Source organism: Tachypleus tridentatus, chromosome 9 (genome assembly GCF_004210375.1).
Source record: "Tachypleus tridentatus isolate NWPU-2018 chromosome 9, ASM421037v1, whole genome shotgun sequence".
NCBI classification, from domain to species: domain Eukaryota; kingdom Metazoa; phylum Arthropoda; class Merostomata; order Xiphosura; family Limulidae; genus Tachypleus; species Tachypleus tridentatus.
In genome coordinates this window covers 105,466,586-105,538,674 of record NC_134833.1, presented here as the reverse complement: position 1 = coordinate 105,538,674, position 72,089 = coordinate 105,466,586, and positions in this window count along the sequence as shown.

Below are 72,089 nucleotides of genomic sequence, written 5' to 3'. Positions count from 1 at the left end.
GAATTCATTGAATCATTGACGAGTTCTTTAATACGGTTTCACATTTATGTTGCTCCTGATTTTTAGAGAAAACTTACAAGAGTAACCCTATATTTCATTTATAATTTACTGTATGCTTAAAAGTTTTTATATTTCTTGTTTTTTGTTACTCACTCAGCGTTATGAGAGTTGTTGAAACAATATGCATAGAACAACAACAAACAACAAACAACAAATTTAACCATGAACTTATGATTGTTTTCGTAATGTGAACTGGAATTTTCACTGTACATGTAGATTTGTGTTTACTGGTACCTAAGAATACAATTTTATGCGAAATACACTGCTGAACGTAACATTGGAGAGCTACATTAGAAACTATTTACAAATAACATTAACAGTAAAGGTGTCAACAAACCTCTGTGACTTCTTTACAATATTCATACTTTTATTTTAAGAGTATTTAATTACTAATAAACGGTCTGCATTTTCAGTTTGTAAACACAATTTATTCGTTGATTATTTAATTTGAGCATATGCGTATGCACACTAAATGATATGTAACTAATTGTTGTTATGAAAGAGAAAATATTTTGAAGTTAGAAAGTTGCTGTCACTAAAATTCGGCTTTATAAAACGAAAAACATCAAGATGTATTTGTAATTACACGTAATTGAGGTCTTTGTTATCAGAGCATTTTTCAAGTTTTATTCATCAGCTTGGTTTCTCAGATAACAACGAAAAATGCTCTTGCTTATCGAATTAAAACAGTTGAGTTGAAAGACACTTTATGTACGTGTGGAATAAACGGTCAGGTTAAAGACTCCCTCATATTCGGGTGTATTTACCCTATTCTTGAACTAGTGGCCTTTGAGAGGACAGTCAGCCATCAGCGCCTTCTGCCACAAAGGGTTTTCCCGGCCTTTGAACAAAATAATGGAACTTACCGTCATTTTTGTAAAGTGGACACACCTAAAAATGTGGAACATACATTAGTATCGCATGTCTAACCTTAGACCCTGTGATCCATAGCTCGATATGAATACCGCTAGGCCACATCAAGTCTTTTGTTTCTATGGTTATAAATGTCAACAAGTGGTACTTTGTTAACACATTGCAGTCGTGGCACTTAATTTAAGGCATATGTAACACATTTTGTGTAAATATAACTCAGATTGAAAATAAAATGAGCTGCTCACCACAGAATTTTAGTTTTCTTGGAATAACATTAATAAAATTTACTTATCAACCTTACACGTGGATTCAGGATTAACAGTAGTTAATGGTATTTAATCTACACTTTGTTTATATAACGCTGACAAATAATGAAAATGTTTACACTCAATAGCAAGTAATGACATTACACAAATAAACTCTCTACTATTTTTCTCAACCTTTTCTTAACTCAGCAAATCTGTCTGATAAAGGTATTTCAACTACAGCTTGAGAAGTTTTCTCCTATAACTACAAAAATAGTGTCTATGGCGTTATCTGCTAGATATTTTACTTTACATGCCGGAACACCAAGAAATTCTTTTAGATGTGTGAGAATACGCTGACTGTAGCTTCATTGTAAAATGACCTAGTTACAGCCTTTGAGGAGAATAGTGTACGGCATTTAATTTATGTGTACGAATGAGAATCTCTGTCGACGAAATCTTTAATTAGATACCAATGGTTCTATAGTAACAGCAGATGGAAGCGACGAGGAAGCCTATTTTCTGGATTTTCTTCTTTTCTTCACTATTTTCTTCAAAATGGAAAATTTATTTTTTAACCAAAACGATAGACAGAATTAAATATGATAATACATGCTAAAAAGTAATGTCATGAATGGGGATGTGGGCCGCCCCATTTAGCTATATTTGGGGCTGTACCACCCAAACCAATCGTCTGATGAACAAAGTTATCGTAAAAAATATGACTTCAGATGTTTAATTACTGACCTCTTCAGTCAGCTGAGAAGTTTGCTTTTATAGAAACTCAGCTTTTGATAGTGCTACCGAACGAACACATTTGATGTACTGAATAACATTGTTGTTTTGTATTTTATTTCTTAATCTGTTCATATACTTCGAACGGTGTCTGACATCAACTGGTGTAATTAAATAAGTTCATGTACTCTAGGATTTTCCCCTAACGATTTCTTTCCAACAGAGTTGAGTGAGACATATCCACAGTCTTTTCTCTTTTTTACCCAGTTCCCCAAGTTTACATTCAAATATTACAAATTCAAACGACATTTATATATCTAGCTGTTTTTGATAATACGAATAGCTTAAGTTATAAATTTATACATTTTTTATGTGAGTAAATTCTACTGGACTTCTTTGCATAAAAAAACAAACAAAGACTAAAATAAGCATGCAATTTTTTGTTTTGTTTTTGAAATGTTATTCTTCAAATATGTTCCAAATACTCCTATAAAAGGATTTGATTTGCGAATTCAGTCAATGTAACGAAACAGCGAATTTGTATGGTTAGAAACTTGTAAGGCTGAATCCTGGCGAGAGTAAGTTGTTTCGAAGCATACAAGTTTTATGTTGCTCTTTGTATACAAAACATTTTGTCTTTTTCAACATTTCCCTGAGGTAGTAAACAAGGTAAGGAAAAGAAAAATATCTTTATTTTATTTTCGTCTCGTTATGAAACGTAAAAACTTTATTGTTGGTTGTTGTTTTTTTTTCATTTGAGTGAAAACATAGTCATGCTCTGAAATTTACATAATACTAGAACAGGTCTGACACAGAATCAAATTATTAATGGTACAAAATTCAATATATAAAGGGTTGAATATGTTATACGAAAACTATTTTGGAGTATTAATACAGCCGGTCATACCTGTATCTAACGATCATGGTCTTCATAAAAAAGTGCAGCATCGTTTCCATAGGAAAATCCTTCATCATAAGGCTATTATGTACAAAACACACAACCTTCCCTTCGTGATCTCTATAACCCATTTAATGTACGAGGACGAAGATTTATCAATGTCCGTTTCAACAGTCAAGTTGCACAGAAATCCATATATTCTGAGTCCGGCAGCAGAGCACGTCGCTTTCTTGATGGTCCTGGTACCAAAAGTTGATGAATATTCCTTTCTTTTTTCACACCATTAAATACAAGTGATATCTCCATCTTGAAAACTGTAGATATCCTATCTGAAAATATCTTTATAATCTGAGTACATTAAGTATATGGACATGTTTCGTTGAAAAGTGTTGTTAAATATCTTTTTCCAACCGCGATCACTTTTCGATACATCATACAACCTATGAAGAGTCATACAATGTGAAATTTTAGTTCCATCGCGACATTATATCTCTGGTAGTTGTAGAGTGGTTTGATAATTTGATTATTCAAAAGCGTTTTAACGTAACTTACTCAACTCTATATTTATATATTGTGAAACAATAAAATTTACGTTCACAGTTAACGATGAAGTTAAAAATCATATCGACGTTTTCGCATCAGTCACTCAATGCCATATTAGCAGAAATATGTAATAAAATAAATGAAATTACTGTAGCTTCAGTAATAAGTATCTCGGTATGGCACAAATCAACAACAAGGAAAAAATTAACAAAACTGTAAACTTGAAACAGTGAGTAGAAGAATATTTAATAGCAGGGTTACATAACTAATGATTTAGTTCATATACAACTTATTATGTAGATTTGGTTTCATGAATAAATAGTTACTATTTAATTTTAATTAATGTATGAAGTTACCTTACATTTCTATATATATTATCTATAAATATTAGAATGGATGTGTAATGGGTGAATAAACATATTAACTTTACTTATTTGAAATATTTAAAATATTTCGAACAATATAATCTGTTGGAAGGAAATACATGTTTGTATTTTCACTTGTATGTGTGTATACCCTTTTTATCGGACTTTCAGTTTGTCATTGTAATAGCGAAGGTGCTCATAATTGATCATTTTTCGATACATGGTGAATTATAGCATAAAGAAGCGATATTGTTCATTGTGTTTTCTGCGACTCGATTATAATTAGTAGTGAATACTTTCTGAAATGTTTATATTCTGCCTGATACGATTTATATTGTTGCAAAATATATTATTTACTGTTAACGGTTGTCCTTGTTTTTGTGGTTGTGAATTCAAAGGAAATTTAACCTGCTAATACAACTATATTTCTATTTATTCGCTTCTCTATCCATTAATAACCGAAATTAAAATATTTTAACTGAGACAATATTGTGACAACCATTAACTTTTGTTTTGACATTATCGTTAAAACTGGAGAAGGTACAGCTGAACCCGAAAACTTGAAATGACATGAGGCACAGCTGGTGTTGTTCATTTCTTTATGGTTTGAAGGACATAAACTATACTTCGCGCTAAAGTAAATTTTACAGAGAAAATATACATAAAATGTTTGGCATTATAAATGTGAATTAAGAAGAATCACACGGAATAGTTTTTCAGGAAATCTATAATGAATTCATAAGAATGAGTTAAAAAAAAGGTCGTGATTAAATGTATGGTAAAATAAGTCTCATTTTAATTCTGAAGCTACTTCTATTGTTTTTTTTATTCAAAGTTGACTTTGCTATTTTCATTTTTATTTTATTTGTCAGAAGTGCGAATTTAGTACAGACTCTGAGCGTTAAAAAGCTCACTGAATATTTTAATTTCAAAGTAAAGAATCATAAAGGCACCAAGTTTAAATATGTTATTCCACGAAAAGACTGTTTACAAGGAATTAGCCTCCAGTGGCACAGTGGTATGTCTGTGGATCCACATCTCTAGAAAACGGGTTTCGATACCCGTGGTGAGAAGAGCACAGATAGCCCATTGTGTAAGTTTGTGCTCAATTCGAAACAAACAAGCTAAAAACTAATATTACACATCTGATAATTTTCTTTTCACTACATCATGGGTCGGCAAACTACAGTTCACGAGCTGCATGTGGCTCTCCGGCAATACCTGCTTTGTCTACCGAGAGGAATCGAACCATTGATTTTCGCGTTGTAAATCTGAAGACTTTCCGCTGTCTCGGCGGGGGATGTTTTTACTTTTTTTTATATTAGACCGTCACTGTTAAGACATATTGCAGTTTTCGAAATGTTTTAGTCTTAAAACATAAAAAAGTTTCCCACTGGTACAGCGGTAAGTCTAAGGGTTTACAACCATAAAATCAGGGGTTCGATGCCTATCGGTAGACAGTGCAGATAACCCGATGTGGCTTTGCTATAAGAAAAACGCAAACACACATAAACTTATATAAAAAAAGGGTTCTTATATGAATGGTTGCCGACTCCTACATATATGCCATAGTCTTACACCTTTCAGTTAGAAAATGCGATAAAATTGTCAGTTTGACACCATAACATGGTTTAGTTTTATTGTAATATGTAAACGCTTTGTGCAACGTAGAAAATGATTGAATTTCGTGTTTTGCTCTTCCTTTACATTTCCACAATCAAAGATGTAATGCTAGTACACTAATATATTGGGTAACAGCTGGTTTTGTTAATTTAATGATGTTGTTGTTTTGAATTAAGCACAAAGCTACACAAATGGTTATCTGTGTTCTGCCCAATACGGGTATCGAATCCCGGTTTAATTTGTGGAAGAGTATTTAAAGTTACAGTTCTTCCAGGAAATGGAAGATGATCCAGTATAAACCAAATGGAGGTACAACATCATATTCATTTAGACAGTTGTTGTCAATACTACTGGTGTTGTAGTTTTAGCGCTACAGTATTATTTTATTCGATTGCAGAAATTTATAGTTGTTGATCAAATACATCCCTGGTGACATTTTTGGCATTGAACTTTTAGTTGTTGATCCAATAAATCCCTAGTGACATCTTTGGCATTGAACTTTTAGTTGTTGATCCAATACATCCCTAGTGACATCTTTGGCATTGAACTTTTAGTTGTTGATTCAATACATCCTTGGTGACATCTTTACCAATGAACTTTTAGTTGTTGGTCCAATACATTACTGGTGACATCTTTGGCAATGAACTTTTAGTTGTTGATCCTGATGACATCTCTGCCACTGAACTATTAGTTGTTAATCCAATGCGTTCATGGTTACATTTCTGGTACTGAATTTATAGTAGCTTATCCAATACATCCTTGATTGTGGCTCGGGCACTGAACTTTTACATTACCAATGAAGTAGTCGATAATGCTGTTTGTTTTGAAAGTTGAAGCTTTTTTAACCCAATCTCTGTTTTAGGGACACATTTTAATTGAACTTGTGAATTAAGCAGTTTGATAATTTTTCTTCTTAACCGTGCAGCCCCTATTGGCTTAGCAGTGATACATGTGTTTTTAACATTAAAAATTGTATTCTGATATCCGCCATGAGAACAGAACACATAGCTCATTGGTAATTTTGTGGTTAAAAACAAACTAAAAAAACTTAATCACCTGTGAAATAATGCCTAAGTACAGTATGAATAAAATAATGGTTTTATTGGGAACATTTAATATTTCAGTTTTTTATGGATTAATTATTCTACTTAGAAACGACAATGGAAAACAACTTATTCTAAGCAGGTGTTTATTGTTCTTAACTTTGATTGTAAAAGGTTCTAGTTTTCTGACATTTAAACGTCTCCTACAGAAGAGTTTTAACCAGATTTTTTTTTTTAATTTAAGGAGTGATTTAAGGTTGATTTTCAACACTAAGCTTTACATAGAAATGTTTACCATTTAAAAACGCAGAAATTCGTTAGCCAACTGAACGTTCAAACGTCACGAAAGTTTTGGCATTGTACCTTTTCTATAATACAGAGATTTGAAACATTCAGAACAGGACTGTAACAAAATATTTTTCATGGAAGTACAAAAAAAGGTTTAATAAAGTTGGAACCGACAGTCATTCTATGTGTCTGTTCATAGATTTTTACCTTTTATTGTAGAACATAAATGTCCGGCATGGCCAGGTGGTTAAGGCCCTAGACTTATAATCCGAGGGTTGCGGGTTCGAATCCGAGTTACACCAAATATACTCACCTTTTCAGCTGTGAGGGTGTTGTAAGTGACGGTCAATCCCACTATTCGTTGGTAAAAAAGTAGCCTAAGAGTTGGCGGTGGGTGCCTAGTGAGGACTAGCTGCCTTCCCTCTAGTCTTACACTGCTAAATTAGGGATGACAAGCACAGAGAGCCCCCGTGTAGCTTTACGCGAAATTCTTAACAAACCAAGACAGAACGTAAAAATATTAACTTTTATTCCTCAGCGAACAAGGTTAGAACAAATATAATGATGTTGACTAGAGATGAATTTGTAAACGGCGACTCGATGAATATCATCATTAAATTGTGTGTTTTAAATTATCGACAAATTCTAAAAATATCCTAAAGAGAATATTTCTTCTGTGGAAACCTTTTTAAACACAGAGACAAACACTTTATTAATGGTTTATTATGGGTGTCTAACTGGACATTCTTGTTTGTAAATTTTGAGGAGTTCATATAAATTCACTGTGAGCCCCTTGGTTGCTGTGGGATCATTTCCAATATCTACGTTTATTTGTACTACTGAGAATAGCTTCCACTTTGTAGAAATGTGAAACTTTAATATTGAAAAAAGTTTTTTTATTATAGAATTTAACTGATGTCATTTAATACTACAAACATTTATACGAGTAACCCCCCGCTAGTACAGCGGTATGTCTCCCGATTTACAACGCTAAAATCAGGGGTTCGATTCCCCTCGTAGAGCTGAGCAGATAACCTTTGTGGCTTTGCTAAAAGAAAAAAACACACACAAATTATACGAGTTATTTGTAGGCAGAGGAGTAATGATGTTTCTAATAAGAAAAATTAGCTTGCCACCTCTGTTTAGTGACTTTTCCAGTCTCAAGGATATTTTTATGAATGTCTCAAACGTATTTTACTTTTCGTGTCGTTATGTACAATAGCAAATCCAGTGAAACAGAATACGTCTGTTTAAATGTCCTTATTTTAGAAGACTAAATGGTATACTGAAGAGTACGTTACAAGTTATTTGTGAGTTAAAAACGACACAGTAATTTATATTAATTGCCAAGAACCTCTATCTAGAGCTATGACCAAAAGTATCTATCAATGTAACTCTACGTTGTATAACCGTAATTAATGATGATCGATACATCTAGTTGCACATATCTGAATTTACAATTTAGAAATTACTGTTTGCTTTCAAGATTACTTTCGAATTTCGTAGTTCATTTTGTCATAACACGAAAACACTTAACGTTTTAAATTTGTTAGAAAATGACGTTGAATTTCAAACGTTTATAAAAGCCTGTGTTTTTGTCTACAAATTTTATAAAAACTTCTCTAAAGGACTTTAGCCAGGTCACAGTAGTGATGTTCTATATATTTACCTTGAGACTACATAAGATCTTAAATTATGTATCCAATACGTAATGTGTATGTCACATTGCCATGGAAACATTTCTTAGATCAAAAAATGCTCTATTTTGTGACATGTGAAAGGATTTGTGATTACAAGGAATTGTTTTTCTCTAGAAGTTAAGTTTTGAAGAAAGAGCAAAGAGGCAAGAACAAAATGTCAAACTTTACCAAAAATATTTTTTCAAACAAATGTTTATTGACTTCTTACAGAAGTGGTACTTATCAAATATTGTGTTAGACGGTAGAGCCGTGCTCATCCTTATTGAAAAGAATAGTTTGTTTGTTTTTTGAATTTCGCACAAAGCTACTCGAGGGCTATCTGTGCTAGCCGTCCCTAATTTAGTAGTGTAAGACTAGAGGAAAGGCAGCTAGTCATCACCACCCACCGTCAACTCTTGGGGTACTCTTTTACCAACGAATAGTGGGATTGACCGTCACATTATAACGCCCCACGGCTTAAAAGGCGAGCATGTTTGGCATGATGGGGATGCCGGGCCTCGAAAAGAATAAATCGAAGGTTTTTAAATTTGGATTAGTTTACATTTCAATGGGTCACTCCCCCAGTGTTTGAGATATTTTACAAATTACCAGATACGTAAGCTGAGTTTAGCAGCTAGAACGTTATCTTTCAAACGCGAATAAAGCCGCCATTAATGTTTTAGCCCTTGGCACTTTCTAGAATGGGCGGTCTGTTTTGTTCGTCACCGCTCCTGTCACAAACACTTGTAACTTCAAGCACTTTATACAGTGTAGAGTTGCCTGAAGCTGTGGATGAATGTGCTTACTTGATTAATTTTCTACTCAAAGTAAAACTTGGCAAACAAGACACAAGCGAAACATAGTAGAAATCTAAGAATTTAAATGTAAAATAAAAATAACAATATCCTATATAAAACTTTATGCTGTACTAAGATCAAACTATAAATTGTGACTAGGCGAAAAACTTAAATGAATAGAAGATTGAATACTAAAAGAACGTAAAGACCCCAAGGCTTCTGAAACAGGAAGAGGTGATTTCTGGAAAGAACTGAGGTAGGTAGGTGTCCACTGTTCAGCTGCGATGTCTGAGCGTCGTCTCGTTCTAGACAATAGGAGCGCATCACACGTTCTTGGAAACAGTTGAAGTGGGTAATATTTAATGTTACTATAAATGATTTTTGAAACACACGCTGCACACTTCACTAGTACAGTGTCTTCGGTTCAAAAGTCACTGGCATTGATATTCTCATCCTAAACGACAATTTTTACAACTTGTAGGCCAAATTATCAAGTGTCGATTCATAAGGTTCAGAAATAACTAATTATAATTTAGAATCATTTACAATGTAGAAGTATGATGCCTATTAGATTACTCTTAACAGAATAATTATATTAACTATCTGAGTCTTATCATGGCTCCAAGTGAAAGCGTTCAGATATTTGTCGTGGCTTCAACCAATATTTACTAGTTTTAGTTAAATTTTTATCTCGGATGGTAGATGGAAAATTACCATCAGACACAGCTTATTAGGGTTAACGCAAGTATTCAGATAAATAAGTGTAGTGAGCCCATTTGGGTTAACTAGATTAATTATATGGAAGCTCGTTTGGGTAAATCTACAATGATAAGTGTAATTAATTCAAAATACTTGGTTCTTAAAAGTGATAAGCATAGTCAGCTAAGTTTATTGAACCATATGTAATTGGTTAGATAACAAGGTTTAACTCGGTCAGTTTATTAGGTTTAACTCGGGTACCTGGACTTGAGCAGTACATTGACTTTTCTCAAGTAACGAGGAGCGGTTCTATGTCATAGAATACGTTTTAAATAAGGTGTATTCTCATGATCTTTCAAAATTTCTACGCAGATGATCTACATGTAGTTTTGAAATTTCCGTAAAGTAGATGTAAAAAGGTCATAAGTATGTGTTGATTATTTTCATTACATAAGGATTACATATACCAAAGAATATGCTATAGAAGCTTGTAACAATGTGACTCTGTGTCTGCTTCCTGAAGTACGGCATGATGCATATCTTGTACAAGTTGTTTTGAAATAGAAGTTATTGTGTTTGTGTATGTGTATTTAAGATGATGATATGTATAAAATCTAAGGACTGTGGGATACCACACTAGGACTTTATGTAATCACAGTTTTTTCTTTTGCTCTCGATGTTTTCAGATTTTGTTAAATCAGTTAAATTACTCTTTTTTATTATCATTCTGTCCTTCACCTTTCAGTACCCAGCACACATAATCAGCGTAATTACAAGTTTTACCAATTTGGTGCTTACAATGTAGTATGAATAAGAAACTTGATGTTTGAAATTCATTTGTGATTACTTATCTGTTAATTTATTTGTTTCTAGCGATTGAAGTTTTCTCATAACACTTCACGCAATTGCTGTAATACAAATAGCTTACATTACCCGTTGCAGTTACCACGCAAGGTACCCATTACGTTTAATTCGAGTGATGTGAAGTCTAAAGTTTGTTTTACAGTGACAAATGATTGTACATTTTAAAAAACTTAACAGTGAAACTAAAGAATAATGTATGACAATATGTCAAGCTGTGTACGTTACTGAAATACGATTTTGGACGTCATCACGTGTGACAGTACACTTTGCCATGTCTGATCGTATTCTATCTGACGGCTATGCATCTTTACAGTAATCCTGAGCACAGTTTCCACTGCAAAAGGCTCTGTCATAGGGCGTCTTGTGGAGCTCACGCAATGCTGATTTCAGGTTAACATCGAGGCAAAAGTTGGTCTAACACATTATTTGGTAAACGTACTAGTAAAGAAATCAGTTGTGTGGTGTTTTAAATTTTGTGTCCTGTACTTAGCGGTACATAAGTGCATCTTTCGTTGTGCATAGACAAAAATTAGTGCTGACTAGAACAGCTCTATATTTCTTTCTGAAATTTTTTGCATGGGGACTTTCCGCGCTAGCCAATTTTGAAATTACTGTAAATAAAAAAGACAGCCAACTGCACGTCAAATCTTGGACTACATTTTCCCGAGTGAAAAGCAGGATTTGATCATCACTTTAATAAAACACCCACGACCCAAAGTGCGAAGAGACTTTTTTCTATTGTGCAATAACAGATCGCGAAACACGGATCCTCAGCTTCACAGTTCGTGATTTTAGTCTCTGGGCATCTCTCAGTCTTTCCTTAGGAAATATAAAAAATATTTATATCAATATTTCTAAAATAAACTCTTTAACACATATTAAGTTTACTATAACTTCAAATATATTTTATCTTTGTTTTTTTACAAAAATTATTTAACTCTTTTCATTAAGAAATATTTGCTGTAAAAACCATGGATTATTAACTGACCGTTATCAGGTTGCAACGTTTCTATAATTATCTCATAATGGCTGTTTGTGAGCAAGTCTGTTGATATCAGTCACGTTCTGAACATTGTTAGACGATCTTTCAGAAAATTAAACACTATCTATTGATTAAATTGATTCCAATTAATTATCTCTGGAGGACCGTAAAATAAGAAAATGGAATATATATGTAATTAATATGTCACCTACTTCTACTAATTACGCTCTGCGACATTTTCTGTGAGGATGATCGTTCATGACTAAGATGTGTTCAAGATTACAACGTATTCCAGGAAGTCGATAATTTCACGTTCATCGACTTTGTGCCGAAATTAAGAAGTTCTTGAAACTTTTCATTGTCTTGCTTTAAAGATGCAAAGTTTGCAATTGATTTTTTAACTAAGTCACTCTAATCAATATACATTCCTCATCTTCGTTTTGATGTTTTCTAATTTACCTCTCTTGATGATGGTCGTCATAACCTCACCACAGAAACACTGATAACGTTAAATCCCCCCTCATGCTTTAAAACTTCGCCTTGTTCCGAATCAACTTGAACTTGTAAATATTTATTTTCAGATAACGTTTTTCGCAGATAAATAAAACATGTTCAATTATTTATAGGCAAAAGAATAATGTAATTAAAATAATGACGTGTTCATGAAATTAATCAAAGAACAGTGGATGATTTATGTATATAGTGAAATTAAATAATTACATTTAAATGAAGTTTTATAAGTAAACAAAATCATGAGGAAGAACTGCGTTAAAAAAAGAAAATCTCAACTTCTGATAAATTAATTATATCATAGACATAAATTTTTAAGTTAAAGGAAAACACATCTAAATGAAACAAAATATGCTGCATTTTTTAATAAAGATCTCTGGGCACAAGCTACAACGTGGGATTACAAAATGTATCCTAGATTTTGGAGGTGATTGAAGAAGTAGGATACACATTACGAGGGGATACATCGTATATCAGTTTTAACCTCCAATTCGCTAGTCTCACATGAGATTAGTAATTACGAGAGCAAGATGCAGGTGTTCAAAACTGAAGCATATTTTGTTTAATTTTAATGTGTTTTGTTTTGGCTTAAAATTCATGGTTATAATACATATATAATGAAGGCGAGATATTTACCACTTTTGTGAAAAGAAAACAAATAATTACAATATAGCAAATATACAAAACACTAGCTATATTTTGTCACTTACATTCCAAGTTTCGTCTTCGTCGTAATGTTGCTGTTATATAATTTTAGTAAATTTGTGGACTGTAAAAACAGAATTTTGCGCGCCTGACAAGAATCTTTGTTCTTGTGTTAATCAATGACTTATACTAAAATTAGTTTGTATTCGGTGAACTGCTGTTATTGGCAAAGAAAACAGTTTTGAATGGCATGTTCTTGTGGAGATAATTTGTTGCAGATGGATGAGCTTTTATCATTTTTTGTTTCTCTTGGCATAGAAATTTAGTAACTGTAGTCCATTTTCATCTCAGGAATGGTTTGTCCGTGGTGTACTGGTTGGATTTAAGAAAACTACTATAACAATGTTTTATGCATGTTCTCTGAAAAGTTGACATTTTGTCTCACCAGGCTCAATTTCATTTCCCTTGTGTGGGGATGAATGTGTGTGTGTGTGGGGGGGGTTGTAGACTCCTTTGTTTAGCGATTTAAGTTGATCGTATGCTCTCTTCTTTCTTTTAAGCCGCTAGGGAGAATAATCTCGGATACAAAGAATCAAATTTTGGGTGCATGAATCACCAAAGACTCCACTCCCCACCAATGTCGGTGCTGTTTCTCACACTCTTGAAGTAAAACGAATGTTTTTAAATCTTATAAATTCTGAAGTCACTTCATACCTATAAATACTTCCCTCGCTGGTACAGCGGTAAGTCTACGGAGTTACAACGCTAAAATCAGAGGTTCGAATTTCCCTCGGTGGACTCAGCAGATAACCCGATGTGGCTTTAATATAAGAAAAACACACACATCTATAAATGCATGAATTACAAATGCAAAGCTACCGTATAATTTAAACCTTACTCAGAATATGTAAAATTCGCCAAAGGAATACTAAAAGCAAACGTCATTATAATGCCTTTTCGCTATTAAACAGACTATTTTCGTAAAGGAAAAGGTTATTTTTTCATAAATCTTATCAAATTAGTATGCAGTTTTATATAGAATTAAATGTTTAGAATCAACTCGTATAGATGTTTCTGTATTTCTTTACCGTTTGGTATGGCATAAAGTGGCCGCATAACATACTTCCAAATAATGAACATATCACAGAGTTAAGTGTTTTATTAGATGTGAAATCAAATACTGTAATAAGTCGCATAAAGAAGACCAAACGCATTTTCATCTACCTTTTAAGACCTATTTTTTTCGCTCTGTGGAAAACTTTTCAGGGTTTGTTTATTAAACATAGATATTGAATAATATATTTAAATTTTTTACGCCTATATGTAATATCCACGTGCTTGTTGTGAATATTATATTGTTTTTGCCGTTTAATGCTAACGCATAGAGAAACATAATCGTTTTGTAACTCAGTTTGTAACGAATAAGTTTCGACATAACAATACCCATATATTTAATTAATTTTCATAACAATTCCTATAAACTAATTGCAAAATGAGTAATAAATGAACGGGTAATTTTCGATATCATTGATTTTATTCCAGTAGAATTATTACTTTGCAACAACAGCAACAATACACTTGCGCGAGCGAACAGACACACAGTTTGATTTTTAGTTCTAGCCTAAATATTTACTTATTTGTGTTTTTGATTTTAATGCATATGTTTTTAATTTTGCTCTTTTCCAGCTGTATTTGAAGAGATACATTATTTCAGGAACCCAGCTGCTAGTAGTATATTTTTTCAAGAAGACACTTCCAACAAAGTTGAACTAATGCTGTAAGCTTTTGTTTCTATTGCATTATACCTACTATCTATTGTTTCTGAGAGAGTTGGTGTTTACAATATGTCAAAAGTACAAAGAATCACTGAATATTGGAGAAGTCGAAAAGCGGACGTTTTGAAATAAACGTGGCAGTATGGTTATTGATACTAAATTGTGAATTTTGATTCAAGTTCTATTGTGTTATTATTTAACACATCAAAAATAATGCGATACTTGTTGTTTGACAAATGTAATATGTTAGAGACGTCTGCATGTTACAAATCTCATATGTTCGTGCCTTTGAAGGCTTAATGTTTCAGTTGCTTCCAAGCGTATGTTATGTACTATGTATATTTACATACATAGTATATATCGATAATAATAGCTTCCGATGAGAATAAACTATGCACTTAGAAATTAAAAAATGAACCTTATAATTGAGTAACTAATAAATATCTAGGAATGTGTATATATATATACATATGTATAAAGATTAAAAAGCATTTTTTCATCAGTGAATGTACTCTCGCTGTAGCAATATCTCATGAGATTCGGCCAGCCTAGGAGATGTAGGGTAGTCTTAAATACATATATACAAGTAACAAGGCAAAACAGTTTTTGTAATAAGTGTAAAAATAAATAAAAAATCAAAGTAGAAACATAATAGTATTTAATATTCTAGCTATAATAACTAATACTGTTAATAACTGTTTGGGCCCGGCATGGTCAGGTTGTTAGGGCGCTCGATTCGTAATCTGAGGGGTTCGAATCCCCGTAACCCCAAACATGTTCGCCCTTTCAGCCGTGGGGGCATTATAATGTTTCGGCAAATTCCACTATTCGTTGGTAAAAGAGTAGGCCAAGAGTTGGTGGTGATGACTAGCTGCCTCGCCAATAGTTTTACACTGCTAAATTAGGGATGGCTAACGCAGATAGCTGTCGTGTGGCTAAGCGTGAAATTTATAAAACAGCAACAAAAACAAACAATAAAAAAATAATCGAATTTTGCACAACGATACTCAAGGGTTATCCTAATTTAGAAATGATATATTAGAGGGAAAATAGCTATTCAACAACATCCACCGCCAACTATTGAGCTACTATGAACGAATAATTGGATTGATCGTAAAATTATAACGTTTCCACAGCCAAAAGGGCGAGAATATTCAGTTATGGAATTCGAATAATCAACCTATAGACTGCGGGATTACCAAAACATGGTAGGCTATTTGTAAAACTAACAATGGAAAATTAACAGTTTACCACATCTTATTATTTGCTCTTGAAACACACTTGAGTGCTAATTGTCCACAAGTTTATAGAAGAGAACCTACAAAGAACCTAGTTTAGTGCTTACCTGTTTTGGTGAATAATAAGTTAATTATTAATTGATTAGTAAACGTTTTCTTCAAGGTAATTAAAAACATTGTTTTATCCACCAACTTACTGCTTTACTTAAGTGAGTAAACTAATTATGCTATCATAATTTTGGCAATAATCATCCTTGTGACACGACTTTGATATTTTGCTGAAGATGAAATAAGTTATTCCGAAGCTTTTCAACCTGTAAATAAAATACTTTATGTTTTGTCAGTAGTCTTCATCTTTATAATTAAAAATAATCTTTCTCAACAATAGCAACTACTCGCTGAAGGATCAATGCAGATTTCTGGCATACATAATGCTAATTAATCAAGTGAATTAGTTAAACGAGACACGCCACCAGCTGGTTTGAGTTAGAATAAGCCGCTATTTTCAAGAACAAAAGCGTCGTCTTTTCAAGCCAGGATTTTGTTTCATTAGCAAGCCTTTTTTACACTATGGTGTTTTTCCACGCTCAGTTGACTCATTGATTACTAAGTCAATGGTACACACTTGTTGGGCACATATGGATTCTTTTCTTAAGCGCGAGTATTTCTTTGATACAAACCAAGGAACAACAACTGGCTGACCTTATGTATTCCTGTTAACAAACAAAGCAAGCAAACGTATTTGTATATAAGAATACTGTAAAATAGCACGTTTTAATAGGTAAAGTGGAGGGTAGGAACTATGAAAACGTCCAAGGATAAATGTAAGTCATATTATGAGCGTAATAGGTACATCACAGTTAAATATTTTTATACCGAAAAAATTAAAAACTACCATATAGATTACAGAGACAGAATTATTACAGTTCAGATGAACATTTCATGGGAGTCTTGGACCCCTCCACACCTCCGGAAGTTATTTAAAGGATAATATATATACGGCCTTTAAGTGCAGAGAGTAATTTTTTATTTTATTATTTTTCTGTAGTAGCAGAACATAATTAATTCAGCAGAATCAAAGTGTTACGGTCAGTTCTCGTATTGTAATTGAGGGTACATACATTCCAGTTATTTATATGGATTTTATAGTGTGTGAAAAACAACGTTTTGCCTTCCTCGAATTGTAAAACTGCGGGCTGAGGGTGGGATTTTAATTAAAGTGTCGGATTTATAATCCAATATAATAAGGCTCGAGTCTCGTTGCCGCGAAACACTGCACTCACACTTTGAGTAACACTGGATGAGAGCAAGTCATAAAAATAAGAGAAAGCTGCTGACATAGGTGAAGTGTACATCATATATCTAGCGTTTTTGTTGAATTTTACTTATCACATAAGAAGTAGCTAGTATAATCCATGCTCAGTATTTTTCAAGTTCTCTATAAATATAAGTTCACTATAGTGAGTACACTAAAATACAAAACACTAAAAATATAATGCATAGCCCCCACTATAAGAAACCGTATTTCGTTCTTTTAATTTGCTCTTATCTCGGATTACTGATGACACTAATGAGGCGTGGAATCACCTGAAACTTATATAACTGAAGGGTTTGGTTTCAGTTGTCGTTAACCCAAAATCTGCATAATGGGCTATTTGTGCTCTGGCACAACAGGTGTCGAAACTAGAATTATTGTGTCTTAAGCTTGTATACTTACCGCTGATCTACTGGAAAGCATAGCTAAGTGATAAGTGATAAATTAAATGATAGATAGGACTTTATGTTTAGGCTAGTTATTCTGTAGTAATACACGTTTTACAGTATTCGATTCAGTTTAGAATTAGCAGCTATTCTATTTAAACATTTAGAATTTCGCGAGTAAAAAGTTCATCAAATGAAAAGTAACTTAAAAAAAGTAACTTAATAAAAAAGTAACTTAAATTTAATATGTGCTCGTCATTCAAATAGTTTATATTAATACTTCCAGAAATTTAAACCTGAAACACACTACCAGCATATGTAGAGTAATATGGAAGTTCAAATTCAGGAGATTTATGAAGATAATATTTAAGTAATTTATTTTCTCGTGAAAATATTTAAAAAATACATACATAACTCAAAGGCTAATCTAGAACCGATGACTAGAATATGCTCATAAATATTACTTTTCAAATCACTATTCTAACTTGTTATCTACATTAATTTAATAAGTAGAAGTTTAGGAATGCTAACATGTATATCTTGATGATTATAAATTAGTTTTGCCAAAATTTAGTAGTTTTGCAGTGGTATAAAAGTTATAAAGTGATTCAACGTGAAAATTCAACAGTTGAATCTCGTGTATTAAATATATATATATATACATATTTTAAAGTAAATTTACCTACGATAGTCGAAGAAATTGTAGGGAAGAGAAAGAAACCCAGGGAGTGAGGTCAGGAGCAAAATTTCGCTTAACGTATTGAACACTCGTTTGTTGACTTAAAGTTAAAGCATACAAAATATCATTATGAGAGCTTGTTGTGTAAAACTATTGAAATATGATCAGTCATTTTTTAACATTGACAAGCATCTTAATTAAATCAAGCTAGAATATTAGTTACCATAATTTTAATTTTAGCTACTTAGAACTCTTTGTTGAAAATATAAACAGCATTACCTTTGCCTAGTTTCCATATTACTACACAGTTGTGTTTTTTTTTATATTATTGGAAGCATGGTGAGATGTCAAGGAAATTAACACGAGTTTTCACCTTTCCAAAGTTTTTAATTTTCATAATGAGTTTTGAACATTTAGATAAATGTTGTGAACAAGCCTCTGCTGAAGAGAGCGAAATTAATCAAATGATGAGTGTCAAATGAGACAGGTGGGTAACAGTTAGCAACTGTAATGACAGACATGATAAATGACATATTCTATATGTCAAAACTCCCAAGATAGTAGATTATATATTAATTAGGATACATTTTTGTGCTAATTAATTTGGAAACGGTTATACAAGAGTTATTAATTTACGAATACGTTTGATAATGTAATGATAGATGAGGCATCATATTTCATTGTGACAGCACATGGATACCTCTCTTCTACTTTCCTTGTTTATACTCATAAAATGTTATTCTGTATCTACACACTATACTGTCTCTCATTCACGCGTAACATCTTCTTTGGATTCCTGTCTTTAAAAACCACACATTCTCAAGTTGTACTAAAATATCTTCTATATAAGATATATTTTATATTGATATAATAAACTTTAAACCCAATAAATCATTTTGTTAATATTTTTTCCACATTCAGGTCTGGAATGTGCAAGCAGCAAAGGCAAGAGAGTTAGTTGTGTAATTTGTTTTGCACAATTGGCAAACTTCATTCTCTTCATTGTAGGGAATCTAATCCCAAGATTTAGCATTGTAGGTTCGGAAATTGACTGGTGACTCGTTGGAGGTGGAAATTATAATAATTCTCCCCAGATTTTTTATTCAACACTTTTGTTATCTTGTAATGTAATAGTTTATTTGGAAGAGATCGTTTTTTAAGGTGAGTTTGTAAACTGTAATAACTTACCCAAAGCACTTTGCCAACTTCATTAAATTTATAAAATCACGAATTATCCACTACAGAGTTTTGAATATCAATACAAGTTGAGATGATACGTTTTTTTTAACCAAGCAATTTTTCACTGATTTATTCCAGATTGTAAGAGTTTCTTGTTGTTGAAAATTTAAATACTATTGGGAAAAAACTTATTAGATTATTGATCAGATATTTCTACCTCATTTTAGAATTAATTTCATAATCCAGAACATTTTATTTGTGTATTTCTATAGCGTTTGTTACCTTGTAAGTACATATTAAATCATCTGGATTTGAAAATGTATAATATTACGATGTTAATTTTTCTTAAAATTACATGTATGTGTGTATTTTCATATAGCAAAGTCACATCGGGCTATCTACTGAGTCCACCAAGGGGAATCGAACTCCCGATTTTAGCGCTGTAAATTCGTAGACTTACCGCTGTACCAGCGGGGGACTAAAATCACATTTAACAATATCTCATGCAATTTTATACTTTTTAGATTTTTCTAAGGATTAAAAGAGAAGTACTCCCAAAATATTTGAATTATAAACTACAGGTTTATTATTTGGAAATGCAGTTAAACCAGCAAGATGTTGTCATTAAAAATATAACCAACTACATGCAAAGAGCTTAACTGAAAAAAATCTAAGTTGTAAAAATTGATTTTTTTTTTAAATTAGGATATTAATATTAAAAGATTTATGTCTAGTTGTTTAAGCTGTAGCGTAGAAGTTTGAGCGAAAAAAAAACAAACAAACAAAAACAGAACACTAAATAATACGTCTCTGGTACGTTAATAAATGAAAGTTATAATTTGAAATGAGAAAAACAAAACGGGGATCGAAAAAATCAATATTGGAACCGTTAATAGAAATTTAGGTTGAAACGATATTGATAATAAACACTGAAATCAATTTATCATAAGCCACGTACACTCGACAAAAGAGCGAATAATGTAGAAATTTTCATCAACATTTGCGTTCATTTATAATAATGGAGTTAAAGGTTTTAAATTAGGTTTCATATACAATGTTTATACCTTTTACCGTCGAATACCGCAAGGAGGCTGAATTGCTTTTTCGTGTATAAACGAAACAAATAAACAACTGGTAATTATATATTATTATAATATCATGCATAAATCTATTTCTTTCCAGATTAATTTTTTTATTTTGATGAAGATAGTACGGTAAATATTTTATTAAAGAGAATTTTTCAAATTGATTACAATATTAATTAATTTTATTATGCATAAAGTATATACAAAGTGTACTGCAACAGAGTAACCACCAGTTACATTTTACTAATCAACTGGCTTGTTATACATTTAATTTAACATGGTTCACTTATTTGATACGCGAAAGAGAAGTGTTACATTAGTTGTTTTTTTTAATATTGGGTATAAGACGGTTTAAGTGCATAGAAAATCATTAAAGTAATTATTAAACTCAATCTCAATTTAGGATTTTACATGTTTTTAAGGCCCAGCATGGCCAGGTGGTTAAGGCGCTAGACTCGTAGTCTGAGGGTTGGGGATTCGAATCCCAGTCACACCAAACATGCTCTCTCTTTCAGCTATGGGGGCGTTATAATGTGACGGTTAATGCTACTATTCACTGGTAAAAGAGTAGCCCAAGAGTTTCTGGTGGGTAGTGATGACTAGTTGCTTTCCTTCTACTCCTACGCTGCTAAATTAGAGACAGCTAACGCAGATAGCCCTCATGTAGCTTTGCGTGAAATTAAAAAAAACAAACATCTTTTGGCCCACACTAAATTTCAGAACATTTTTATAGCATGAGGGATATGATGAGTTTAAGCTAATTTTTAATCTTAACCCTTAATTATGATTTTACATATTTTTAAGCCCACATTGAGGCTGCAGAGCTTCTTCAAATTCAAAGAAGTCATTCCAGTTCTGAAGTGTTTGGAAATTAAAATATGCACAAGGTTTCTCTGTTTGTTAACAGACACACATGCGGTAAACCACCAGAAATCTATGTATTGGAATCAAAGTACACCAACAAGTAAAGCCAGACCCGTCATTGAATAGAGCCTAACATGCTTTATGAAGTTCAGTTTAACCAGTATCTTGCCAACGACCTTAAGGTTATCGGTTTGGTTAATCAAAAGAAGATGTTTAGGGTGAAGAAACACCTTGATTAAACTTTCCTAATCTGATATCAACTTCATATTAACTGCTTTCATTGACAGTTTTTGGGTGGTCGTCCTTTAGCAATTAACACTTTGGACTTTGGGGTCGTTAATGTGTTTTACGATTGATGGCCGAATCCCATTATTCGAATAGAGTAGCCCAAGAGATGACGGTAGGTGCTGTTGACTATTTATTTGTTTTCTGTTTTTGTCTCTAAGATCAAACTAAAGGTGGCTATTGCAGGTAACCTTTATGCAGCTTTGCACAAGCTTCGGATATAATCAACCATCCTGCTATTATAGCAATTTATACTGCTCTTACTCGATTTCTATTGGTTTATTATAAAGTTGTGAAATGTTCTTAATGATTAGGAGAAATGAGATTGTAGTATGTTTTTAAATGTTGACTTAGCGTATCAAAAATAATTTAAAGATTGTTGATTGTTCCCATAACAAACTTAGTAATAGGTCTGCTGTCACTGATTTCACACTTAAGACAAACAAACAATACTGACGTGGGTGATCAGAAAAACAAAACAAAAATAAAGCCAGTAATTTCATTTAACAAACTCCATTAGTCAAATAAACGTTTGTTTAGAGTTTTCACGCATAACTTTATAAGAGCTATCTAAACATAACCATCTCTCATTTGAACCACTAAACTAGGGGAAAGACATCTCTTCAGGAAAATTACTGAAGTTTTAATCCCTGTATACAATTCAATTACTAGCCTTAAGACTGTTGGTGTTAGTAATATTACTGTAATTTCAATCCTTCTGTAAAATCCAATTACTAGCCTTAATAGTTTTGGTATCAGTAACATTACTGGAATTTTAATCCCTCTAAACAATCCAATTACCAAACATGAGATTGTTGGTTGTTAGAATCTATAATAGTGTATCTACAAACGTTACTTGTAATTTTGTTGAGAACTTTAATTTTACCATGAGAATGTAGTAAATATTGCTGGGAAGTAAGAAATATATATAAAAGTTTTCACATGTATAGACCTAATACAACTTTAAATTAAATGAAGACGAAAATTATGTACAAAGTATATAGAAAGACAGGAAGAAGTGTCTCGAAACAATTAATTTAAAACTGGTTTAGAGAAAAGGAGATGCGACAGGTTTAAAACAGGGCTATACTTTTCTTATTGACAAACTTTCTTTTACTAGAATCTCTAAGGCTGTTTTCCATTATGAATTGTGAACACCAAAGAAAAGACCTAATGCTTAGAGCAACTTTAGATTAAAGACATGATGAGATTTGAAAGGCATTACCCGCCTTAACTGCTCCTAGATGCTCATACACAAAAACAGATAGATGGCGCTTAGTTTTTCCAATACAGGGAAGAGAGAGAGCTCACGATACCACACCTTAATTTGTCATCCGACTATGAACTCCGAAGGTTACCAGGTTTGTATATATATGTATGTGCGTGTGTGTGTAAAAATAGTTTAACGTCGAAATGGGTTTTACGATTTTTATTTTCACAAATCTATGTTTTCACACAGTTAACAAGAAATAAACCGATTTGTTGTTTCGGATAGTAAGGACTAAAAATAAGACTATATGTTGCTAATGTTATTTGGACTATCTGCTGTTTCCACTGGGAGTAGAAGCCTGAATTTTGGTGTTGTAAGTCTGTAAACTTACTGCTGCCCTACTGGGAGAAATTTAATTCAGAAATATAGATGTATGTTAATTAAATAAAACCCTGAATGCTTCCCTAAAAACTGTTCGTTTCGTTAACGCATTTTCAGTAAGGAAGTGGTTTAAATAATAAAAAACAATGATTGAAGCAGTTTTGTTCATGTTGACGGAAAAAACGTTAGTAATGCTTAGCCTCAGAGATAGCTCATTTAAATACCGCTAAACTGGACATCTTTCTTTTGAGAACAAAGTGACTGCACTTTACTTCGAGAGTGACGACACTTCATCTGTTGATTAGTTAAATATATTATAATGCATTCTTTTTGCAGTAGTTACAACCAAAAACATTTTTTTCAATGAGATGTTTCTGAATGATTAAGTCATATTAAAACGCACCTTAAAGCATTTAACAGAAGGTTCTAGGTTCTAAATTACAATAACAAATGAAAAAGAAGACGGATTTTGAGAATTCTTTATTTTCGGTGGTTTCGATCTGAAACAATGAATTTATCTATACCGTAACTACTGTATCCAACTGTTGAAAGGGTGAGTCTCAAGGAAAGATTAGTTTTGTGAACCTTTGAAAGCCGTGCATTTTATATAGGTATGAACCACATGGATATAACGAGTTAAACGTGCTGCCAATAATAACGTCTCTGTGGTTTAGTTCTCAGAAAGCGGTCGAACTCCTTCTCCCATTTGAACATTAGCAATTAGAGTATCTGATTGAAGAAGTTTAAACTTGAAGGATTACTTCAACAATATGCAACCATATCAGATTTGCTGCTCGAACTTCTTTACACTAACTAATTGCAAAACAATATGAGGTATTCTTATAAAAAAAGAGTTTTTTAATTGTTAGTTAAAAAATAAAATAAAATTCTCTTCAATTTCCCGTAATCTGTTTTTCTCTGGAATCTTCTTCAAATAATTTTTTTATCTAATGTATTTCTGGTTAATTCTTTATTTTGTAAACTGAAATAGTTTGATCATCATCTATAGTTTATTTGATATTATTTCCACTTTCATATTTGTACTTGCTCTTCCCTAGGACTTTCTCAACAGATTCCAATGTTCCACAAATAATCCATCAACTTCTTTTAAAAACTGTGTAACCATAAGTTGAGTATCCTTAGGATTGTTTGTTTGTTTTGTTTAAATTTTGCGCAAAGCTATACGAGGGCTATTTGCGCTAGCCGTCCCTACTTTTGCAGTGTAAGACTAGAGGGATGACAGCTAGTCATCACAACCCACCGCCAACTCCTTGGCTACTCTTTTACCAACTAATAGTGGGATTGACCGTCACATTATAACGCTCCCACGGCTGAAAGGGCGAGCATGTTTGGTGCGACCGGGATTCGAACCTGCGACCCTCAGATTACGAGTCGAATACCTTAACCCACCTGGCCATGCCGGGCCGAGTACCATTAGGAACAGTCTTACTTGTCAATATTAGTTTGGTTTGTTTGTTTTAAATTTCGCGCAAAGATACACGATGGCTATCTATGCTAGCCGTCCCAAATTTAGCAGTGTAAGGCTAAATGGAAGGCAGCTAGTCATCACCACCCACCGCCAACTTTTGCGCTACTCTTTTACCAACGAATAGTCGGATTCACCGTTATCTTATAACCCCCACGGCTGAAAGGGCGAGCATGTTTGGTGTGACAGAGATTCAAACCTACGATCCTCGGATTACGAGTCGAGTGCATTATTCATCTAACTGTACCATCAATATTAATCAGATCAAAACATTTTCATATATATAAAATGTATAAATAGAATAAGTAAGTAAGAAATGTTTCATTTCTAAAATTGTTATACATTATCGAAGGCAACAGCAGAAAGACACCATCATTTCGGCTTTTGCTGAAAACAAAGGTATGTAAACCTATCATGTTGAAACTTAGTAAATTAATATATAGAATAAAACAAAATAAAAAAACAGGTAATTATAATTAAAAAGCATACTTATATAATATTTTTAAATCTGAGTGTAGTAAAACTGAGAGAACATGTTTCTAGATGACGTTCTATAATATAAAACATGCTCTTCATTAATGTTGTACATTAAACCAACAATTACACATATTTATATGCATAAATTATTACACATAAATCATTACACATAATAATTACACATAAATCCCAAGCACCACCTTAAATATTATATACTGTATTTAGATATTTTTTTCAGTGGTTTAAAACAAATAACAAGCACATATATGTGTGTTTTGTTTTCACAATGCAGTTAATGCATTTTTCAAATCTTGCTCGACCTACTTGTCGGCACGCATTAAATTAAAGTTCACCTGTACTATTTTTGGAACATTGGATTAAAAAAAAACCCCAATGAATCTGTATTTGATTTGGCATATTGCTTTGTTTGCCGAAGATCTTCTTGGAGAAGTGTGTGTGTTTTCTTATAGCAAAGCCACATCAAGCTATCTGCTGAGTTCACCGAGGGAATTCGAAACCCTAATTTTAGCGTTGTAAATCCGTAGACTTACAGCTGTACCAGCGGAGGAAACTTGAGGAACTGGACAGTGTATGAAAAAAACAAAACTTTTGCTTAACACCAAATTTACAACAATAGTTTTAAAACACCAGTTTATTAACTTTCAATTTTATGTATGATATGCGTATTTTTATTAGATAATTACACAAAATCAAATGCATTGTTCTACATGTTACATTTAAGGTTTGGTTGCTGTGAAAACTATTCTTAATATCTAGCATTTATATCTTCTAGCCATTAAACACATAAAATAGCAACAACAAGTAAACTTCCAATAATACGCATACTTTGCAGGAACAAACGATCATTGCACTGAGTCACATTCACTACTATAATGACACACATCTCTGACAGATGTCGCTACCTTTTCGCCGCTATTAAAAAATGCAAGTTAACTTCAAGAGATAAAGATACTTAAGAGAATTGTTAGAATATCTACTTTACATCAACAAAATAATCATTTTACTCTTTTTTTCACTACCAAAGGGCCTTCTTTTTTGTATATCCCGCAATCATCTGAACTCCTGCAGTATACTTTAATGAAAGAAAAAAATGGCTTAAGCCACCTTTTTCAGAGAAATAATGTAGATTAAAACATGACTAAATTTTCGTCCTTTGTTTTTGTGCAATCGTACGTTAATGAAGTGGAAAAATATTTATTGAAATCTGTTCAATTCGATGTTATTGGTAAGTGGTAAAACTACTCAAAGCTGGACAAATTGATGCTTTAATGTAACTGGGGGTTAGTAAAGAGATTCAAGTATTTCCAGAAACTGGTCTAAGTGAAAGAAATAGTTTCATACCAATCTGATAAAAGATTACTGAAGATGAATGTTATTCACCGAAACCAGTTTAAGTGAATCTAAACGACACCATATTGTAACAAAGGTCATTGTCTGGCGCAGCTGCGCTAGAATTTAATTTTGAAATGTATTTTGCTACGTTTAATTGTGAAATTGAAGAGCAGATAGAATATCAAACACTTAAAAAATAATATTTTTTATAACTCTTCTCTCTTCTATCTAGAAATTCATAGTGAAAATGAATTTCAAATTGATACAACATCCAGATAAAAGTATAAAAGTCTGAAGTTTCACTAACTCGCTAAGACTACTCAAACAAAGCAAGACATGTTTAATAACAAGTTAAATCAATTTTTCAAATAGATCATAGCTAATTTGTCAAATTAAAAATATAATATCCGTAATTCAGTATATAATAAAACAAACAAACAAAATAATTTAACACTATTAGGTAACGCTGTTTATTATAGGCCATCAGAGCCGTAACTAAAGAGAGTAATATGCAAAGTATTTATACTCTCTGCATGTCATGGCTTTGTTTGCTTTAGGCATATGTTCATTTCACATAATAACTGATTAATTTAGTTAGATGAATTCACTTAATTGAAATAAATTAATTAAAGTTTCAAACTAAAGTTAATTTAATTGTGATTATAAGAATTAAGTTATTAATTGTCATCAACTACAAAGTAACTAAAGAAATTTTGTTTTGTGAATGACAAATCAGTAAATAGTAATTATTTTACCCTAAAAATCTGTCTATGGCTTCCTACTATTAGAAAATAACTCTTCGACTTGATAACTTCAACTGAACAAAAAAAATATGCCACAGAATTCAGTCGTTTTCATGTACATTATCATTAACTAATATTTTGTAAGTTCAGTTTAACTGTACTTTTCTGGTAATTAATATAACAGTACACATAAGTTAATTAAATAACTTCATGAAAAGGAGTATTTAATTCAATTCGAAATTGTAATTTTATTGTTATTACAAATCAATTAGTCCGTGACTGTTTTTTCACTACAATAAAATCTGGGAATTTGAAGGACAAAACAGATAATTAAGAAACTGTAGTGTCTTTATAATGTGCTCTTTTTCACATTACAGAAACAAAACATACAAATCTAGATTTTTTTTGCACTACGTGATGTTTACATAGAAACTGACAACTCTTTTTCTTCCAATAGTGGTTAATTGTAATGATATCATTAAAAACAGTTACATACAGTGCTTTGTAAAAATATTCTCTCCCCTTCAGTGTTTCCACGTTTTGTACTTGCGATCATGAAGCGTCAAAATGATACTTTATACTTAGAATCTATCAAACATATTTCAAACTGAGAAAAAAAAGCAACCAAAAACTGCCAATATTATGAACTTAAGTTAGAATTTTGAAGATAAAATTATGATATTCTTAATTGCATAAGTATTAAGCCCTTTGGCTGCGGCAACCATAAATCATTTCAGGTGCCAAAGATCAGTTCGAAAGGTCAAAAAAGTAGTGTGATGATTTTTCGTTGTATGTAATCAAAGTGATTTAAATTGACTTTGAGTAAATATATCTGTTCAAGCCACAACTCATACAGTGACACGACAATCCAACCATGATGACTAAAGAGCTTTCCAAACAAGTAGGGGATAAAGTGAGTGGTAGAAAAGCACAGATCAGGAGAAGGTTAGAATAAAATTTTAAAGCAGCTGATTATCCCTTTGAATACAGCGAAGTCAATCATTAAGAAGTGAAATGTGTTTCAAACCACCCAGTCACTACTCAGGTGAGATCGTCCTTCCAAATTAAGCAGTTGAACAAAGAGAAAACTGGTTAAGGATGCCACTGTGAAGTTAGCAGTAACTTTGAAAGATTTGTAAAGTTCCATGTATGAGATGGGAGTCAATTCTCATAGAGCAATGACATTCCCCTCGCTACACAAAGCTAGCTTGTATTGGTGAGTGCCAAGAAAAAGCCATTACTGAAAATAATTATCTTAAATATCGTATGGAGTCTGCGACAAAGCATGTAAATGATACTGTAGACATGTGCTAGGTTTTTTTTTTGACAGACAAGACAATATTAAGTTCTTTGATTTAAATTAAAAACGTTTTATCCAGTGCAAACCCAACACAGCACATTGTCTAGTCAAACACCATCCCATTTGTCAAGCAGGATGGTGGAAGAATCACGTTATGGGGATGCTTCCATTAACAAGGACTAGGAAGTTTGTCAGGATTGAGGGGATGATGGATGGTGCAAAGTATAGTTAATTATTAGAGGAAAATCAACTTGAGTCAGCCAAGAATCTAAAACTTGGTCGAAAATTCACATTTCAATAGGGTCCGAAGCACAAAGCCAATGCCACACTTCAGAAAGTAATTATTCTGGAGTGGTCCAGTCAAAGCCATGACTTAAATCCGATAGAATAGGTATGGTAAAATTTGAAGATTTCAGTCCATCAACGATCCCCAATGAACTTGTTGACAATTTTGCCAAAAAGAATGAGCAAGATTTACACCATCCCATTGTGGAAAGGTGTTGGAGACTCAAAGTTGTAATTGTTGCCACTGGCGCTTCCATCAAGTACTGACTTAGAGAACTGAATACTTATGCAATAAATGAATTTCAATTTATATATATGTTTTCTTTGCAGGCTTTGTTGACATTCAACCTCCTTCACACTTAACAGTGTTAATTTTGATCATTGGGGTTATGAATAAAAACAAGTTCATTAAATAATTCTTTTCATTATTTGTATTTGTATCTCAGCAAAATGTGACATCATTGGCAGAGGTAAATGCTTTTGCAAGGCGTTGTACATATTTAATATTCCAGCAAAGTTTTAACTATGAAACAGGAACAATTAGACTGTAAGAGAAATTCTTAAACAGCTAAAATACTGCAAATATATAAACTGCGACCATTTTGTATTCCAACTACAAAAAGCATTTTAAACACGAAAGTACCTCAAGAAATCGAAAGTTTAAGATATGATATACTTAATAAATGACTTCCTTGGTAAGTACATAGTAAGACAGTACTTACACATAACAGATGAAAAAAAGCAATATTGCATGAACATACGAAGTGAAATATTTTGATATGGGACGTTTTGAAACATGCCACAATGATTGGTTAGTACATCTATACTCTATTTAAGTTTCTGCTCAACAGCTTACACAGCCATGCTTTTGCTCTTTTCACCGCTTTTTTGATCTTTTGAGTTTACTTTTGCGGCGATTTTGCTATTTCTTTGCGTATACATAAAGCTTCAAAGAACTTAGCCAAGAGTTTATTCTTTATACTGTGGCAAACAGGGTAGATTTATATCCTGGGTAAGTATCTCTGTCTGCTTGAGAAGTCTTGTCACTTTTAGCGTGTCCTGAACTTATCTAAAGAAGTGCTCTGTGTGATTGAAGATTTCCATACATTTTTGAATGAATTCAAATAGGTCTAAAACTACTCAGCAGTCATATGTGGCTGTCCTTTGTTTTGTTAGGCTTTGTCGTTTTAGCTTACAGCTTTTATATTTGAAAACAACAACATATATATGTATATACTAAAGACTGTTTTGAGAATACAATTCAAAGATGAATATATTAAACCTATTAAGCATATATTTTTTAATGTGGCTTACTCATCCACAGATTTTAGAACTTAGACATGTTAAGTTAAGCTATTTCTTAAACTTTCTCACCGCTGATAATGAGACCTGAATTTTAGCGTCATAACCCTTCAGAACTGCTGCTGAGAGTTGGGGAAGATAACAGAATTATATCGTTTTCATCGTTTAACTCTGTATTATTAGAATGAATTTTTAATTAAAAAATTATTATTAAGTTATTTAATATTAGTTAAAGTATACTTAATACTTGTGTTTTGGATTAAACTTTAATTACAACTAATTATAAAAACAATAAATTTATGAACATCAACGTTCCTGGGTTTCGGTTTTATCAGTTTTTTTAATTCCTAGCCTAACAGATTTACAGTGTGCCTTATTATTAACCTTATACAGTGTACCTAATTAAATATAATAGAAACTTGATATTGAAACGAAGAAAACATGTCGTAGGTTAAACCTATGAATTTGGTTTATTGTTTGCTGTGTTAAGCACAAAACTACACAATGGGCTATCTGTGCTCTGCCCACTACGGGTATCGAAACCCGGATATTAGCGTTGTAAGTCTGCAGACATACCGCTGAGCCACTGAGGGGCGAATTTCGTTAGAACTATGGTTTGAGGAAGCGTTCCGTTTATATACAATTTTGGGGAATCGTTTGTAGGTTTGTTTCGTTTTGTGAATATTATTAATTGATTTTTAGGAAAATGTATTTTTATTCGATATTTTTGGCAGAATTTTTCCAAATTATTTTATTTTTTTATGACGAATATTCTTGAGTAAAGAAATGGTACATACATAAACATTTATCCTGAAAGGGGTCACAGCAAACGCGGTTTACTCTGACCCTTATGTAGCATAAGTATCAACATCCTACAGTAAACAAATTAATATCACAGACAGGAGGAAGAGGTCCAGACGAAGCTTACCCTTCCTGGTCTATAAGACAAGTACAGGAAACTTCCATCTAACTTCTTATTTCTCTCTTTTTTTAACTTTTAAATCTGATAAGTTAACATCATTTTCGAACTTGACAACAGCAATCGCTATATTGTCACGAGTAAAACGCTCAGAATGCATGAATACTTTTTTCATCTCATGTAACGCTTTTTTGACGTGTATACATACATGTATTGAAGAGTATAAGCGACAGTTGGTTTGAAGTGATTTTTCACGTTCATAGTTTAGAAACTACAATTTATATTTATCCATATGCCGACTTCGAGGGACGTGGAGCATTTTATGAATAATTTTAAGTAGCGCGGTTAGAAATGTTTATTTTCCCAAATACGTCCTTGTTTCCTTGTGTGTCGATAGCGCTACACAGTCCGCACAAATGGCTAGAAACCTTTGCACAAAATGCTTTTAATTATAAAAGAAGGGACAGGCTTGTCAGCAAATTCAAACTGCAGATAAAAGGGTCCAAAATTCAAGCCAGTTATGAGGCTAAACACACTTCGCACTTCCAGCTGTGAACACTTTATGAAAGCGATGGCCAGTGGTATTGTTCGATTTGAAGAGCTGGACAGCTCTTTCATGATGGTCAGTGTTGATGACTGGCTGCCTACTCTTTGGTCAGTAAAACAAAATTGGTCGTTTACTTCAGGTGCCTCATAAGGTATTGGTCATTTTGAAAATTGTAATTCAGTTAAAGTCAAAGTGGGTCAATTTACAAATCATTAAATATTCATAGAAAATTGTATGCTATGCACAAAGTATTAAGTATGAACGTGTACAATATACGTAGAAGGTTGTATGTCATGAAGAAAGTATTAAGTATGAACGTGTACAAATTTGTAGTCGTTCATAAAGAGTAAGATAATCGTATAAAATTCCAAAATATTTGTACATAAAATGGTAGATTAGAACACGTATAAATCGATAATCTCTTAGAGCGCTAGATATTCCTCTATATCTAAAGCATAAGATAGTCATACATGACTTATAATACTAATACATAAAGCGGCGGATAGAAAATGTATTAATCAATAGACTGTAACAAAATGCGTGATTCAAAACATTAGCTATTTGTAGAGCTTGTTAGAATTAGGCATAACAAAATGCTTTACTCAGTACAGCTGAGGACACTAGGTAGTTCATATTGTAAGAGTTTTAGAGAAGAGTTATTAGACGAAACATTCTTGATATATTTACGTTCGAAAATCGAGGTAGTCCAGCATAGAGCTCAGATTCAATGACAAAGCACTATTTGTATACAGTTTGATATATAGAAACATTCAAAACGTTTATATGGTGTGTAAATATTAAGCTCTATCGAGTCGCACAAACATTCCCAGAACTAATGCAAATGTTGCTAGAAAACCGTACTCAGACACCGGATGGTTATGTTCAAAATGCTTCGCAGTCATATAGAAAGCATCGCATGAACCTTAAAAAAAAAAAAAAAGATTTGAGTTGAACAATCGATTAAATAGTCACGAAAATTTTTTTCTAACAGTGACGTATCTGGCAGTAATGCAGAAAGTATAGAAAATGCATGATCATTTATAAAGTGCTGTTCACGTTATCTCTCTTTTGAAAGTTATACGAAAAGCTTTAACAAATTTTCCCCTGTTGTTTGTTTGAGGAGATGTTACGTAGTAGATAAATCGGTTTCATGCTCTAGAATTAGGAACCACACGTTACGTTTCGTAGAATATTGTTTTTTATTGCAAGTAAATAACAAAGCATCATTTAGCTGGTATCTAATACTCAACCTTTAGATAAGTCTCATTGCCCTGAAATAATTTGTAATGTGTTCCTTACTGATCTCACAGTGTAGGACAAAATGTTATAATCATTAATTGTTACTGTAAAACTTAGCTGATTCGGCATTTTTTGATTTTAATCTCTTTAAATTTACTGGGCTGTTTGACAAGTCTCTGGAAGATGTCGATGAACTACGTAGTACTAAGTAAGGCTGTTTGTCTCGTGTTTCTCCAAGTCTTGTCCAGGTCACTAACAATGCCTAAAGTTTGCAAGTTTTCTTTGCTAGTCAATAAACCATTTAGTCAAGCGTTATAATAAAGTTCGAGAAGATTAATTTTATTGAGGACTAACTCATATTTGAAATAAAATCAGGAACAGGTTATGTTTTATGTTGAACAAATAGCTTTTAATAGATATCCTTCAGTAAGAAATTAAAGTTTGTTAGTTATCTTTTTTGGTTCATCCTCATTATTGGTATGGTCACGAGCAACTGAAACTGACAAGACACACAAACACAACGCTGTTTAAACACTTGTAAATGATACCATCTTCACACTTACCGTTAAACAGACTAGAGTCAACGTATATTTCTATCGATTTTCATCTTGCAGGAGAAACCAAAAGATGGTGTAAGATACTACATGACGTTGAAAGTGCAGCCAGCTTTGGTAGCAACAGAAGACTGTGTCCAGAAAAATGCTACATTCACAAGCCTAGAGGTATGGTTCTTATCTCTCACTTGTTACAAACTGTCTAGAAATGTAACTACTAACTGCACATACTATTCAATACTCGAACGGTAACTCTAATGATATATTGTTTTAATATAATTAATACAAATGAATCTAATCAAACCTATAATAGTACACGAATCTAGAATCTATACAATACGAATCTTGAAGAATCTCTTAAATGAACATTTTTTAAGAATAACTACAAGCATAAAATTTTTTGTTTGAGCCTTTGTTCTTTCTTTTCCTGTTGTTTTATATCATTTGATTTCTCTTATACTATTTCATAAGTTCACTTTGTTTGGCAACACAAATCTACACAATTGGCTATCTGTGATCTTCTCACCACGGGTATTGAAACCCAGTTTCTAGCATTTTATGTCTGCGGACATACAGCTGTGTGCCACTTGGGGGCGTTTACTTAGTCAAATATGACCAACAAGCTTAAACCATCAACTTCCATAACGTTTTAGAGCGATTTATTATCTACTCTATAAGTAACTATCTCTCGATTAAAACAGCAACTCTATACCCAAAAGTGTTCATATTCCAATGATGTCATATTCCATAGCGTTAAATATCGTTTGATCTGATATCCTAGAATTTCAACTTTCCACTTTCATACTATGCTAAATCTTTATTCATACACATTGCTAGACAATGACACATGAGACCCGTACCCCGATTCTATTTCACAATGATGTGAATACCCAGTTGGTGTTTGAAAATTCAAAATAGAAAACCATGATCCATATCACACTGAAAGAAACGTCGAAAATCCCCATACCTATAGGCTAGAGCCCCAAGTCATTTAAACACCTAGCAACACCTCTGGCTCTATCTAACCTTTTTATGCGACTCTAACATTGCATCTCGCCACTTAATTACAGTCTTAGGCTTTATTTTAAAGCGCGTATTGTTTGTTCTGTTGTAAAAGAACAAATAAACAAAATTATTTGATTCAATTTTTATAAACTTGAGGTGACCTTTTACACACTTTATGTAGCTTCTACGAAATAAAATATTTGTAAATTCAAAATTAGTGTAAATTATCGGCTTTATAAAATGTGCTGTATAAGAAAAAGTTAAAAATAATTCCTATGTTGTATATGGTGTCTCAGTGGTAAGTCGTTTTAAAACGTCAAAAATCGGGTTTTGAATACCCGTGGAGAGCACAGGACAGACGGTACGTTGTGCAGATTTTTGCTTAACTATAAAGAAACAAGACCAATATCATTTTTTCTATGCTCTGCTGAAACTTTTCAATTTAGTTTTTATTTTATAGAGTTGTAAATGCTGTGTTTGTTTTGGTTTGCAAAATACCGCGTGCAGTTTCATTGTGTTTCACATTACTAACGTACAATAAAAATATTAATTATAAGCAAACCGACTTTTAAATTGTTAATCAGAAGATTTAAGTTTTAAGCTTATTCTGTTTGTTTTTATTGTCGGTTTAATTTCTTTGCTCATTGAAACGATTACTCAGGCCTGTAAGGCCTAATGTAAACACATAATTTTCTAGGGGAAAAGAAACTGGATACGGTCGAAAGTCAAAACAATTTAACTAAGGCAAACTTCTAGACTTGATTTCGTTACACAAAAAAGATAGAATATTTCTTAATATATTGCAGTATTATATATAATTAAATGAAAGGTAAAATGATAAACCAAGCTTTAAAATATAAGACTTTCATTATTCGGTGGAAGTTGTTCAAAAACACGTTTTTCTTGCAAAATATCACCGAGCTAAGATTCTATCATTTTGTCCCGGTTTTTAAGAAAATCTCTGTCGAACCCTTATATATATTAACTTACTGCAGTTGAAAAAACCAAAAACAACAAAAGCTTTCGTTACATGTTTAAATCACCTCTGACTTCTAGAGGAGAAGATACAGACAATTACATCACACCATGACAACCCAAGTTGAGACACTGTGATTGGCTAAAATCGATAAAGCTATACTTGTACTAAAATTGGAAGTTTTATATTGGCTCAGTTTTCTTAAAATGCATTTCTACTTTTCATTCGAAAGCTATGAATATCGTTTTATGCAAAGAAAAATTCAAGAAGTTCACAATCACTTATATTTTCCCTTGAAGTATGCTGAAATTAATGAAAATCAAAATTTGTGATTTTTTTATGTTTAAAGTTGTTTAACCCTTCTATACTTTGCTAGTTTTGTTTAGCAACTCGTCTATTATTCAAGAACTTTATTAGTCTACTCTTGTATTGCCCTATGTGTTCCTACATTATCTTAATGTTTTATTTAACTACTTAGTTTCTATTTAGTAATTCTAGTGCAATCGTAGAACTTTATAGAGCCATCACGTGCTATTCTATGATTTTATCTTACCACTTCCTTTCTATTTCAACGCTTTTACCACCCCTTCGTTTTCCTTCTTATATCATATCCTGTTATGCTGTTGGACTTTTACAACGTATGGTAAGTTTAAAATATTCAACTAAGTATTACCATAGAACTTTTCTACTCACTTCTACATATTTGTAGGAAGAAATACATCCGTCCGTATTATAATATTTTAAAGTTTGAAATGTCTATTTCAATACTACACTATAGCTTAACTTATAACTTAAAGATTCACTTATGAAGTTAGCATATACGTTACCTTTAGTAATATGAAAGATAAAGACTTTATCATTCCATACACCCGATATCCTGGAAACAGAAACCTTTCTGCTAACTGTCACTAACTTACTGCTTAGAAACTGTTTCTGTACTTTTAAAGAATTTGTAGTAATGAATTTTTGTTTTGCAATATCTGCTGAATGTAGAATTAAATATATTTTTGAGTGTTTTTAGCATTTACAAGTATGTGCGTATGTACAGAAACTGTATTCTGTTTTTCCAATACACCTTTATCTATATATGGTCAGCTTTAACTTTCCTGACATGTATTTCATACCCTGGTTTTAAATCTTTCTTTTACAGCAGACATTTTTCGTATCTATTCTTGTATCAATTTTTTTAGTTGTGTTTACACTTACTGGATTAATGGTTAAAAAGTACATTTTTTTTAAAACAATTCACTCAGATAATCATGAACTTTCACTGCAACTGCGACACTTGCTCACGGTAAAATTGAAACATAATTTTTACAATTGTAATAACCTGTTAATCTGGAAATTTACTGTTACTGTTTTCATATTAGAAGTAAACAAGATCCACTAATATATTTTTATTTGTAGGAGTTCCGTGTGAATGTTTAAGCTGAAGAACGTTGTAAGCTACGTATTAAAACAACTAAGGTGATACGTTGTTTATCGTTAATTAATTTAATTTACAAATAACATTGCTAACTGTTGTCACTATTAAGCACTTAAGTATGCAAAAGCACAGAAAAGATTATAGTATGTTTGTGTAACCTATAACGTTTCTTTCTCCAACTAATCTTTGTCTCGGCCTGGCATGGCCAAGAGGTTAAGGCACTCGACTCGTAATCTTAGGGTCGCAGGTTCGATTCCCCGTCACACCAAACATGCTTGCCTTTCCAGCCGTGGGACTCTTATTACAGTCATTTTCCCACTATTCGTTGGTAAAAGAGTAGCCTAAGAGTTGTTGATGGGTAGTGATGACTAGCAGTCTTCTTTATAGTCTTACACTGCTAAATTTGGGACAGCTAGCGCAGATAGCACTCGCGTAGCTTTGCGCGAAATAAAAAAACACACACAAAAACCAATCGTTGTTTCAAAAGTAAGACAGTTTGAACCGAGGCAGTAGATACTGGGCACATTTCTTGATGTGCAAACATACACACACATTACAAGTATATACTAACTGTTCTGTTATTGTAAGTTTAAATAGTGTATATTTACACTTTCTAGCATGCATCATCAAAATTAATTTTATATTGTAACCATTAAAAATATTTGCCCTTTTTAAATCTTGATATGTCATGCATTTTAAAATCACCATTTTTGTATTTTATAACAACTGTCACTAGCCTGACTGCTGAATTATGTAATAACCTTATAGTTGTTTTGTTACATTTTATGAGGTTTGCATAAATTTCTGTTGTTGTGAAGCATATTTTTCACAACTCTTTCTTTCCCCATCTTTTTATAAGAAATTAATAAAAGAACAGAATTTAATAGGTTCTGTTTACAGACTATCAATTACACACTCAGGCCAGCGAATTTCAACTTTATAAAAGTTGTTTTGGTTTATAGTAACTTGGGTCTCGAAAATGATATGCTTTTTTTTTTCTCTCATGTAAAGATATTTTACGAGTCGGAAAGAAAAAACATACTTTGTTCAAAGTTATAACAAATTTGCCACAAATACTAATTGAATATGTTTGGATCATTCACACAATCTCCTGTTGCCATAGTGACGAATATATAATATTGAAGAGAAACAATAATATCAGAGTGCCCAGACAGTCAAATGTTATGGAGAAATGACGTGTCATGTGTCCTGTTAAATGTTGATTTACTATCGGTTTGTTTCTCGTGGATTCTAGAACAATCTATAGGATTTTTACTTCGCGATTGTTCTAAAGATATCTATAGTCTGTGTTTGTCAACATTTTAAGCATAACAAAATGTGAACCGATTTCAATGAAAATGGTTCACTTATATAAAATTACGTACATATGACGTTCTGTTAAATATATGTATGTGATGGAGGGAAACAGATTTTATTTTAGGATTCAGCGTACAGGAATTACTGTAGAAAATGTAAAAGTTTCATGACCTTTGTTATCATATTGGTTTTGTATAAATATTTTTGTTTTGCATTCCTGAAGAAGAATAGCCTATTATTAGCAAAAGATTGAATGTCTGAGTCTTTTTACATTTTCTTATAATCCTTTATATTATGACTTGTGTAACCATGAAAAATGCACCACATGATTCCTCATAACACTGTATAACATAGATATTAAGCACTCACGAAAAATATCTACCACGGCCCGCCATGGCCAAACGCTTAGGGCTCGAATTCATAAACCACCAAAGTTCTCGTCGTTTCAGCTGTAAGGGAGTTATTATATCATTGCCAATCCCACTATCTGTTTGAGAAGAATAGCCCAAGAGCTGGCTGTGGGTGGTGATAATTAGTTGGCTTTCCTCTAGTCTTACATTGCTAAATTAGGGATAGTTAGCGCAGGTAGACCTTGGGTAAATTTGCGCTACATTCAAATCGAAATGGCTACTACGTCTGTTTTATAATGCTCTATATACTGTTTACTACGTAATCTTTAGAAAACCTTGCAATATCGTATGAAGTGTATGTCATTTGAAAATAGCGTGGCTCTTAGGTAACATAGAAAACGTTATATGACATTCATTATTAAATTATTAAATCTGTATTTCGTTTTCTTGTTGTTTATTTTTTGTCCTTTCTACAGCCTGAAATATGCGAGGCCGAAGTTGTCGAAACTAGAAGAAAGGAAAAACCGTTTTGGTCCCTCCTTCGCTCAGCGTGTTTACAAGTTGAAGAGCTGATCGACTGAGGAAAGTTTCACTAAATCAATATTAAAATTGTATCTAATTTGTCTGTGTAATCACGTCTCTACAGAAACTTGCCTTTTAGCTGTTTATTGTTTATAATCACTTGTAGCTTAGGAAGTATTAAGTCCTTGGAAAAAATACGTTAAGTTGCACTGATAAGTTGCATATAGAACACCAAAATAATCTTTGTTTAACGTTAAATCTAGACGTACTTCCAGCATTGTTACAGCAATAATGTATTTTCGTACTGTAAGGAATAGGTATCAGCAACGTCAAAGTGCTTTTACCAAAATTAAATTTGCTTTCCTGCTTAGAGCTCTATGTTAAAAGAAAGTGGTCACTGACTGGAACATTGATATATGAACATTGTAAAACTTGTTGTTAAAATAATAAAAATAATACATATATATATAAACGTTTCGCGGCGTTCTACAAACATATCGTACTAAGCTACCGAACGTTCGCGATAACGTTGTCTTATTGATTCTGAATTGGAAACGTATTATGTTACATTAAGCTTATCTGTTCTGACGTTCTTTGATGAAAATTTGCATGAACTATTTATTGCTTTCTCACATGCATTTGTTAGTCTGAGGTCGTGCTGAACGAACGTAATTTACAAAAAGAAAATCGTTTTCATCAGAAAAAAAAATCAAAAGTTTTATCTTATTAAATTAATAGAAACATGAAAACTTTAAAATTAACAGTTTGGCATTGGAAACGTGGTAATGAAATTTCAAAGCTGTTGTTTTGACTGCTACAGCTATATGTGGAAATAGAACTACAACAGTTCAATTTGTTGATGTTTGTCTTGTTTCACGACTTCTAAAAATAAAAACATTTCTCTGTCAAATGATACGTTTGTGTCGTGCACTTCATGTTTTAACAGTGATAATTTTAATGTTTGAAGTGAGTACTTATAGTTTCTTAACACTAACATATTTAAGATTGCAATACAATTCAGAATAAAATACTAAACTAAATTAAGCAGCAACATGTTTTGGTTTTACACAGTGAAAAATAATTCGAGGACTGCTCCACAGACTCATATCCATTCTATATGTTTCAATGCGCCATGTGATTGATTCACAAGTTCTCGTATTTTTTTATATCTTTTAACCAATTACTTAATATCATATTTTACATGTTTATAACAGGATATCATGATATTTACTCACACGCTGTTCCGTTGAATCCCTCGTTTTTGTTTAATTTATTTTCATCGTTTTTTCTTCTTTTTACATTTAATTATCTCTAACGATTCATGAATATTTATGGTATTACCATTATTAGGTTGAGCTAATTTTGTCCCACTCGATCATATGTTCAGCTAATAGCAAAATATCTATTTTATTATTTTTACAACTTGTCTTATGTTCATTCTTTCTATATTTTAGATTCCTATGAGTCTGTCCTATGTATAAACTTTCATAAATTATTTTGTAAATATCTGTTTTATTGTGTATTTATATTGTCTTTAGTTATATTTATTAAGTAATTACTTTATATATATATGTGGGCTCACACATGGGTAAAAAAAAATGTGTTGATTTATAATAATAATAACACCGTGTTTGAGGGGGAGAAGTGGTATTTTTGGTGGAAGGAAAAGGAACAAAAATTCTAGTAATTGTTTCTCAGAAGTGTGTCCTTACACTGCAGTATCCATACATGTAACCCACATGATGGTAACATATTTCAATCAAGAGTTATGGGTAGTCAAAGAGACCGAGAATTTCCGAATGGTCTCACCGCTCTGCCAACAATCATCGCACACACGAACTGATTACCTCTTTTGATTCTCATATCAAATTATACGACCTCTTTTCATTGTCTGTTTTCTTTACTTTGTGATCTTGCGGAAGACTACTAGTATTATCATTACTCCTGTTGTTTGGGGCCACTACACCATCTCCGTAATCTCATTCAAATAGGCTGAACAGTATGCTACTTGAACATTTCAAGATCTTGCAATCCAACTAGTCTAAAGAATAATAATATTTCATGACCTGCCGAAGAGTAGCAAAGCTGAAGTCACGGTCAGCGGGGCTTGGGTATCTCCGAAGAGTTACTTGTTTCTGGTTTGAAAGAAGATGCGACTGGGGTAGAAGAAAACTCAAGTAGCGAAACCGTCGGTTACACAACAGGTACTCTAATTAACTATGGGATTTTGGTGTTTTGGTCGATCGTAACTCAATAAATTTTTGTTTGATATGTAAACTATAGATTGTACTCGTCATATCTCATCGTATGTTACATATTTTACAAGTCTTACGAAATTTGAATAATAATTTACGATAAAACCAGGTATATAGGACAGACTTATTTTTTCTTGTTTAAGATTTTTCAGACTTTCATGAAATTACAAAAGTTAGTTAGGATTATAAATAAAACTCACATAGATAGCTTGTCTAACTAAAATTTCGATGAATTACAATCATAACATTATTTAGAATGGAAGCGTGTACAAGGTATTAGGAAATGTGATCCATAACAGAAAACAATACAAGAAAACACCGATATATCATCTTTTTACATATTAAACAAGCCAAATGTTTTCTTTTCTACTAACACTGTTATAAGTGTCATAGAATTTTAAAAATCAATTATCATGATTGAATTAACTGAACATTCTGGAAAACAAATATCTTTTTTATTATATTTATGACGTTTTTCAGTATAATTGAATAGACAAATAGCATATATACGAATAATATATTTTTTACTGGTGTTTATAAAAAATAGGTCATCGATTCCCTATACAAAAGCTGTATATTTCAGAATATTTAACTGTGTGATGTATTCCTCACACTTTAAAAAAAAACATCTTTGCAATACTGAGATAAATATTTCTAGCTTCTTTAGGGATAAATGGGAAAAACTAGTGTGGTAAGACAGGTAATCAAGCAAGTATTTAACAAGCCATTTTGAAGAACTAGTTCTAACTGATCATAAGTTAGTAATGCTTTTTACATTATTTCTCTCGGGAACTAAGATAAGCAGCGATAAATGAAGGATAAACGAAACGCGGACGCTAATAAATGAATATATATATATTCCTAACATCATATCCACTAGTGTATATTCTTGATAATGGCATAAATAATATTTCTTAATAGAAATAATAGAAAGAAATGTTAATAAATAAATAATATTATTATTAGGCTTAACAAAACAAAGTTGAAGAGCACCAAAAAACGGGCCAAAAATACGATAACGATGAAAATCTGATAATGGGGAGGGGGTTAATAAACAGATCGTAAACTGAGAACATAAGAGGTATTTCATGTGAGATGTCTTTAGATACCATAGAAATAATGTCTACTAGAAAATTCGTTTTAGTTTCTTAAAACGATGCAGATGTTTGTTTGAATTTCGCGCAAAGCTACACGAGGGCTATCTGCGCTAGCCATCCCTAATTTTGCAGTGTAAGACTAGAGATAAGGTAGACAGTCATCACCACCTACTGTCAACTCTTGGGATACTCTTTTACCAACGAATAGTGAGATTGACAGTCACATTATAACATCCCCACGGCTGAAAGGACGAGCATGTTTGTTGGTAAGGGGGTTCGAACCCACGACCCTCAAATTAGGAGTCGAACGCCTTAACCCACATGGCCATGCCGGGTCAGGAGCAGATGCAAAATAAAAATTTGTTTGATTTATCACAACATTTTCTTTGAAGTTGTATATTTTTAAATAACCTTTAATTGCATATTTGAGAGATTTCACCAAGGCTTCACTTGGAATTTATATTGTAAATATCGACAAACATTATGAATTTTAATATCTAATATTTGTATCAAGTCGCAAAATCACAGAAAGATACTTTCTTATGGTCTACATTGAGTTGTCTGTGCATTATCACATATTATAATTAAATATCTTCTCCGATATTATACAGACGACCAAATATTTAAGGATTTTATTACATATTCTTTTTCTTTTAACCAAAAGTAAAATAGAAAATGTAATTTTCATCATAGAGTTTTAACGCAGTATACTGTGGACTCTCTTATTCAAATATCGTCAGCACAGCTTGTGTCATTCTCCAGCAGAGAGCACGGATAATCAAATAATGTATCAGGGCTATTTGTTTATTTGTTGTTAAGTCTAAAGCAATGGGCTGTACTCTGCTTATTAAGGGCAATGATACCAGGTTTTAGTGTTATAAGCTTTCAGACTTGCAGCTGAGCACCTGTTGAGGGGGGAAGGTATTATAATTCTATGTTACTTTTGTTTTCCGTTTTTACATTTGTTGAAAAGAAAATAGATGTGTAAAATAATCACTAAGTAGTTAGTCCACCATATAAAACTGAATAATAAATTAGGCATATTATTTATATGTTTAATTTAATTTAGATTACTATATAGTGAATTGGAAATGACTCAAACCTCTAAAAGTATTAAATACCTCAAACATTCTTAAGTCAAACGACAAATAACGCCTTTTCTGCAACTTTCTTATATCAGTATAATTGTATTAATGTTTTATTTAATTCCAAACCTAGATGAAAATATCACAATTTTACTGAAAAAGTATCAACATAAGTTATTTTTGTGTTTCAAAACAGTCGTGATAATGTTTGAATCATTTCACTTATATATACTACACGCAGAAATAATTTTTTTCACAACTTACAGAAAATGATCTAATCTGGAATTTAATAGGAAGAAATGTTTATGAGGTGGAAAGTACATTTGGTATCTAGCGCTGGTATTGAAGGCGAAAAGAAATTTACGCTTGGAATCAATCAAACAGACGGTTAAGGTCAACGACTCTGAATGTTATATGAGAATTAATTCGAGGATTATTGTACGTATTGATTTTCTATGGCATAACTAGTCGTAACACTTACAGGAAAGTTCCTGAAGAAAGCAACGGGTTGCTAAACAAGAACATAAAGTGAGAAACAATCTTAGTCATTACCATGTAACTTGTGTTCTCTGTCACACCAAATCTGTAAATATTAGAAAAAATATTTTACTTCTCCACTGATTTAATAATCATGTTATTTTCATAGTATGAATTATTTCTATAGTTTGAAATAAAGACCTTATCTCATCACTAATAACCTAAAATGTTTTAGGTATTTGAATATTATTCGACTTATTACGTTACATATTATAATTTATCTCGAACGAGCGTCCGATTTATTATGTTACGTACGTTACGTATTACGATTTCAAATAGCACAACATTTTAACTTAGAAGTTAATTAAATGTCGATGTGTATTAAATTTATAATATTTGTCAACAAGATTGATACACACAGTTTACTTTATCAACACAGTTTTATTTTTTATTCTACAGACGGCTGGTATGGGTATTAAAACTTTAATTAAAATAAAGTACAGAATAACGTTTCAACCTTCTTAGATCATCTTCAAGTTAACAAAAATATTTTAATACACAAACAACAATAACATTTATAATAACGGTTATTATTACAAATAATGATTTAAACACAAAACTTTTACAAACTCACAAAAAGATATTCAGCCTTTTACTTGGTCTAGAACTGAATATTTTATCGACAGTCTAAGTCCACGACGATCAAATTAATTTTGAGTTGATACTGTTACACTACACATAAGCTAGCAAACTGCTCATTCTTAGCTGGTCTTGCGCCGCTTACAAGCTTATTTTTTACCAACGAAGATATTTAATGTCTTTATAGAAATACTACCGCTCAAAGTTAATGCAATGAGGTTGAATGATTCGCAGTTTTCGAAATCTATAAATGGTCCTGGTCAAATACCTGTAGTTTTCCGATAAATAACTGTTTATTCAGAATTGTAGCTTCCAAAGTTTATAGTATACTGACTGTAGCGACCCAACAGCATTATTAATGTTTCCTCGAGTATCGCGATGGCTACCTTTTATACACATTAGCCAAGATTCTAGAAAGTTCAGCGGGCCCAAAAATACTGGTATTTACATATATATATACTGTTGATTTTTACGCACGAGAATCTTCTTCATATTTAAACAACAGGTGCGACTTTCGCCATTACGTTTAACAAAATACGTTATGTGCATTTGTGAATATTTATGAAACTGAAGCAACAATAGATATTAAAATAAATATTGAATCCGTTACAAAGTATTCTGTTGCAATTCATTATTCATAATTGTTCAATCAACTACTCGATAAATTAGTTGTAAACTATTTTCTCCATAGTAAAATCTAAGATTAATTAGTATAGATATAAAGGTGTTCCTTTATATTAGTTTAGTTTTGGTTTTAGTTTTTGTAATAGATAGGGCTTCTTTGATTTTGCGTTTTATTAATTTGTTTCCCTACTTAGTATGTGGATATTTTCTATGATGATATTATGTTTATTTGATTTGCAGTGTTAAGAAACGTGTGAAGGTGTTTTTTTTGTGTTCTTTAAAACTAGTTTCCATTTTTCTGCTTGTTTCTCCAATATAAAATTCGTGGCAGTTGTTGCATTGTATTTGATAAATAATGTTAGTGTTGTGTTTGTCAGTGTAGTTTTTACATAGTATGAACTTTAGTTTTATACCTCTTTTTAAAATAAATTTGGTATTTACTGGAATGTTATGATTTGTTATAAGTTTTTGCCAAATTTTGGTTATTTTTTCGCTTATGTCGGTAATATATTGTATGCAGCAGTGTAAGATTTTGTAGTTTGTTGTATCTTGTGATTTTATATTGTTTGTTTGTTGTGGATTGTGTTGTTGATCTAGGTGTGTGCGTATAATTTTTTCCACGGTTTTTTGAAGAAATTTGTTGATGTTGATGAAGTGTTGTTTTATTTTGTTGATTTCGTCGTTAATTTTATCGGATGAACATAGTTTTGTGGCTGTGATTATTTGGTTTCTTAATATATGGAGTTTTTGTTTTGTTTTATGTGCTGAGTCCCAGGAAGTGTATAATCTAATATGGGTGATTTTTCTGTTTTGAATTGCGTATCGGTTCTAGTGATTTTGAGGTTATTTGGTTGGTTTTTCCCTGTTTACAGGTGAACTTAATGTTGGGGTGTATGGAGTTAACATAGTTTAAAAAACTAAGTGTATGTTCTGTAAATGTGAATCTACAAAGGCCAATTAGGCTTCTTTCTTCATACAAATAATTGTAACTGAAAATTAAACTTCATCTTTAATTATTCTAAAAACAATTAACAGGTAAAACGAAATATTTTCAATACACAGAAATCACGATATTTATTTGTTTACTAGGGCAACAGTGTTGATTTAATACACACAAGTAATATACAGAATTTCACATTTGATGTAAATATATGTTTATTGTTAACTATGTAGTTTAACAATATATTTATGAGCCTATTTTCCTAACTGTCAACGGACAGTTATAAGCGTAGGTATGCATACCTTAATATTATATAAAACTAGTATTTATACACCCACATTCATTGTATCAGTTATCAATAACAATATACATTCTCAATGACAAGTTAGGTAAATATATGTTCTTAGGAAGGCTTAAATAATGGTGAGGAGCTTTTCAAACATGTATAATGTGTATGGAATAAAATGTGTTTTTGAGCTTAAATATAAAACTTATTTGATATATACGTTCCAAAGTGATTTCAACGAAACGTATTTGTTTTTCCATGAAACATAAAAATAACACAAATAACGCATTTAATCCTTATTCTCTGTTATACCTCTGTATGAAACATATTACAGCATATATCTTTATTTATGTTATTTTAACATTTCAACATTACTTATGGGCCATCGAAAGAATGGTGCTATTATTAGAATAATTTTGAGTATCAAAGAAATAATGAATATTTATTATACAGACTCACACATTCCGCCAGGCTGCTCTTATGTGAATGATGCTATAGATTGTCTTTCGTTTGTTTCAGAATTTCACGCAAAGCTACATAAGTGTCAACTGCACACAGTTGTCTCTATTGAATTGATAGACTAGAAGGATTGTAGGCGGTTAGATAGCAGCACCAATCACCAACTGGTGGAGTTGTTTTGTTTGATTGAAAAGTGGGATACAACCATCACTTTTGTAGCACAGCTACAGTCCCAAAGTGAACAATCTTCTTTACGAAACGTTTCTCCTTTTCTGTTGAGAGGAACCGCGTTATTTGTAGAAATATACCATTTACTACATCCATTATCGGCAGATCTTAGATGTGGAATAAGATTCATATAAAGTTTGAAATTATAATTTTTTTTTTGCAATATGATAAACTTTTTTCGTTGATTCATAAATATTGTGTCTAAGAATATCTTTCAACCAACTTTCTTTGAACTTTGTGATCTTGTTACTGTTTTTCCTTTCTATATTAAGCTCCTTTCCTGTAAGATCCAATGAACATAAACTTACTGATGCTTACAACATTAAGTAACTGTATAGATAGGGACATCACTTCCTGAACGTCTAATGTTAGTACTTATGAAACCCTGTGATTATTAGCAAATTCATTCTAGCCGTGAAGAATATATTAAAAATAAAAACTTTCACCTACTAAGAGAGCACAATACCATCCTAAAATAGAGTGCATTTATTTGTTTGCATTTTAGCCTAGCCTTCACAAACAGTGATTAATCAATCCTTCCCAGACACTCCCAAATACTGAAGTTTAAATCACACGGTTGGCCAGATCAGCACTTTCATTTATGATCTTTACCATGACATATTTTATAAATGAAAACTTTGTAATAAAAATAACTTCATTTTTATGTATTATGTTTTTTATACTTTCTTGTTTCAATTAGCTTCAATTATTTTCATACTGTACATTGTATTTTATTGCTATTTCTGTTTTAGTGTCATATCTCACGTTGATTATTCTGTTTTCTATCATTCACTTATGTGTGGAATATTTGGATTCAACTTTTTATTCAACAGTACGTTATATTCGTATAGACTTTATTGCCGTACTTTTTAACATGCCATCTGTATTACAAACAATTCTTGCCATATGACTGGCTGATTCTCCCTGTTACCAAGAACACTTGTTGTTATGAAAGATCAATAAAATCCATTACATACTTCCGACATGACATTTTTGCTCCAAATAAAGAAGTGACCACTCCTCGAAACACTCGAAGGTTTAAGTTTTTATTTTTTGTTTGTTTGTTTCAAGAGGAAACGTAAACAAGCAATCACACATTGCTTGAAGAATAGTGAACAAAACGCACCGAAGTAGCTTTAGAAAAACAAACTAATCATAAGCCATCACGTATAGTCTGCTGGACAATAAGTGAAAACATAAGTAAGCTGTCTGTAGGGTTGTAAATAAAAAAAAATAACTATAAGCCAACTCCACAATCATTGCTACCGTACATCATCTGTAAAATGATAAATAAAAATGTAACCAAGTCATCCACATTGGTCTGCTGGTGATAACTGTCCCATTAAAACGCACTAAAACTACTATTCTGTGAGTAAAACAAATGTATGAAAAAATAGGCATTCTCGCTCTTTTGTGATTAAATATAATGCATTGAAGCAATAAATTAGTATGTGAAGTAAAATCCGTTACATACTTTCAGCACTAATGTTTTCAGTTCCTATTAATTACACCATGTAGTTCTATTTCATTGTTCTTATCTTTGTAGCGACGTATTCTTGTCTGTCGTTTCACAAACTTGTTAGGCCAGGTTTTCATTGAATCAAAAGGTCAGACCTAAACTTGATAAACAGAGGTATCTAAATTAAGAATCCGAATGATAAATAGCAATTAGGTAAATAAGTAAATCAGTATCTAAATCCATTAGATCTATTGGATCCAGAATCTATTCAATTAAAAATGGAAATATTTATTCATGTAAAATTTGAAATTAGGCAAAATAGTGTTAATTAGGTTAAATGTAGTATTAGTAATTTTTAAAACAATATAAATTGTGGAATCACACAGAACAAAACAACAAATTAATAGAAGTAAAACACATTTGTTAATACAATATTCCAAATAACATGCAAAAGAGATAGCAAAAAAGGGAGATTCTAGCAAAGAGGCTTACCTTTATTAAAGAAAAAAAGTATGTATTCAATTCTTTTAGCCTGCGGAAGGCTACATCCATGCAATTTCAATCAAATCATTCAAGCAAATGCTTTAAATCTGTGTTATACATTGTAATTTGTTACTTAATACACAAACAAATGCGCCGATTCTGTAGTTGAATGCTCTTACGCTTGAGTTGCATTCTAAATAAACCATGTAAATTACTTTTTGGTTTCTCAGTTAAAAAATGTTACTTCTAAATAACATACCAATTTATAACGTATCAAAATATACTTTACAAAAACATTCTTGCGCAATGTATATCTATTTAAGTAAGAAATTTACAGAGAAAATGTTTTCTACTGTATTTTTATAATTCGTGCAACAGAGGGCTGCACATCTCTGTTTATTTCTTTCTCTATAAAGCATTTTTCCAACTGTTTTCCATTCAGATGTAACGTAAGTTTTTATATATTACGTATATTATTTTCTTTAAAAAATACGTTTTAAAAAAGCGTTGACATAATGACATAGCCCGATTGTGGAACCGTTGCACACAAAACAGAAGAGGTTCTATTAAGCTAATAAGATATTACAGATTGAAAGTGCAGGTTTATTTACCATCGCTGTGCACGTCGGTGATTTATTACGTCCTACACATTGTAAAGCTTAGAGATCGATGCTGTGTTTTTTTTTCTTCTGATTAACAGTGGTGGATAAAGGGAAGAACGCTATTTCGGAAAATTGAAAGCACAATGTCATACAATGAAAAATACAATAGAAAAAATAAAAAACAATGGCTTTCGAAATGGATGAGAATGTTAAATAAAACATAAAGAGTACATTTTACAGTAACATACAGGTATTTCAACAGCTTATTGAATGTAAGATCTCAAATCTTTCGGCCATCTGAGTTGGTTTAACAAAATTTCTTCGAAACATCCTTATCAAAGTGAATCTTTGAAATAGGAAACAACAATGTATGAGATTTAGTTGCATGTCACGTTGTTCATAAAACATTATTCTGTTGTATTTGAAAATGAGTGCAAAATATTGAACCAAATATTTTGTTATTTGTCTGGTAGTATATTTCAACATGAACAAATTAGCAAAACACCAAATGCTCTTGTAACTGTCGTTTTCACTAAAATAAATATTTATTATATTTTCGTAGTGGTACTGTGTGATTAATTTACCAGAACAGAAAAACGGACTATAAAATCATCTTAGCATCACCGTCCATTTGTATGTGACTTTTTATAACGGTTGAAAACGTTCTGGTCAGGTTGTAGGTGATTTAGATTCGTAATTGTAAGGTTATGGGTTCGAAACTTGCTCGTTTTTATTTGTTTTGTCTTTGAGTGAGACACTTTATCTGTATGTGATTCATCTTTTCCAACTGCAAAATGGGTCTCATCAATGAACTGCCACCACGTTCTGGAAGAATGTTTCATCATTCTCTTCCCCTGTACTACCAGAACTGGTTTTAAGCACTGTACCATCTTATGACACGTATGAACACCTACATATATGATATTTTGAATTTTCAACATGGAAGATACCTTATGAGACACATGGGTATATCGTCAGGCTAGAGTCTCCACGATACTTGGACTATATCTTATGTGATACAAGGGAAAGCCGTTATGCTAGAGACTCCAAGATACTTGAACAATGTCTTATGTGACACATGGGCAGGCTGTCAGGCTAGAGTCTCCAAGATTTAGGAACAATACTAATCTTGAAACGTTGAACACTTAGCAGCACTCTCGCATGTACGGCTATTTTTAACTGGATAGCAGGATTAAAAGCCAGTTTTATAACACGTCCATAGTTGAAAGTGTGGGGCATATTCAGCGACATGTCATAGATTCAATCATTGGATCTTAAAGACACCTCAGTACGTTAAACATATAGATGGTTTTTCATTAGTTACTTGAATAGTTTATATAAAAGCATGTTAAAAAAAATGACAGGCTAATTGCATAACGAAGAAACACGTACTGATTCTATCCTTTAGAAAGGACATCTTAAAGTTTGTTTATTAGACCTTAAACGTGTATTTGGGAAGTTGTATTAATAATAAACATTGAATAAAGACATGAATACCAATGTATTAAGAATATACGTTATCATTGTGTCGTGTTTTTATCTGTTCTAACTCAGATTAATCTACTAAAATCGATTCTTCTGAAAAACGAAAGTAACATACGCAATTTGTTTTTAATTTGGCTTATAGCTCCTCATGATTAGTATTCTGTTGCCATTTTTCTGTCTTTAATGTAAGGTAGAATAGTTTAAAAGACCAAATTACATTATTGTCTACAAATAATTCAGTAAGTAATTACCTAGAATTAAATTCGCCAGTGACCTAAATGTAGATTCGATTAAGACTATTTTTATCGTCTAGCTTGTCGAATATGAAGGAAAGGAATTACTTCAATTTGAGAAAATTAAATTCAATGATTTATTATTATTAGAGTTATTGATTTATTACTATTAAATTTATTTCTCTAGGGGTGAAGGTTTGAAATTAAAGTCCTGTATATTGATATCATTATAATTTATAACATTAAAGCTTTTTTGCAAGGTGTTTTAAAAACAGTTATTTAAATGAAAACTAAGGTAAATTAAAAAAATAATTATGCTATGAATCCTACTACATATTTATATAACAATCAAGTTTATTTAAAATATTTAAGCTATAACAAGAGTAGTTGTGAATTGTAGGGAATTTCAGATATTAAGCTTAAATAGAAGATTGTAAGTATGAAAATAAAAAGTAATTTAGGATTTATGTGTTCTGAATGTTCCTTTAAATATTATATTATCGTTGATCTAAAAGAAATTACCGACAATTTTACAAAAAGTAGAGTTGTCTGATAGATGAACTTGAGTGTATTTCTGAAAGACTGAATTTAAATAGGTGAGTGATCAGAAAAACTGGTTGAATTTGGCAAATATTTAAATTGTACCGCCGTAACGCTGTGAATAGAGGCTTAACCGGCGTTTAATGCGGGCGTTGTATGAGTACACTTGCATTGGGCGAATGATTTGTATGCTATATTTCAAATTAATTAAAAGGGCAGCCCACAGCCCCCAAGAATTATATATATATATATGAGAACATTGATACCAAGCAAATTTATCACTTACAAAGGGTGGGGTGTGGTCTGTAGGTCTCTGAAGGCCCATTGTATGTAAATTGTTGCAATATAATCGCGTTCTGCACTTTGGATCTGTTGGCTCATTTTAAGTGTCACAGTTAAATTCCATTGTTCAATTAGAGTAGTCCAAGAGTTGGGGCCCGGCATGGCTAGGTGGATTAAGGCGTTCGACTCGTAATCCAAGGGTCACGGGTTCGAATACTGGTCTCACCAAACATGCTCGCCCTTTCAGCCGTGGGGGCGTTATATTGTGACGGTCAATCCCACGATTCGTTGGTAAAAGAGTAGCCCTAGAGTTAGAATTGGGTGTTGTTGACTAACTGCCTTCCTTCTAGTCTATCAATTCAAAATTAGAAAAGATTAGAGCAAATTAGCCGCTGTGTAGCTTTGTATGAATATCAGACAGAAAATAATTCATAAGCAATTAAAATGTTCTTGGGTGTTATTGTCTATCATCCACTTATCTGGTGCAATTTGATGCTGGTCATGATAGAGGTTATTGGTATGAGATGTCTAGTGTTAACTTAAACATATATTTCAATATATAGAAACCAAGAGTTGTTCATTACTTGGTATGGAGATTCCTGTTTGTAACAATCGAAGTTTTAATATAACTATTTCTAATGAGGTTAGTTACTTTAATACTTTGAATTTCATGTAAATGTTTTATCCTGTCACCCAGCGAGGGATCTTTTGATTTTATATTTATGTCTTAGCTATCCGTAAAAAAACATGCGTCAGTAAACGTTCTTGGTTTGATAATTATACTTTAGATCTTACTGTGTATATTGCAATTTCCTATAAGACGCTAATTTAACATTCTAAGTTGATTTGGATTATATGTTTTTTTATTCCAAAATTGTATTTGTAATTGTTGATTATAGGGACTACACAAGAAACTCGATTCTGAAAGTAAATAATCTCCAAATTACGATTGTAAGTTTTTCCACCGTATTCTTAAATGTCATTTTACTAAAAAAATAAACAAATCAAGAATGACTCAGTTTCAGTAACCATCAGTATTGTAACATATTTAAAAGTGCGGAAGAGTTATCCAAACAAAAGATATGCAGTTCTTCTCTGAAATATGTTAACATTCAGAATACAAATGCACTGGGCCTGGCATAGGGCCAGGTGGTTGAAAGGCTTGACTCGTAATCTGAGGTTCGTGGGTTTGAATACCCATTACATCAAACATGTTCGCCCTTTCAGTCATGGGAGTGTTATAATGTTACAGTCGTCATTTTCCCACTATTCGTTGCTGAAAGAGTAGTTCACGAGTTGATGGTGGGTGGTGATGACTAGTTGCTTTCCCTCTAGTCTTACTCTGCTAAATTAGGAACAACTAGCGCAGATAGCCCTCGTGTAGGTTTACGTGAAATTGAGAAAAACAAACAAAAAATACATACACCAAATAGAACCATCAAATAACTCAAAATTAAAAACAAGTCATTGAATAAATTAAAACATTTGACTGATTAAATAACAAAATAAAACTGGTATAATGAATTCTGTCTATTATAAAATAAAGCAATGAAGCTAATACAGACGAACATCTGTTCTTCCGAATAAAATCAGCATACGGCTTAATCATATAATAAAAAGTAGAATTATAAAAAACTGAAACAATAATAAGCTGGTTATTTGAATTGTTCTTGGCATAAAGGATTAGGAAGTAATGAATATCAGAGTTGCAGGAAACAACTCTGATTAAACGAGGTCTGTAGAGTCGTTAACATGCATGACAGAAAATATAATCAACATATTGCTGTTGACTTTGCTGTATTCCAACATATAATTTCATAACGAAACCAGGCAACCGACAGTGTCAGATAACGTTCGAAAAGCAGCAAGCAGAGCTGGACAATGTAACGCCATGACTATTATCTTGAAAAGCGAGCTGTTGATGATATGAGACTCATTAAGTAGTTCCATTAAGTCCAAATCACATTACAAAGGGTTTGTTTGTTTGTTTGTTTTGGAATTTCGCACAAAGCTACTCGAGGGCGATCTGTGCTAGCCGTCCCTAATTTAGCAGTGTAAGACTAGAGGGATGGCAGCTAGTCATCACCACCCACCGCCAACTCTTGGGCTACTCTTTTACCAACGAATAGTGGGATTGACCGTCACGTTATACGCCTCCACGGCAGGGAGGGCGAGCATGTTTAGCGCGACGCGGGCGCGAAACCGCGACCCTCGAATTACGAGTCGCGCGCCTTACGCGCTTGGCCATGCCAGGCCCCATTACACATCGTGAGAAACACATTACACCCAATGAATGTGAAACTGGTTTGTTTATTTCTTTCTTGAATTTCGCACAAAGCTATTCGAACGTTATCTGCGCTAGTTATTCATAATTTATCAGTGAGAATCTAGAGGGAAAACTGCTAGTCAAAACCACCCATCGCCAACTCTTAGACTACTTTTTTATCAATGAATAGTGAGATTAACTGTCATATTACAACACCGTCATGGCTGAAAATACAAACATATTCCGTTAAGGGGATTAGATCGTGCAACTCGCGGATTATAGGTTCGCATCTCATCCTTATAGCCGTGGCTGTGTTATGATGTGATGGCCAATCACAAAAGTTCTAGTAAAAAGTAGCAAACAAGTTAGTGGTAGGTGGTGTTGATTGGCTGCTTTCCCTCTAGTTTATCGCTTCTAAATTATGGACACTTAATGTAGCTAGCCCTCGAATAGATTTGCACGAAATTCAAGAAAACAGAAACAAACAAACTGACTTGGTTATAGCCTACGCGTACATTGAAAATTTCAATCACAATTTATTGCATACACCTTTTAATAGGGGAAAACATTTCTCCATTTCAGCTTTTCGTAACGTCTGAATGAATAATCATTGTTGGATAAGACTGAATGATCTGCTCAACAATACTGTGTAGTAATCAATAAAATTAAAATCATATTGAAGTTTAAAACACATCAGAAGTGTAGAATATTTGTCTGGTTAACTACAACAAATCAGTTCTGAACTTTGTCATAACAATGGAACTAACAACACAAGTTTGATTGTTCCACCACAAAAGACCATTATGATGCTCAGTATAAACAAGAGGGTATTTAAGACATTTATAAGCCTAATTCATCTGGAATACTTCTTACTTATAGTATTCACAGGTTCAAGATAATTTGATTGGATAGCGTGTGTAGTATACACTGAGAATAAGGTTGCAAAGTACGTTTGTGTTTCTTTCACTTCGTTACAAGATTTTCTCTTTTAAAAGCTATTCCTTTGATATTTTAATTTTTCATTTATCGAGAGACTGAGTTTCAGTGGAAGGGATTAGATGTAGTTTAAGTAGGCTGGTAGTTTCGTTTGTCTGTCCATCAGTCTGAGTGTTCGTTCCTTCTTTCTCTGACTATCTGTTGGATTAATTGTTTTTCCTTTCGTTTTATTTCATTTCCATATTGAAGCGCTTTTTTCACATAATGTTTAAACTTTATGGGTCTTTTGTGCTCTCTTTTGTGGTATTGTTCTTATGTTAATTTTCTATTTTTTCTTTCAGTAACTTGCTTAGTTTGACGTGCTTTATTTTCACAGGTCAACTCTTAATCATATTTTGTTTAAACTTTCGTCTCTCAGATTTATTTGTTCTCTAGAATTAAAAATAAATGTTCTAAAATATGCTCTGTTCCTTGTTCGTTGTAAAGTGTGTAAAATACAACGGTTTGAAATGCTGCTCACTCCTTCGCTCAAGTTTGCCGAACAGATATAGAGCAATAGCGATAAGGCAGATCTGAAATGCTATTGTCACCATCCGTTATTTGAATTCCTTGATAATTGGACTGAGAGAAATGTACTATAAAGCATCGGCAACTGATCGTGGCGTTTTATCATATGTAATGGATTAGAGATAGATCTCCAACTACGTAGAAAATTAAGATGCGCTCCAAACAGAGTTGATATATGATTGTATTTTTACTATGTATATTGCACACACATATCCTGGTAGTTTTGTTACGCCTATTTTGGAATTCATAATGAGGATAGTATAGTAGCTGCAAGAAAGGTTGTTACCGATATCTTTAGTTTTTGTCATAAATGTGAGTACATTTTACTATCTTATTATTTAATTTCGCTTTCTAAAATAATTTTAACATTAACTGATACTTACGATTATAACATTTTAATCTGACACTTGAGAGGAAATATAGTGTGTTGCTTGCATGCTTATACGCTACTGATTAATCAAGGGTTTTAACATTTATAATCGTGAGTTCCTTGGGGGTTAATAAGGAAGGAGGAAATTTTACAGTCAACATTTCATTTACAAACTGGTCTCTTCTGCTTTTATAATCTGGGTATGAACATTATATGAACAAATAATGATAAATTTAAGTCTTCCTATTTCTCAGAGCAAGTTTCTTATTATTCTCGTAGCGCATTTCAATTACTCAATAAAATATTAATTATAATAAATAGCCAGAAACGTCCACAGAGACAGAGGAGATAGAAATCATATTATTTGACTTTCTTAACAACGGCAATTACCATTTAAATATTATTGTACTGGAGCTTATTCTATACTAACAATGCGTTTATTCAATAGCGTACAGATTAATAGAAACGAAACAGTCAAGGTAAATATGTATATTTGTGTGTAAATACACAAGTAAACAAGAATGATACAGAGTTCTCATTCTGTAAATTCAAGATGTTTGCGTTTCAGCTTATTTTGAAATATATAGTATGGTCAAAATAAATTACTGAACCTCTAACTATACACCATCTTTCATGTCAGAAAATGTGTAATAGAAACGTTATATTGTAACGTTTTCTTTATTTCTTAGTTTTTATACATTAAAGTAAACGTGGTGGATTTCACGGTTTTTAGTTTTATAAGCAATCGTAAATAAAATGTCTTATTTTCAGTAAAAACAGTTGTAGATAATAAAGTAAATAAGATTTTATGCTGAGTGTCAGCGGGTTTTGCTGAAAATAATACGTTTCCTAAAACACACAGAATGGTCGTGGTTACTTTATATTGAATTTATGTGTTGTAACAATTTACACCAAGCACGGCATGGCCAGGTGGTTAAGGCACTTGACTCGTAATCTCAGGGTCGCGGGTTCGAATCCCCGTCACACCAAACATATGCTCACCCTTTCAGCTGTGTGGGCGTTATAACATGCGGTCAATCCCATTATTGTTTGGTAAAAGAGTAGCTCAAGAGTTGGCGGTGGGTGATGATGACTAGCTGTCTTACACTACTGCTAAATTAAGGACGGCTAGTGCAGATAGATCTGGTGTAGGTTTGCACGAAATTAAAACAAACAAACAAAACAGTTTACACCATATTGGCTTTTGTCATATTCCTCTTAGGAGAAGAATCCAGCAGTATTTATGTGTTCTACTTTTCTTTGCGATATATTTCGTTACATTCACCATTAATAACAATCGCCTTTGAAACCCTGAAAGTATACTCTAGAGACTGTTATGTATAGTTCAGATATAATGTTTACCATTACGCCAGGTTTTCACCGCAAAACTCCAAAAACCTTGTATTTATTGTGTGACTCTTTTTCAGAAGGGGATTCTGTTTAGTTTCACGTACCTTTCAAGTTAGCGAGGTTAATAAAGCTTTTTATTTCCTCCCTATATCACCCACTGGGTTTTCTTCCTGAGAATAATTTGCTCTTCTTGTGTAAGATTACAATGAACTTGGGTAATTGTTGGTTTAAAGATTCATCAAATCTCTGTATTTGGCATAACACTCAAACGATTGTGTAATTGCTTAAACAGCTTATCTTATGCTATTAGAATTCACAATTATACAACAGACACTAAATAAAAATGCAATGAAATGCACTTAGACATTAATTTTATGATTACAACTGGTACTTACATGGCAAACATTTGAATATTAAACTTACTCTCAATAAATAGATATTTACAGGGTAATAATGACGCTTCATAAACACGATTTGTATATCTTAAAAGAGTAACATGTCAGATCAACATTGCTCGAAGTGACATTTTTAGCATCAGTGTTATTAGTTTACATGACAAGTGTGTAATGCGATCATTCGTTAGTGCTACGCCGCTATAGTTAGCTTCGTGACTAAAGCCCTTTCCAGAAAATACATTTGTATAGCAAGATTGCTAAACGAGGTACAGCCATAGGATACAACATTTCGTAGAAGGAATGTTTTCCGAAGAATTTGAAACATACGCACAGCATGCTCCTAAAATGTTATGGAGAGCAACGACTCCTCAACAATAGATTCGAAGTAGCATCGCAGTCTCGAAAAAGAAGGTTATGGTTATGAAAGAGGACCATTCAGCTTTTTAATGCAAAAAGTCATTTTAATTATTGGATAGATATGTGCCACAATGTACTGTGATGAAAACTGAATGATTAAAATTTGATGGAAGAACTTACCTCAGACACTATGATTCTCCAATCATCTGTTTGGTTTTGAAGTTACGAATCAGTGAAGTGTGTTTTAATGACGTTAGGAACTAAAATAAGTGGATCATATCAAAATATTTCCTCTACCAATAATTTGATTTATTCATCGCCATATTGATTTTGGACCTAAAGCTTCATGAACATTGATAGAAACAACTGGGAACATAAGTTTTGTTTGGTTTGAATTTCGCACAAAGCTATTCGAGGGCTATCTGCGCTAGCCATTTCTAATTTACCAGAGCAAGACTAAAGGGAAGGCAGCTAGTCATCAACCCACCGCCAACTCTTGGACTACTCTTTTACCAACGAATAGTGGGATTGATCGTACTTATAACACCCTCACGGCTGAAAGGGCAAGCATGTTTGGTATGACTGGGATTCGAACCCGCGACCCTCAGATTACGAGTCGAGTGCCTCAACCACTTTACCATGACGGGCCAAGGAACGCAAGTATTCACATTTCGCACTGATTTAGGTAAATTACTAAAAATATGGATAAAACATTTTTAACGGTAAGCGCTTTCACATTGGGTAGCATCTTAGGTAGAAAAATAGAATATTATTCTAAACACTTGCCACGTTGTATATATATTTGTCAAAAAATGAGACAAAACAATAACGAACAATACCAGTGACATAAGCAAAGTATTATGACTATACTACAATAAATGATTCCAATAAATCTAAGTTCCTCTTCGAGCTGAACAACAACCAATCTAAGTAAAATTAAATAGATATTTAATAGATATGTTGTAAGTGCTAAACATTTGCAACTTCAGGCATTTCAGCAATAATAATATAAATAAATAAATCATCACAATATAATTTGAAAGATAATATTACAGAATACATTAAATGGACTTATGTTACAGTTCCTGATGATGTATATACCTAGCTCATTCTCTAACTTTCTGATCGTCTGTGTATTTACCTTTCTTTTAATGCTATTATTTTCGTACAATAAGTCGCTGGCTTTATTATGTAGATTACTTTGCACTGGGTATCCACGGTAGACGTCTACAGGATTCCATATACTGTGTTGTTTATCCCGTGTAACTACAGTATGCTGTTTGTTTCTCAAATATCATTTTTGTCGTATTTATATTCTTCACTATATTGTGTTTTTTTCTTCTGTAACGGTTGTATACGTTTTCTTATGTTGATTAATATTTTAGTACATTCACTTGTAACAGTCTTCAGAGAAATATCTATCTTATGTTTACGCTCTTTTCTTGACATGAGTATTTCAATGGTAATGTTCAAATGAAGTATTATTTCTCTCTTATCCGTCAATGCACTATAAGAGTTAAAGAGTTTGTTTAACAAGTAACCTTGGTTAGGTATCAGTTGCAAATACTTGTTTCATGTTCAATAGTTATTTCTCTGTGTGATTTTCAGATGTTAGTTTTTGTATCCTGTTTGCTAAACCTCTGAAAATTCAAGTCATTGAATGATTCGAAGTGTACCGCAGTATTTTATTTGTATAGAGGTTTTTATTTGTTTTTTTTCTTCAAACTTTACTCGCAAGACATTGATCAGGAAGAAGGGACTGGTTACTGCTGACGTTTTCTTTTGTAAGCTTCGTGGAAGTGTGTCTGCTCTTCAAAATACAACGAAAATTATCTAGATCTTCTTGTGTGACAGCCAATCCAGCTAAAGTATTGTCAACAAAGCGGAACCAACCTATCAGAGCCATAACTGAGCTACTATGTAGAGCTGGCATAATGGATGATTGTGGAGAGCCTTTATGAGAACCATTGATCAGGGTAAGAAGAAAAAAATTACAAGGAAAAATAAAAGGGTTAGTAGTCGTATTAACGTGTAAAGAGACAGCTTTGTGCGGTCTTGTTATGTCTTATCTTATTGTAGTTTATTCATCACAACACTTAAAGCAATGTTGAATGAGACGTTTGTCAAAGAGATGTTACATCAGAGCTCACAAAAATATATATTTCAGTGAGCATAATGACTTTCTAAAGCTCTTTGAAGTGAAAGGATTCTCTGACAAAGGAAGGGTTTTTCTGATAAATGCGATAATAGGCGTGTCAGATACTGAGATAGTCCGAAGGTAGGCGAGATGATGAAGCTTATGATGGATCGAAGTGAAATATTGCTTCATAATTTCATGAAAAACCCTATAATCAGGCTTTCTTGGTGTCTACTTTTGTAACCAACTTAACTTAATTTCTACAGTTTTAACTCCACCTCGTTTAAAAGCTTGTAATTTTCATTGATAATAGTCTTGAGTTTTTCTTCAGAATTAATCTTGTTTATAACTACAGTTCAGCTTCTATTATCAGTCAGTAATGTTTTGATGCTGGTTTTTCTTTTGTTTACAAATTTCTCATTTCTTTATTTCTTACAGGTTGTAAGTTACGTTTTGTAACTTTCTTTTTACCTTTCTTTTAAAATTTTCTCTACATCAAATCTCAGGTTTAGTTCCTTAGCTTGGTTTGAATTTTTGTGAACAACTATTTCTGCAGTATTTATGATGTATATTAATGGCCTAGTGGTAGGTTTTAAGTCAAATTTAAATATTGTAATAACATTTCATTTGAACATTAGAAAGAATTTTGTCAACATTCATAATTAATTCAATAATACAGTTACAGCAACTTTTACAATAAGCTAGATTTTAATTATAATAAAGTTTTTATTGTGGTTTATTTTTCAATTAACTATTAATTTTAGTAGGTTCCTCACAAAACATTAATTTATAGTGTTTAAATGAAAGTGTTCTGATTAAATATTATTTAGCCCGTTGGTGGCTAGAATATATTATCTGCAAACGAAGTAAAAACAAAATAAAAACTTTTCTCATTCAAGTTACGAACATCGAAGACGGCATTAAATTTACAATATAAAATTATTTAAATACCAAACACTTATTTTTATAAATTCGTGCCCTAAATTTTAATGATAAATTTAAGACTAGAGCTAACCTTAAATATATTTACATTACTGTATGTTCATGTTTCAAAAGTTTTACTCCTGTAATATTTGAAGTAATCTAATTAAATCTTTAGTATACAGAACCTTTAAATCTCGGAAAATAATAACTATTAAGTATAATTAATACTAACCAGATGTTTGGAAGAAATAGTTTTCCTTTTTTTCATAAATAGAATCATATAACCCCAGGCTGATCAATTAATATTTCGTTTCGTGTCATTCGTGATGTAGTAAATTATAAATATTATCTTATCTGTTCTGTATAAAGCACTGTTTTTTTTTGTTTTCGTTTTTACATTTAAGGAAATGGTAATGGTCTCCCAAACAAAGTTTAGTTTAAAATAGATTTTAAAGAGAAGCCAAATTATTTGAATAACACTATATGGTTATATTACACACTGGATCTACTCTGAAGACGTAGCGGTAAGCACTTTGAGGGTAAGTACTCCAGCTGTGGTGTTATATCGGTTACCGGGTTTTTTCGTATTGCTTCATATATTCAAGAATAATTATCTTCTCGATTATTTAATTATTGATACTAGAAAATCTGCTGTTAAACCGAAGATGAATTAGAGCTATGAGTCAACTACAGAGAAAATAAATGAACGCTAACGAGCTCATAAAGATTAAAGATGATCACAGAACTCAGAAGATAATTTATGATGTTCATAGATGGTTGTTGAGCAGAAGAAATGAGCATAAAGAAAGCGAGTTAAAATATTGATTTACTAGCAGCATGTTACGGTAGTATAAACAGAGGCATATAAAACAAAGTGATAGTTATCTCCATCTAAGAACATAAAACTATTAGGGGGATTGATGTAACTGGTTGAGAGTTGCACTAGTATGTGAGATAACATTTGCTTCGTATGTAGTTTGATGATATGTAAAATAGAACACTCATATTCACACTTCGATTAGTGCTTTAGAAAGCTGTTGTTTGTTATTAAGCAGAAAGCTACATAAAGAGCTATCTATGCTTTGCTCACCATGGGTATTGAAATCCGTTTTCTAGCAGTATGAGTCCATGTGCCACTGGGAGCATTTTAGAAAGAGGTGAACAACAAATCGAGATAAGAGAATGAGAGAAGACATGAATTGTAAACAGTTAAATAAAGCAACGAATTGCTCTCAGGTACTTAAAGTACCTGTGAAACCTAGAAATGTACTTATCTACATTTTTGAGAAGCAAATGTTGAATTAACGAAATCAAATTCTGAGACAGGGCTAATCACTAGTATTGATTTTAATAGGACCATTTTTTACGTTTATTTGCAGCATAGCTAAAAATACTGTGGGTTCTTTGACTTTATAACATAGACAATACTAAAAAGGATTAAAGCTACTCCTAAACTTCAGAGTTGAAATTTCCAGCAAAATGAGAACTTGGAACGTTGTAATAATGAGAAGAGGTGAAGGTTCAGGATCAGGAATCAAATGATTTTTATTAGAGATGGTCGTTGAACTTTGAATTTCAAATGCTTGATGTTTTAAACAAATACAAATCTGCATGTCCTTGGACCCTTGGTGAGTTTATTTGCGTGCATTTAATAAATGTTTAATACACAATGATCTAAAACCACAAGTAGTTTGTAATACTACAAGTTTGTTTGGTGCTTCGTGAAATTGAATTCGTGGCTCTGGCCATGTGGGCTACTTCCAAAAGCGAGAGCAACCACAAACATATAAAGAGTGAGACAGCTAACGTATTTGTTTTATAAACATGTAGTTAGATGCCAAATAATTACAATACTTTGATTCACTAAATGGTTTAATTAATAATTTGCAAACAACGTGAAGCGTTGTCTCTCCTACCCCCAATAATATCTTCACGGTGCTTCTAGTAATAATGCACAATCGAATTGATTTATGTAGGATCTGTCCCCTTTGTATAGTTTTGTACTTGCTTCATCTACGTGCTTTTCCCTTCTTTTTTTCCGTCTTCCAGTTGAATATTGTGACCATTGTTTCATCTTTTCTTGCTTCCTAAGACTTAATGCTATTAATTATGTCTTCAAAATCATCCACAGGCATTATGAAATTACCCAAGTGTCGTAATTTACCAGTTTATTGTTTAAATCTCTCGTTAAAGGACGTTATTTTGGCGTGGAACATAGTTCGTTATTAGAAGAGCCTTCAATATTTTGAAATAAACCATGTTATTTGAACGAAACCCTGTCTCCAGTTATTTTATGAAATTTGAGGAGTCTGTCAGGTGCATTATGGTTTTCACTATTACTGATCAACCAGATATCAAGATCCTTTGAATAACTCAGTTTTTGAAACTAACCATTTAAGTAAAAGCTGTCTATCTTTCCATATGCCTCATGCCTATGCAGAAACGTTCTACCCAAGTAAGCCATTCATTGCTATGATCAGTGTTGGTCTCTGCTCGTATATCCATTTCATGAACTTAGCTATGTTGAATGGTATTGCTCTTTATCACCACACCCATTTTCATTGCATATAACGTAACGGCATTTGATTGAATCTTTTCAATACTCTTGATATTTTCCAGTAATTTTGCTTCATCTATATATTTCTTGGTTTTACTGATCAATCAGTTCACCGATTTAACTATCCATATTACTGTTTCTTTTGCTCTCTTTCTCATGCACTAATGTTGTGGATGAGAACTAGTTCGGGTAGCTCTGACTATTGCTGTACTTTCTAAGCTATAGCATATTGTAGAAAGGTAAGACTTAGTACTGACGTCTTTCATAGATTATCAATATCTACCGACATTGTTATTCTATAGTCCATCACAACGCTGTGTATATGTGTGTGTTCTCTTTTTGCAAAGCCACATTGGGCTATCTGCTGAGTTCACCTAGGGAAATCGAACCCCTGATTTTAGCGTTGTAAATCCGTAGACTTACCGCTGTGCCAGCGGGGGAACCCTGACAACACTCAGAAAAGTAGCAAATTTCTTATATAAAATTATTCTATCTGCATATTGTAATGGATTAATTAATAAACATTTATTTTAATATTGATGTTTGTTTTAGTTACATATGTTGTTAGAAATGCATGTAATTTATATTGTTAAGTATGTGTTGCGAAATTCCTGCCTATTCACTAAATTTGTAGAAGATTCTCGAGTGTACGAATCAACAATATATGTTTTCGAAAGCATTAGCGTATTTTCAAGTATTGTTGCCAGCTAAACTTTCGATAACCTCGCCTAAAGCTTATAAATCGACGCGCTGAGAGCCAGCATATACACATATATCGTTACAGTTAGTATTCTATAAACCTCGAAAGCTATAACTGTGATTAACGCTTGTTATTCAGGAAACTATAGTTACTTGACCAGGAACGTTTATAGATTTCGAACATTACAAACCGTTTAACTTTAGTGAATTAACTTCAAACGTTAGTATTTCTATATAAACATTAGATATCTTCGTTGGGAACAATTCAGCTTATAAACTGCGTGAGACCAGCCAAGGAGAGAGAGCTAGTTAGCTACCCGTTAAGAGAATTGTACTGATATCATCTCGAAAGTAATTCGCTGATCGTGAACCGACGATAAAATATTTGATACTTGACTAGAGAGAAGATTTAATATTGTTTATAAGTTTGTGAAACATTTTTATAAAAATCATTATTTTTAAGAACTATTTATAATAAATTGTATGAGTTAGTGTTTACATATTAAAATATATCTGTGTCAAGAAAGAAAACTACGTGTATCAATCTTGTTGGCAAATATCATAACTTTAATACATATCAATATTTAATTAATGTCTAAATTCAAATTACAGTTGGACAATTTTAGGCCATTCCATATTGTAATACGTAACATAATAAACAAGAGACTCGTCCAGGATAAATACGTAACAATATGTTGACGTGAAAAAAGAGAGAAGTCTGTATAAGATATAATATAGAACATCAAAATGGCTTTACCTGGTTGGATGTACATTTTATTATCTACAATCTATTGTCAGTGGCTTTAACAAGCTTTTTGCAGACCAATAATTGAGATAATTGCAACAACGTTACTGTAAACACATGCATATTGTGTGACTCTGAGGCTCTAAGAAATTAAGACGATCGGTTGATTAAAAAAGTCAGATCTCCCTTTACCCATTTTAAATTGATAGTGCCCAATGTTTAGTGTATTTAATATCCATTGTATCAAAATATTTGAGAGTTCCAGAGCCTATAGCAAAAGAAACTTTTGCATGCACTACTGGGTGCTGAATACTACTGCCTTAACAGGTTGCGGATTACTTTGGTTTTACCCCTTACACCTTGACAGATAGTCTCTCTCTCTTCCAGGTCTTCCATTAGTCTGTCTTATTACTGACATATTTTACACGAGTTTTACTCAAACATTTGGCACTGCTATTAGTCTATTTCAAATATGATATGATATTTGACTTGGAGCAGTGCTGGTATTGAAATAAAGTCCTGATGCAAGAAGAAACTGTGGAATCTTCTAGCAGAAAGTTACTCTAAGAGGTGAATAATACAATCAAGGACAAAATTATGAATGTACTACCCTTATATGGTTGTTAAAGTATATCTACCATTAAGGTGTATAGATAAAATATAAGAACATTAAGACGTGGGCTCCCACACGACCCACGGCTGGGTCGTGATAGTCTTCCAGAGAGACCCTCACGACTTACCAGTGAGTCATGCTTTATTTTCATTTTAAGGGGTCCCTTATTGGGTGTGTCACAATGGCTACATATACAGACGGGAGTGTGGCATCAGGACAACATTTCTTTTCTGAACCCTGGGAAGAATCGGCAAAATAGGCCTGGGAGCCAACGATTTAAAGGCGATTACTACTCATGTTGTTGAAGTAAATAGATAACGCTTATCAATGTTTTTCAACTCTATAAAATTCTGCTGATCTAAATATAAATATAAAATAGACCTGTAGACAAGAATACAGATATTTTATCCTGTACGTAAGATGTAATAATTGTTATTTCCCTGTTCAGCTAATACTACGTAAGTTTGATTGATTACTTCATCTTAAGAATTATTCTTATATAAATATAGTGAGAGAACATTGTGGACAACTGAGCCGTAAGAAAACATAAATTGTGAACTGCCTCTTCACAAGAGGTTATTATTTAGAGAGAAAATAGAAAATGCTCGTTGACTTCCATTTATGTGCCACTCTTATGTTCCGTTATTATCAAGGAGGTGTGGCTTAGATCCCCAAATATAGTAGCAGTAGTTGGTAATTTCTGAGGAAATTATGATGATGTACGAGGTCAAAGCTCAGATTATGCCAACTTGAAAGGGCTGAAGCTAGTTTTGGAGTGAGAGAGAGAGAGAAATGTTTTGAAAATATATCGTGTTTTCAATTCTCCCGAGGTTTAAATGTAAAATAATGTAGCTTTTATGTTGTGTTTAAACATGCACATATTTTAGATAACACATAATAATCTCTAGTTACGTTAACAGATACAACAAGAAATAGTTTCATGGCTAGAAGAACTAACCTTCAATTACTGAGCGTTTTTACTTGCAGATAAAGCAAAAAGAAATAATCAATAAGCAGCCTATAAGTAGTTCCAATTCTCACTATTTTCATCGTGCTTAGCCATCATGTTGACAACTGGTTATATGGCTTTCTCAAGGTGTGAGTCTATCTCTATAACTCAGGAACCATTCTTCGACTGAAGGTTGTGATGTTCGGGCAATTTATTGGGAGATTTTACCTGATTAAATGAATGAACGTAGTAACTGAAATCTGTAAGGGAAACATTGAACATCTGCTATTGTGGCACTCCCCAGTGATTTTTTTTTATCAGAAACCATTAGAATACTTAATCGTGATACTTTATAGATCTAAGAAAAATATTTACTTTTCCTTTATGTTCTAAGGCTTACAAAGACTATTCCAAACACCTATATTGATTTTATTATTCCCTGTTTATATTTATTTTAGTGGAGAGACTTGTAGTTCAGACGCATCATCATACGCATAAAATTTGCTATGTAATTCATAACAAATCAATAACTTTTTTATTAAACGACTACTTACTTCAGAAACTAATAATCTGTCTCAAGTTTTGTTTGTACAAATTCTTCAAAAGCAATCAATTTCTTGCTTTGCTGGGAATACTCACAATATAATAAGAATCAAACACAGAAACTGAAACAATTTCTTCTGAGAATTAGTGGTCATTTAATAAATTACACAAAGTTTGAAATGGAAAGTAGGCTGAAAATGTTACTTATAATCTGTTTAATGAACTGTTGTGTAATAAACTAATAAAAAATACTTAAATCAGTACATTCACACCAGTAATGATTACAATGTACTGAATTATCTGTTAGATGCACTCTCTGATAACACTTTTTTATCGTAATCCAATGACCTCTCATGGAGTTTAATTAGCTTAGAAGATTTAGATTAGTCCTAAATTCACATACTAATCCAACAATGGCATATACTTTCATAAGTTCAGTACTAATTTAAAGTATTCTTCGAAAATTACTTTAATTGGTATAATCAATCATATTTAATGGAACTAATTTGGAAGAAAACTAGAAACGTTATTACTTGCAACACACATCTAATCAAGCATATATGAAGGAATTTTCATTTCTAAATCACATCGCTGGTGTGATAGAGCTCCATAGCTTCAGGAGGTTTCAGCTGGAGAATTTATTGTCGATGTGGCTATACTTTGGTAGCCTTACTAAAACGACACAGCTAATACGCACACATATGTACTTTACATAACAGATGGTGTCGATAAAGAGTGTATACATGCATACACGTACTCAGATACGTGCGTCTTTATATCCGTATGGGTTTAATAATATTGTTTATTCAATATTGTTGTCATAACAATATATTTTATTAATAAATGTGAACATGGTAAGTATTGCTTAGGCATCACGGATACTTAGAGTGCTTTATATCTTGTAATAAAAGTTTAATCTTATAATCCCAATTGTCATTGCACTTGTTCATATACAGCTCGTTTCCTAACTGAAACCATAAAACGAGATGCTAGGTGTTAATAAGGCTATTCTATAAAGAGCTGTTTAACAAAGTTCAATAAAACAGATGTATGATTGGGTTGTTTAATAACTGTTAGTAAGATAGGAGTTTGCTTATTAGCTCTTAACAAGTTTTTGTATGAAAAGAATTGCTGAATAGCTCTTAATAAACATGATCCATGATCTGTTTCGTTATCAGCTCTCTCAAGAACGTTTATTTGTTATCCATTTCTTTAGTAGAGTAGCTCTAAATAAAATTGGTCTGTGGTCTATTTCTTTATTAACTCCAAATAAAATTGTTCAGTGAACTGTTTCTTCATTAGTTTTCAAAAATGTTGGTTCGTGATATCTTTCTCTACAAGTCTTTGAGAAGGCTGCTATGTGATCTGTTTCTCTATGAGCTCATGAGAAGACTGATCTGTGGCATATTTCTTTATTAGCTCTCCATGATGTTAGTCTGTCACCTTATTCTTCATTAACTATCGAGAAGGTTGGTCTGTAATTTGTTTCTCCATTAGTATTTGAGAAAGTTGACCTATGACCTGTATCTTCGTTAATCTTTGAGAAGGCTGATCTGTAATCAGTTTCTTCGTTAGTCTTCAAGAAGATTGGCGAGTTTTCTGTTTTTATATTAGCTCTCGAGAAGGTTGATCAGTTATCTCTTTACTTTAGCTCTTGAGAAGGTTGGTCAGTAATCCGTTTATCCATTAGTCTTTGAGAAAGATGGTTTGTTATTCACTTTTCTTTTTATATATCTTATAATGGTTAGTTTACAAACAATTTATTTAACAGTTATATTTCCTGAAATACATTTTTCCATTAAAACTGTATAAATACAAGTACTGTTTTTTTCATTAAATATTTCGTAAACCTGTGCATATTTTTTTGTGTAAAATGTTTTATTTTTAGGAGAGGAAGGACTACGTGACTGATTGGATAATAGTTTGGGTAAGAAACTATCTAACATACTTATATATGTAAAAACGGCTGGTGTCGGTTGAGAATTTTTTTTAATGTAGAGGAGCGAACAACGTTTCGAACTTCTTCGGTCATCGTCAGGTTCACAAAGAAAGAAAGAGGTAACTGACCGATAGCTGACCACATGTTTGAAGTGGATTGTGTAATTGAGTGTAGAAATGTAGAGGGCGTGCATAGATGTTTGATTATATTTATTAATATAGGTATGAAGGTGTTCCTCTACATTGGTTTATTTTGGGCTTAAGTTGTTGTATAAGTAATGTTTCTTTAATTTTGCGTTTGTTTATGTTTGTTTCTTTAATTAGTATTTGGATGTTTTTTATGGTTATGTTGTATTTATTTGATTTGCAGTGTTCGAAAACGTCTGAAAGTGACTTTTTGTGTTATTTGAATCTGATTTCCATTTTTCTACTTGTTTCTCCAATGTAGAAGTCGTGGCAGTGTATTTTATAAATAATGTTAGTGTGATGTTTGTCAGTGCAGTTTTTGCATAGTATAGACCTTAGTTTTGTGCCTGGTTTTTGAATAAATTTGGTATTAACTGGAATGTCATATTTTGGTACTAGTTTTTGCCAAATGTTGGTTATTTTTCCGCTGATGTCGGAAATATATGGTATGCAGCAGTATATGGTTTTGTGATTTTTTAATTCGTGGGATATATTTACTTATGTTAGTTGATTTTGCTTTTTGTCTAGGTGTGTGCGTATAATGTTTCCTGTGGTTTGTGGAGGAAATTTATTGATGTTGATGAAGTATTGTTTTATTTTGTCTAATTCTTTGTTAATATTATCTGGTGAATTCAGTTTTATGGCTGTGTTTATTTGGTTTCTTAGTATGTTGAGTTTTTGTTTTGTTTCATGTGCTGATTCCCAAGGAATGTATAGTCCAATATGGGTGATTTTTCAGTGGATTTATGTTTTAAATTGTGTATCGGATCTTGTAATTTGGAAGTTAAGAAGTTATATTTGATTACTTTTTTCATGTTCATATGTAATGTTAATGTTGGGATGTATAGAGTTAATGTGATTGAAAAAAATTAAGTGTGTGTTCTGTAGATGTGAATCCCGCAATCGTGTCGTCAACATATCTGCACCAGTATAGTGGTGTATGTAATGCAGTGTTAATTGCTTGTGTTTCAACTTGTGTCATAAAAATATTGGCTAGAACTGGTGATACTAGATTGCCTATGCTTAAACCATTTGTTTGTATATAGTTGTGGTTATTGAACATGAAGTTTGTTTTCATCGTGGTGAATTCTTTAAGGGTTGCTATTTTTTTGCTGGGAATGTCTATTGATGGGTTAGGGTCTCGGATAGAGAGTTCTAAGGCTATCTCAACCCACACCAGCCGTTTTTACATATATATATATTACTCTATAAGTGGGTTTTCTCGTCATCACGGATAACTAACATATTTGTTAAAGTAATTTTCTACGGACATATTCAATTAGAAGTACTATATCGAAGCTGAATGTTGAGAGCTTCATGCTATTTGATAAGAACGTATTAGCGATAACTTAAGAAAACATAAGTATATGATTAATAAATGCATCAAATTTGTGGATACACACACATATAAACAATCTTAAAAACTAAACATGTTTACATTTACGCGTTATTAAATTAGACATTTTTACCTATACTTATGTAAATCACAAAGGTGCTTGTAACCAACCTTTTCTTTAATTTTCAGAGTCGTGGTAGTTATTGAACACGTGCAATTTTTATATAACAATAGATTTTATGAGGAATAAAATGTTATGCTGCAAATTAAATATATTAAGCTATTTTTTTAGCTATTTTCGTTTGTTGTTTCTACAAAATCATTATACGATTTATTTCTTGATATAAAGATACTTTAATTCTTTCTTAACTTCGAAATACAACATCCTCAGATTTAACATCAGCATCTCCAGTTAAAGATATGTTATAAATGCTTTTGATTATATTAAACGCTTTTTGTTTGACGGCTTATATCGGTATAAAAATCGAACAAAACAGCATATTTATGAAGAAAAAATATTAGTACATTATACAGAGTAATTAACACTCAGACCTAAGATATATATTTGAAGATATTTCTACCGATTCATTTTGGTGACTAACAAATATACCAATATGGTTAAAAGTCAACAGTTGTTTTTGTATATATATTTTATCTTCATTTTTCGTGGAATTATTTAGAGCCTTATTTCCCATTAAATTAACAGCATTTGCAGTTAGGCTGATATTAACTAAGGTTTCAATGAGCTAGGTTATTTTTTAATTCACAGTTATTTTTTCTATACTATACTGTTGTTAAAGTAGACAGCAAATTGATGTTTTCTGAGGGTTCAATGTGGCTATTAAGCATTACGAAAATTAGGTAATCTAAGAAATGTTAAGTTTGTGTTCTGCTGAAACATTATCTCTTTTGTTGTAGGAAGACGAAACACATCATGTCTGCTCTACTCAACAGTGTCTCTTCTGATTTCCTTCAAGATAGCCGAGTTAACTTTATTACT